Genomic DNA, 60948 nt, shown 5'->3' on the forward strand with positions numbered 1-60948 from the left:
GAACTGGGCCGAAGGTGAACCGGTGGACAAATGTGACATGTCTGGAGCCATGGAGACGGGAGGAAAACATCAGTGGAGGAAGAAAAACGATCTTGAGGAATTTAATTTCATTTGTTCTAAAAAGTAAAATCCACTGTGTTCTTTTTTTTTTTTCTTTCATTGTAACTGAACTTTTTACAGAAATCTTGATGTTGCTTTTGGTTTTCTTGTGGTTTTAGTAACATTTTCGTCACATATTATTTTACTGCATATGAGATTATGTTTTGTTCTGTGGATTTACTGCAAGGACATACTTTATATTATTTGTAGCCAAAATTAGTAAATCTTTTTACTCTATCCCACAAAACACAATTAGTAAAAATACAGAAATATCTAATAATTTATATTTACAGAATTATTATATATGAACATGGCCTATGTGTGACAAATGCATCGTTCTGTATTTAATAATATAATGTTCTTGGTCTGTTGGAGAATTTATGTTTATCTGAACAGCTAAATTCATGCTGATTCTTCTCACTTATGTTAATATTAGCAGTATTGTGTTTTCAGCAGCGCTCCCTGCAGAACTAAAAATCTTGTGCAGATCGACAGATGTAGCAAAGAGATATTGCTGACGGTTTAACCTAGGGGGCGCAACGGAGTCAAATTACATCTGGGGCTCTTTAGAGGTGAACACAGGTCTTACATTTTGAGTTTGGTGCCAATCGGATCATCCATGTGTCATTTAAAGACAATCGTATGAATATGGCGAGGGTCTGATATTTGCTATTTGGCCACGCCCACACGGTTCAGCCAGCATTGACAGAGTTCATTATATTAACATTTATATTAGTTTGCACATGATTAAACACATATAAATAGCATGGCTTAGGGCTGATCATTTCAAATATTCTAGGGCGCGCTGTAGAGAAATTAGGCCACGCCCACCAAATTTCGTTATGGATTCCTGTTGGGGGTTAGATAAGGATCTATCCTAGTGAGTTTGGAGAAGCTCGGCCCAAAACTGTGGAATTCAGAGCCAAACGTATGACAGCGGCGTTAGAGGTCACTTCGCCACGCCGCCACGCCCACCTGCTCCATGGAAGCCGGTCAGGGCTGGAATACACAACACACCAACATGTCTTCTGTCTCTGGACACAGTTTCATGTTGATTAGGTCAAAGGGGTAACATAGCGACCAATCAGAGTAAAACATGACACTTCCTGTTCTCAGTGGGCGTGGCTTAAGTGATGCAATTCGCATCGCTTTGCTGCTCAGGCCTAATAAATGGGCGGTGAAGCCGATTCATGATGCGAAACGACCAGTAAATCCACAGGATAAGCAGACAGCAGAGTGTCTTGATCTCGGGGAGAAGGACGCCGCTTCACTGCCATCATTCGGTCACGTCATGTTTTAGGAGACCGTTAGGAAGGTAGGCCAACCGGGAGCTACTCCACCTTTCCCTCGATATGTCACTTGACGTGTGATCTCATGATATCTGATGATGTTACGATTCCATTTCATGTATGATTATATCTGATATTGATATTTTTAATTTATCGAGCTGCATTCTGCCAGCCTGCAAACTGTCATTACTGTTCTGTTCTCAGTGTAGTCGGCTTTGGTTGTTTTTAATTTGCTCCATAAATAAACTTTGAGTTGGCTTGGGGTCAACATTAATGCATGTGCTTAATCTAAAATGTTTAATGCATTAATATTACATAATGCAGGTTAATTGCATCACCTATTTTGACCTACAGGACAATCTCCTGCAGAGGAGATACACGGTCAGGTACTATGGAAGGCCATAAGGGACACAAATAGCCACTTTTGCTAGAGGTAAGGTGAAAAAGCTGTGCACAAAACTGTGGTTTATGACTTAGAATGACATAAACTATGCCAGTAACCCCATCCATATGCGACTTTTTATGCCATTGTAAGACTATAAGAATTGCAAACGTGTAAAAAGATGAGTGAGGCGAGTCAGACTGGTGTGCTTAGTAGCAAATTTCAACTTAAAAACCTCTGCAACAGAGGTTTTTTTAAAACCAGTCTAGCTACTTACAGCAGCGCTGAATTACCTTCCCACCGAAGCATAACCGGTTTACAGTTCAAATTAAGTTTGAAACAAAGTGGCTTAAGACTGAAATAGTTAGAGACAATAAGACATTTTCTTAAACATATTTTGAACACGTATTTTTCATGACCACAGCAGTGGAGTGTGATTAATCTGATTACACGTTTTAAAAATAATACATATGAGCATTGGAAATTAGTTAAATTAGTTGAGAGAGAAAAAAGGTCATTTTGAGGAAATTTAAAGAATGCTTCTTTCAGACCCCCACTCCCCATTAGACTGCTCAAGTTAGATGAGCAGTTATGCAAGTGCACGTAAAGGATCGCTTTCACACACGCACATTTTCGTCACAGCCCGGTGCTTCCTTACAAACAGAGAGCCGACTTCCCAGCTCGCTGATGGAAGCCGACACACAGCAGAAGAATGAGCCGCCGCCGTGTCGTCACCATAAAGCCTGGCTGAAGTGCCGAGCGGCCTCACAATGTGTGGCGCGCAGGTTGGCACACTCACAGGGGTCTTTATTGGGGTGCCGTCCTAAGCTCCAGGCAGCGTGCCCGGTGTTGACAAAGCCTAGTATCGCCTGCTGTCAGCCCATTCTGTGTGCGCCTGGCGGAAAGAATCAATTAGGCCTAGCTCACAACAGAGCACTTTAATATTTGACTTTTAATCGGCGGGCAGTCGGCAGGATGGGATCATGAAAGCAGGGCTGGCAGAGTCCGTTTTACTGATGTGGAAAATGAGGGTCAGAAAAACGCTCCGGGGTCGACGGGGGTGCATATCGCGTACCCCATTCGACGGCTTTCATGATCGTAAAAAAGTCCCTCGAGATGTGAAAGGAAAATAAACTTTTATCGCTCACAAGATACTAAAAGCTTTACGTAACCCGCTGCAAGGAGCAGGGAAGGGGTGTCACACGTTTGTGCAGACAGAAGCGCGTCGCTCTGCAGAGGACAGTGGCTTGAGAGACGAGAGCTGAGCTGAACTCTGAAGACTCGGGTGTTTAATCCCAGACTGCTGAAGGCCCTGCGTGCCAACAAAAGGATGAGGCAGAGAGAGAGGCAGCGAGGTGAACACTGTCCTCACAAAGAGGGGGGTTTTGAAGTGGAGATCAGTCCTCAAAGAGAATATCTTACCAAAGGCCCGTCATTTACCTGTCAGCTCCTGCCAGTGTCACAGACGAGCGATGGGAAAAAATCAAAGTTCAGCTCCATCGAATATTCTGTCATGAAAAGTTTCTCGGCTGAGCATATATATTCTAAAACTATCACGAAGAAGGTCGTCTGTTCATCCAAGGGGGATCTGATTAGAGCTTCACGTACTGCTGATGTGGAGGTACTAATGAGTAACAGCTGTAAGTCGTAGCTTCTGCTGCGACTTACAGCTGTTCACACAGGATGGCTCTGATCACGGCAAAATGCACCTGTACGTTACGAGATGCCAGCAGCACTGCACTACGACAATTAGCTAACTACCGCGTCTACTGTAAACACATGGAGGCGGATTAATGCTACGCTTCTTGGGGTCTCTAACTTTGCAAAAACAAAACCAATAAAAAAAGCCTGCAGCTACAATAAAGTTTAGGGATTTTTTAAAACTTTGGTAAAGCAGTGTGATGCACGAGTCTGTTTCTGAGGTGATGAATCTGCTCGCCTGCAGTAAATAAAGTGTTGACAGTTACTGCGGCGGATAGCGTTTGTGTTTTATTTCCTCTGGGATCTGTAAACTCCACGATAACAGCAGCAGTAATCAGAATCTGACATATTTCTCCGCAGCTGGAGGAACGATACCCACGGAGGTGTAAAACACGAACATACTAGACCGCTTTAGAAAGTCACGAGCGTCGCACAATTAAACTTTGTGATTCCATAATTTAGTTTTAGGGTTAAGAAAGAAAAACACCAACTGGTAGGAAGGGAGCAATCAGTATGAAGATACATCTCAGAGAAAAAAAAACACACAAAAGCCTCACAAAGCTATTCATGATGCTTGAATCTTTACATATTTGTCACATTATAATAACCAACTTTAATTTATGAGATTTTATGTGACAGGCCAACACAAACTAGTCCAGAGTAACAGGAAGTGACACGTCCTTTTAAGTTCAGAAAAATACATCTGGTTTTAAAGGTGTAGTATGTAACTTTTAAAAACAAAAAAGTTTTTCACATATGTGTTAGAACTATCACTATGTTATGACAGAATAATATGAGAGATAATCTATGAAACATTTAACTCATCTACAGAAATGAACAGCTCCAATAACCAATCAGAGCCAGGAGGAGGGTCTCCGTGCTGTCAATCATCCTCATGTATGCACTACTCACTCCTTCCCTTTCGCTCTCTGAACTCTACAGCTTCCTCCCAATAGCAGAGTCTAACCTGAATGCTAAAGCTACTTAGCATAGTCTAAATAGTGTGCAGTTTGTACACGATGGAAGGTGATTGACAGCAGGAAAATGCTCCTCTTGGCTCTGATTGGCTGTTTTTGAAAGGGAGCGGTGCTTTTCTTTAGACAGCAATAGTAACTCACGGAGGGGGTGGAGGAGCTTGATCGTTTCACAGACTATCCGTCTCACACTAAACTGTCACAAAATGGTGACAGCTTGAGCAAATACGTAAAAAACATGTTTGTCAACGTTAATTCAAATCTCCTTAGCGGTTTGTAAGAGAGCTTTAGAAATCAAACTGCACTGTGAAGAGCAACCACTAGACAACCCTGGAGAAGTTTAAAGCAGAATCAGGTTATAAAACAATACCTCAAGGTAAATAAAAAAATACTTGCATCAGGACTGTGTAATCAGTTATTTGACAAATAAAAAAAGTACAGCGCAGCTGCTAGCTTACAAAGACCTGGTCATCAAGCTAGAGGGACTTGATCAGAGAAGCAGCCAAGAGGTCTGCACCAAGTCTGAAGGAGATGAAGATTTATAACATTTTGTCTCACAAAACAAGTGCAACATTTTTACACCAACACTGTACGTCCCCCTACACACCACCCTCCTGCCTAAGCATGGTGGTGGCAGCATCATGCTGTGGACACAGAGTTCATAAAGGAGATGGATGGAGCTAAATACAAGATAACTATGAAGAAAACCATTTCAGGTTGTAAGATCCCTAAAACTAAGGCAGCACAACTATAGGAGCCCTACATTAAACCTTGAGAATCACCTCAATAAAACTAACTCAATAGTTAGTTAATAAAACTAACTCAATAGTTAGTTAATAAAACTAACTCAATAGTTAGTTAATAAAACTAACTCAATAGTTAGTTTTATTGAGCAAAACTAACTCAATATCTACAAACACCTCATCTGACTGATGAAAGAGTATTAAAGATGCTTTTCTTCAGCTGGTCAGAGTTGAATAACATTCCTAAATCATACTTTACAGAGTTTTATTTAATTAGGCATAATTGCCCAAGTCATATTTTGGCCAAATTGAGAGATCCGCCTAGCATTGATGTCCTTACACTATTACACCTGCCCTGCCTAACTGCTTACATCCTCAGCCGATCAGGACACTTGCTACAGTCCAAAAGTAATATTTTCATCTACATTTCATACATGCTAATTTCTTGTCTTACAAAACGTTAAAATATGACTTGGGCAATCCTGCCATGAGGCTAACGATTTGCAAGAAGGACGACCACATTCCTTCAAATGAAACACATTGAAGTTTGTCGCTGTAATGTGACGAGTTGGGAAAAAAGTTTAAGCTGCAGGAATATGTTTCCAAGGCTCTCTGTCTGTGACAGTGAGGAAGGAGTGGTTTCAATCAATCTGTGAGTAGGTGGCGAACAGCCTTACCTTCTTTTCTAAACAAGCTCCTTTAGATGTTCTCCTCTCCCACAGAAATCAGCCTCTGACTGCCAAGCTCTGTAAGCAAACACAAAGTGAATGAATTCTTGGCAAATGTGAGGCTTCAACACAGGAGCCCAAACAACTCGCATATCTTTGCCTTTCCGGCTTGTTTTCAGAAATCCTTTTAAATAAAAAAAAAAAAAACTTAAATAAAAAATGTTCCTATTCTGAGTCACTCAGACTTAATCTGCACTCGTCCGTCTTTGCCGTAGCAGGTTTTCATAATCCTGATGCCCCTCCCATACCTTGCACTTTACACAAAGAGGATACTAAATCTGGTAAAGCACTCCAGAAAACACACACACAGAACTACAGGAGAGAACGGTATAAATACAAAGGATAATTTCATATTTTACTCCTACTGACGCCTGAGGAAACAGGAAATAGTTCTGGGGAAGCTTTAATTAGACCTACGCCAGGAACAAGAGAAAAATGGTCTCCGTTTTTTAATATTTAATATTGCCATCATCTGTGTAAAAACTACCACAAGCAGACAGGGGAGTGATGGGCCTTTTTTTTTTTTGTAGGATTTTATTCCAGGACAACAGCAATAATGTTAAAAATGCATTCGAGGTGGTAACACCACGTGGAAACTGGATCACTATCCAGGCAGACAACGTGAAATCCTCTTATTGCTTTTAGCTAAGGTGTCAGAAGCAGCCGAGGTACAAAAGAAAAAAAAAAAGCTGTTTTCTCTCAGCTCTTTCCATCAGGCTGCCACCTCACAGTATCACTGTGTCTACAAGAGCTCGTATTTGTAATCTTGAAAAGTATGAGGCCTTGTTTCTCATCGCCTGTCAACGAAGGCACGTCGACAAGAATGAAGCCTGCGTCTGGCGCTCGTTCAGATTGGACAGGTGTCAGTGTCCGGCTCGTGAGCGTCTCGGTCGAGCAGACGGCTCGTAGCGAGGCGAGGCGTGGCGAGGCGAGGCGCACGCATCCATGTCTGTTACGCACCGCACAGCTAAGAATAGTGGAGGACTCTATAAAGCCGCGGTCGTCTCACTGCCGAAGCATGTCAACAACCCCCAGCTGTTCTCTGATTGTGCTAAACTGGAAAACATTTGTGGACATCAGAAAGCTGGTGGTGGAGACCAAAGGTTCCCCAAACAGCATTAGCTTCTGGGCAAGGATGCCCTTTACCAACCCACAAACAGTGCTATGGAAAATGTAAAGAATCGTTCACTTTTAGACAGTTTTTCCATCACTTTTATTCACTGTTGTATAATTATTACCGTCGTTAAGCAGAAATTATGCTTCAAAGTCTCTGATTTTAGTTGGCAATGAGTTTGGGGGAGAAAAGCAGCTTGATAAATTTGATTCCTCAAATTATTCCAGTACCTCGATTATTAAAATTCCTCGAGGAAAAATTTCTCTGCCTTGAAGCTTTGTAGAATTACGTTTTAGTATTTAGCGCCGAGTCGTAATTTGTGTCGGCCAACGCGCTCACTGCCACCTACGAGTTGTTGCTATGTGCCAGCAGCCTGACGGCGACGTCTCCGGGTTCGTGTCGTTTCTTGGGGGGACCTAAAAGTTTGTTTGTTTTTTTTAAACAGACTGACGCGATGCTTGGAGTACAACAGCTTTTCTTCTCCTGGAACTGCGCGTTGACATTGTCAAAGCGAACGGTGAGAAGTGCGCTGCCGGTGGATGTGATGAGAGATATTTCCAAGTATTCGATTAATCGTGAAAATAATCGAAAGAGTACTCTATAGTCTTTTGCAACAGCCCTAATCTTAACGTACATTTTATAACAATGATTGAGAAACAAATGTGATTTTATGATTAAAAAGTCCCCACTTTAAAAAACACTAGTCTAGACAAAGGGTGTCCATGATGTCCGGTGGCCATAAATTTTGAATTTTATAATGGAAAAATGTTTCAAACAGAATCGTTTAGGCACCACGATGGATTAGTCTCTCTTAACCTTGGTTTCTCCATCAACTATTAACAGTGAACAGGACCATAAGTGATCAGCAACTTTTACTCAAAAGCAGGCTTTGACACAACCTTTCATTAAACTTGACTAAAAATAATAAGAGTGACTCATACAAACAGGCTTTCAAAGCCCCAAACTGGGCAAAAACCTTTTTATGTCTCAGACCAAGAATTAGTTCTCAATTCTCAACAATCACAATATTGCATGTTTAATTCACTGTAGGTAGAACAAAAAATATTTAGTTTTGGATCTTTAATTTTCCAAAATATTTAGATTAACTTAATTTTAAAGGTTTGGACACTTCCGCTGGCTGCACAGTGGCGCAGTTGGTAGAGCTGTTGCCTTGCAGCAAGAAGGTCCTGGGTTCGATTCCCGGCCCGGGGTCTTTCTGCATGGAGTTTGCATGTTCTCCCTGTGCATGGTGGGTTCTCTCCGGGTTCTCCGGCTTCCTCCCACAGTCCAAAAACATGACTGTCAGGTTAATTAGTCTCTCTAAATTGCCCTAGGTGTGAGTGAGTGTGTGAATGGTTGTGTGTCCTGTATGTCTCTGTGTTGTCCTGTGACAGACTGGCGACCTGTCCAGGATGACCCCCGCCTCTCGCCCGGGATGCAGCTGGAGAGGAACCAGCAACCCTCCTGACCCCATTAGGGACAAGGGTGAACAGAAAATGGATGGATGGATGGACACTTCTGATCTAGACAATGTGCCTCATCAGATGGATGCATTTGTCACATCACAACCACAAATTTTCCTCCCATTCCACCATTATGTCCCACTTTTTAAAACACGTCGGTTATGGTTTTAACCAGATGTTATGTGAAAAAAGACTTGAAGACGTATGAATACTTCTGCGAGACATTTAAGTCCACCTGAAACGTTAAAAGCCAAGTTGAAAGGTAAATGACATTGGTATCTAAAACAAGGACACATGAGAAGCAAGTTCTTTAGTCATCACGAGGAAACAAAGCCACAGAGACAAAATTGGCTTTGACAGCTTTTCACAAGGCCATAAATTGACACCCACATGCTTGCTGCCTTCAGCAGACACAGCAGGCTGCAAATGACTTACTTTTCTTTTTCTCCCAATGAAATAGTAGCAGAATGACAGATTTAATATAAATAAGCGGAGAGGAGGAGGAAGGAGGGAGGGAGGGGGGACCGGTACAGGCTGCGGGTGACAGGGCGCTGTGACGAGCGTAGCAACCGGGGGGGAAAAATGCGACACCTGGCCTTGTCCTTGATGTGAATAAGAGGATGATGCATCAAAAAGTGACAGAGCAGAAAGATGGTTATTACCCTGCCAAAGAGCAAGGGAAAATAGGGAGCAAGAGTAGAAAGTGAATATTTTGAGCAGAAGAGTAAAAATACACCAGAGCTTTACTTGATATTCCTTTTCATCTGAACCTTTTGCCATTCCGATATTTTCTCCAAAGCTGAATTCTGATCGCCGATTTCGGAACGACCGAATCGACTCGCTGGAATCAGCCGTGCAAGCTGATGCTCTTTTTGAGTGAGATAAGTAGAAGCAGGTCCTCCGCTCAGGTCGATCCTGTTGAAAGTTTGATCAAAGGAGTAAGCAAGCAGCTGCCCGAGGCTCTGTTATCCTTCTCCGAGCCAGAGAGAAGGCCGATTGATTTCAGTGGGCTGGAACCCTTGCTTTTCCCTCTATCGATCCCTTATCTCCAGCCCTGTCTCCTCACCAATTAAGAGTTCACTAAAAAGCACCTCTTAATTATTTCCTCGTCACTGCCAAAGGTCTCTACTGTGTATACTTCTTCTGTTGTTTTTAATTCGGTACGTCTTGACTTGCAGTCGCAATCGCCACCGAACGTTAAGAACGACGTCGCTCTCGTGATATTGTAGGGTGTTAAGAGAGGTGTAAGAACAGCTCCCCTTTCTTTAAAAGATAAACTCGACGCACGCGGTTTAAAAATCACAGAGCATCGCTGCAGACCCAGCTGTTTACCCTGCAGCCAGATATCTGAAGCGATCAGAACGAACTGAGATATTTTGGACGCAGAAATCGGGGATGTGTCTGAGTGTCAGGCGAGGAAGATCAAGAGATTCATTAGACGAGAATTAGATCAAACACGGCTGAAGTTGTGCAGACGCACAGAGGAGGTGTAAGAGTGAGCGTTGTCGACAAGAGAGGAATAGAAATCCAGGCTGCGGAGCCAGAAAGCCAACTGACTAGGAGCGGCTTTAATTGCTGAGAACATCCACGTCCAAGGAATCTGCCTACGTCGTCGGCTTTTTTTCCCCAGAACCGTCAGCGTGTTATCCTCTAATCTCGCCACGTTCCGGGTGAAACTTTTATTTAATCTGTTCACACGCAGAACTTACCGTCCTCCCTCCACCCCACGTTTCCATCCTTATGTTTAAACTTGTAATCCCATTGCATTGGTAGAGTGAGAAAAATCCAATTTCAGATAGCTGTAGGACCATAAATAATATTAGGCACAGCGGCGGCCGCACCAGCCCAAGGGAGAGACAGAACAGGCTGTTGTGAAGCAAAGAGAAGATAGAACACCCTTTTTGGGGAGGTAAAAAGGGAGAAAAGGGGAAGAAAAAACAGATTAATAGAACACAAAATTTGAGTAGGCTCTGTTAGACACATCAGTGGCTAAGCAAAGAACAGGTATGTTTGAGATAATTCAAGGAGAAGCAGAACCAAACCAAGAGGAGAAGCAGCATTCGGCTTCTATGCACCACCAATCTGAAACAAACTTCCAGAAAACTGCAGCTGAAGCACTGAGCTCCTTAAAACCCAGACTAAAAACCCAACTGTTTAGAGTCGCCTTTGAAGCATAATAGACTAATTTAACAATGGCACTTGACTAAATGTAATGTTTCCATTGTTTGTTTGTAAAACATTGAAATGTGCTATACAAATAAAATTTGATTGATTGATTGATTCAAATGAAATAAAAACTAGCTATAAGCTAACTGTAGTAGTCATGCCATGAAGGTCGTCCTCTTTACTGCGACACAAACTCTTCCTCACTCTAGCCAGATACCGTATTTTCAGGACTATAAGCTGCTACTTTTTTCCCACGTTTTGAACCATGCAGCTTGTAACCCGCTGCAGCTTTTCTGTGGATTTTTCTTCAACCACCAGGGGGCTCTTCAGCAGGAAGTGAATCATAGGAAGTCAAAGAAGAAAGTGCTAATTTTCATCTAGCAGATTTAATTTTTCACATCTCCTTTAACATCTCACGTTTACATGTAAAAAATGCTTTAAAATCACCATGCATTAAGACATGTGTGTCAAACTCAAGAACCAAATCTGGTCCGCCATAGCTTTTTGTGTGGCCCTCTAGATTCTAGACTAAACACCAAGAGTGCTTAAATATTATGTCATCAATCAAATCAGTGCAGCTTTTATCTATTTACTGCCAAACTATATCAATCGGTTCCTCCGGTTTCTTGGGAATTATTGTGGAAAATGAAGCAAAATTTACAAATTGCGCTAATAACTGGGAGCATATTGCAGATTTTTCTCAAAAATTTACAAAACATTTCTTACTTGTACTAAACAGCTGCCTCAGCCTTAATTCATATCAGATTATAGTCCATGATCTATACAGCCAGTATAAAAATTTTTTTTATTTGCCATCATAAATAAGCGCCAATATCTGCAAATATTTCCAAATTAGTACCACAAACACATAGATTTATATTGCAAAAAATAAAAAATTAGAAAAAGAATCACAAAATCTTGGAGGAACTGAAAAGATGTTCAATAATAATATTTAATTTTAAGGATTCGTTGATATTTCAACAGTTGGTGAACAGGTTTGATGGATACATTCTGGCACAACCGGCCCTTTAAGAACCTTCATGATCTTGATTTGGCCCAAAACGAAAATGAGTTTGACGCCCCGGCATTAAGGCAAAATTGTCTTGATTAGTTGATAACATAGTGAAAATATAAGTTTTTTTTGAATGAGCAGAACTGTACAAGACGGGTAACTTTCTGAGAAAGTGACCCCAACATTTCAGGAGTAAATAGTCATTATAAGAGTGTTTGTCAACTAAAGCTAAAGAATAGGTCCCGTCTTCAATCTCATGGAAACTCTGTGCAGGCAGCTGGAGATTATGGTGAAGGTATGACTCTCTTTGCCCAAGAAAACTATCAAAATACCAGTGGAACATGCAAAACGTTGGTAAGTAGCCAATAGAGGAGTTTGAATATTTTAACACCAATGAAACGTTTTCCACTGAGCTGGAGAGTACACTTAGATACTAGACCCGTTTCCTACCTACTTCTTGATTGAACTGAAATCACTTTAAGTCTTGATCTGCCAGAGTTGGGAAACGTTTTGGCCGTAACTGTATTCCATTTTTATTTCTTTATATATTGGGATGTGTTTAATTAAATCCATTCACGTCCATCAAGCCACAAGAATGTGTTTAACAGGAATGAAGTCGGCAGCGTTTTTCATGATGAAGTCAGGAAGGTGGGTTTTAGTTTCCAGCAGACAAAGCGTTTAGAGGCATGAAGCAATCAGAGCCAGTAGGACTTTTGAAATGAACGGAGTCATTTATTTGCCGAGGATGGCATATATTGAGCATTAATGTTTCTATGAGTCGAGTTTACAGACGTGAGTGTCCTCTTTTAAGGCAAATGTTCGGTACGAGTTCAGATTGGGATTTTTTTCAGACGCACTATTGAGGAATTAGGTAGCATTGGCTGCAGTGAACCCTGTCGTACTTAACCTCATGTTGAGTTGCCATGACAAGCAACAGCATAATGAAATGGATGACGTGAAGGTTTTGCTGGCTTTCATTTTAGGTTCTTCATCCTCCCAATCTCAATTTCCAGCCAGCGTTCTCTCTGCAGCTGTTTAACTTCCCTTTTTCCTGTTTTACATTTGACCTTTTTCGAAGCCAACACAGGCCAATAGCGCCCTTTTGAAGAGTAAATTTCAGTGGAAGAAAAAGCTATTTTGAGTTGTTTTGGGTCAGAGTGTCTTACCCTCTTCCAATGAGTCCTGCAGTCCTAGATTCATTTAATTGTGACTTTAATGGCCCACTTAGTCTACTGCTATCTGAGTGCACTCATTGATTGCTTGCCGAAATTCAGGAGAGTGGGGTGTGTCTGTTTGTTTTGCCTCACTAATGGACACCATCTCAGCATGCACCTCAGCCGAAAGCGAGCGGCAGAGCAAACACAGAGATGAAAAGAAAGAAACACTGCCAGAGAAGAGAGGAATATAAAACAGTCTAAAAAGAAAAATCAATGAATCATATTTTTGTGTCAGCAATTCAGGAGGAGTGAAAGATGAGGATGATTCTTAAGGTAACAATCAAACCAGACCCGATAAAGCCTTGCTTATCAGACAGACAATCTGGTTTTAAACGATTCTTATAATTGTCGCTCGTAGCCATTAGTTAATTCCACAATAAATTAACCACAGCTGTAACAAAATCACAGATAAAGCCGATTGGAGACGGCCACTGGATAGAGAATTGAATGCTGCATTTTAAGATGTAACATGGCTTTAGCAATGTTGCTGCTCTTTGATATTAGCAGTGAGAAGGGGCCTCAAGCTGCCGTCTCTTGGGATAGATAGGGCAGTGAAGCTCGCACTCTGTGGCCAGCAGGGTATAATTACATTTTCCCATGGGGCACGTCTGCTGCACCAACTCAGCCATATAGAGGGGAGAGATTGAAATCTGATTGCACTCACGTGCAGCCATCAAACGTCAACAGTGAACGTCATTGCTAAAGCCATGTTACATCAACAGTGTGCACGGCGTGCACGCCGGTCTGCGTCTGGCACGAGCGCAGAGCAAACAAACGCGCGGCCAATCAAAAGCCTCGCCGGTCGTCGTTCTGTCCGACTGTTCTCGCGGAGGAGCATTGTCAAAACGCCCTTCAGTCTCTCTTTCATTAGAGCTGACGGGAGCAGAAACACCGGTCTCAAATGCTGATCCTCTAAAGCCGCCTCATCGCAGGAAGCACTAATGGCGACTCGTATATTTTTCAGACGAACAGGGAATCAGTTTAGTACTGCTGACTATCAAACTGCGTTAAAACGATTCAGAAGAGTCGCTGTGAGAAAGTGAATAAATAGTGCAACAATAGCAGTTTGTCTCGCGAGTTAGAGATGAGTTTCTTATATATAACTTATATATGTTGAAACATTTCATTTTCAGGGCTTCAAACAGCCTAACTCAAGCATCAACCACTACTCTGTGGATTTATGTTGGTTCTTAATATTTCAACACACAATTTATTTCGAATAGGGAGCTACAGTCTGCTGCGGACAACTACATCGAAACGTATATTTGCAACATTGAAAACTAGGTATGTCCTAATCTGATCCCAGGTACTGGCTCCAGTTCTGATGATGATATTTTAAAATGACCCATATTTAATCCTGCTGCACTGTTTGTTTCGTTTTCCTCTTGTGCATATGGGTTCTTTCTGGGTTCTCTGGCTTTTTCCATCACCCCAGAAGCAAGCTTTGTTTGTCCTTTGTGTCTCTCCGTTGCCCTGAGAGGGCGCTGTCCAGGCCGTTCTTCTGCTAAAGTCACGACTGAGTACAAATTCGGATTTCAAAGTCACAGCGCTGAATGTTTTCAATACTGTTTTTTTTTTGTTTGTTTTTAAAAAAAAGCAATAACGTATTCTTTTTCCTTTGATCAGCAGTAAACAATTTGGTTTTATTATGTTCTAAAACTTAAAGATTTAGATTTAGAGCTTGTAGGATTATTGCACAGCCAATGGGAAAAAGATAAAATGCTACAATATAACCACTTGAAAACGTTCATGATGATGTATAGAAATCATTGAATAAGAGCGTCTATTTCAGCACAAAAACTGTTTAAATAGCTTTCAAGTTGTTTTTTTTATTTTATTTCAACAACCCAGTGTCCCAGCTGCACATGAATGCAGCCTGTGCAGTTGCTTTGATTATCCCGTCTCATCAACAGAGATTCTTGCATTTTAAACTACGTACGGAGTTCGGTCTGATTGGATGCTGCAGGTTTGAAGCCAGTTATTTTTTTCTCCATTATCTGTGATGTCTACATTCAACTCGACTTTGTTTCAGGTGAGTATTTCAGCTAAGTGGAGAGCCGGCTATGCACTTTAATGCTCCTCTCTAGCTGCATGAGGAATCTTAATATTTCCACATAACGGAGCTTAGCGATAGCTGGGAGTCCTCTGTTTTGTATTTACTTTTTAAAGCTGCCCTAAGAACGTGGCACTGCGTACATTTACCACATATACCATGTACTTGTGTATAAAACAACACTGTATTTGCTTCATACACGCGCGTACGGAATCAATGGGGTTGTACGGAATATTTTTGGTGCAAAACCTTGTGCCGCTACACTCCTGCTGGATGGGTGCTGAGTGTGCCCGATCTCTCAATAGGACCAAATACAATCTATGGCTGCGTTCACACTGCACCCTGAAATGACCCAATTACGATCTTTTATCAAATCTGTTTGTTTTGATTTTTTGTTGTGGACTCAGATTAGCGACGTTTGTAGAGTATCAGTGACGTTCATGTTAGATTAATGCGACATGGACGTTAGGTCATATCCAAGCGGCCTGGTTCACATTCGAAAAGAATCAGACCAGTGTTGTTCAGACTGTCATGGGCAGATCAGATACAAGTCGCATTAAGTCAAAGAAAGAAAAATAATTTAAAAGTAGGAATCGGCTCACTTCAAGCTGCAGCCTAAGTCACAAGATGTGCAAACGATGGAGGAAGTCTTTGTTGGTTCTGCGGTCAAACTCACCAACAGGTCATATCAAAACAGAGTTAACATGTTGACATTAGCTTCTTAGATTAGATTAGATTTATCGTCACTGCACAGTAAGCAGTAAAATAAGATTAATAGCACAGATCTGCTCAGGGTTTTTATAATCAAACAGTGAGTTGTCTTCTGTAATTGGCTGAATAGGCATTCTAGCAGCCTATCTTCTCATGGAAACATGTCAATGGGACTGATATCTCTACTAAAAAAAAACAAATAGTTGTTAACTTTAATGAAGAATCAAAAATTTTGATTCTGATTATCATGAATAGCAGAAAATCCCGATCAGCACATCCCTGTAAAACACAGTTGAGAAGGACGTACAATGTCAAGTCACTGTTTAGATGTTGTGGGATAGAAAATAAGCAATGTCAATGAAACACGTCTGAACAGCTCCAACAGAGTCTAATGGGGATGCTAGATTTAGGCCTCTTAATGTGACCTTATCTAACCCATTATCTGACCACAAAAGGCTACGGTGGAGGTAAAACGAGCAGACATTAGAGCCTCCCAGACGTCCTGCAGTGTCACCTTGACTGCTGATCTGCCACAACACCGCCCTCCGGCCAGGGGAGGAGGCCCGGCTGACAACAGGTCCGTCAGTAGCGCTTCGAGGGGTGGCGATCGGAGGAACGCGTTCCTCTGCCTTCGACAGCAGCTACAGCGTGTAGCATTAGCATACAATCCATATTCATGTGTGTTTTCCCTTTGAATGCGTCAAGCAGCTCCTCTCGCACATTTTGAGCCAATTTTACAATCAGCATGTCGAGCATTTTCTCCAGGAGTCCCGCGGGCCTCTTGTGTATTCTCAACATGGCCGCCGCAGGGGGAAGAAAAAAAAAAAAAAACTACATCAACAGGTCTCAAGGTCATTACCTCCTGTTTTTTTTCTCTGCATGTTGGCATGTGTGATGGGTTTTGAGTCTTTTAAAAAAACCGTGAGGGAACAATAAAATGGAGAAAATGGCCGATGGCGGTTCAAGTGTTGTGCGTGAGCGTCATTTTAAGCAGCGTGAGCGTATTAGATGCGTGTGTGCAACTAATTTAGTGCAAGTCGGTGGTTGTGGCTTTATTTCTTTTCCCACATTGGCGAGGGTAACCAAGCAATTATGCCTGGGAGTGTGTGTCTGTGTGTGAGCATAAACGTGTCCATCTGGGCGCAGAGTGCAGCATGCAGTTCCAACATGCCTTACAGGTAGAGTAAGCCGGAGCATCCTCCTTTGGTCCACTGACATTTCGGCAAGAAAAGAGGCCAGTTGATGTGGGGTTACAGCTTCCATGAGTGCGTAGGAATAAATAATGAATGCTTAAGGAAGAGATCCCTGGAGCTTCTTTTCTTTCCATCCATCCGTCCGTCCATCTCTGCATTCGTTCATCCACCCACCAGGAGCACCGAAGAGAGCATTCAGGGGCGTTCAGAAGCTTCTGTCATAAATATTTCAGGCGTCACGTCAGCGATCACACCCTCCTCCCCTCGGCTGCTCTTAACCGCCACCGCTTGGTGATGACACAGCCTTTTGACCCATAAAGCTATTGACAAAACACTGATAGTGAGTACATTCACTGAGACCGGCTGTCGGTAGAACGCCAGGCAGCGGCAGCTGTTGAAATGGCGACTCTTGAACGAATGCCTAATTGGCTTCCAGAAAAAAATAAAAACAAAAAAGGTTTCCACAAGTTAAATAATTCCATACAGACCTGCACCAAACTTCAAAAGTAGTAGCATTTTCACTTTTGTTGGGGTTTTTTTTTGCTCCAGAAGAACAAAACAAAACACCAAAACAGACAAAAGAACCACTAAACATATAAAGTGGAATCTTATGGCTGATTTTCAAAACCAAAGCTCCACTCAAAAACATCACCACTGGCGTGGAGTTGCTTAAAAACCAAACGAGAGACAGAGATCACATCTCAACAGCGTGAGTGTTTGAAACTCCAAACTTCGTTCACAAAGCAAAACGCCTAGCCGCTCGCTGCCCTGACTCGGAGCCAGATCCTGCGGCGCATCCGTTATAAGCGAGAGGTCTGATCTCTTTTAGCCCGATGAGCGGCACCGTTAGCGGCATGCATAGATCTCAGAGGCAAACAGAACGGATCAGAGCGTTCAAGTGTAAAACTAGGGCAAAGCTCCAGCACCGTACCTTCTGGATGCACTACTCTTGGAAGGAAGGAAGCAAGTCCTGCAGAACACCGAGATCTGACACGCGGGGAGAGAGAGAGAGAGAGACGAGGGGGGCCAGAGATATGTACACATGCTGCTGTGTGTCAGCTGTTACAAACAGACATTAGCCGTCAGATATTTGTTCACGCACCTGTTTGGCCAGACTACACGCCGTCCACTCCCGTCCTGCTCTGCTCGGATCCGGTCGGCTTGCGCTGGCAAAAGTGAGGAGCGAGTCTCACCCCCCACGCAGCCCGGTGCAGACAGCTCACTGTTATGGATGCACTGACAAGTGAAAGGAGGGAGGCGTGGCTTCACATGAGATAAATAAAAGAGGGAGGGAGAGAGAGGGAGGAGAGAGGCTCCCTCAATCTACAATTCAATTTTGCCCCGACTCTCTCTTCAGCGCCGTTTTGTCCTCCTCTTCTTTTAGCATATTCTCGCTCTTTTTAAGCACTCCCTCTCCCTCTCCACCCCCCCTCCTGCATGTTATTTGTCAATGGTTTCCATTAGTTTGACTCTTTCTTCTCCTGGGTTGCTTCCTGTTTATTCTTTCTCCGTGTCGCATTTTCCCCTCTGCCTCTTCAGGCTTTTTGGGCTCTCATTCATGAGCAAACATGCTGCAGAGTTGCATGTGTGTATGTGTGCGTGTGCGTGCGCAGACACTGAACCAGGGCAGCTCTGGCCATCTGTTGGAGCCTGTGAGCTTCACCTATTCACAGTCTCATTAAGGCAGAGGCACACAGAGGAGCAAAAGAGAAAGGAATGGGAGGCAACGAAGGATCAATCTTAACGCTGCAGGGTTGAGGAGAGAAAGCGCAGCGTGGCAAACACACACTCTCTCCGTCTCTCTCTCACACACACACACACACACACACACACACACTATATCTGTCAGGCTGGCACCTCTGAAGAGAGCTGGCATGGGCACGCCTGCTCACTGGGTTCAGGCATTGAAGGGGATTTGGCTCACAGCGTTTGAGCATGCAGACAGAAAAGAAACGCACACCCAAATCAATTTACACAGAAACACACAAAAAGCAAAAAGTAAAAATGGCTGTATTCGCAAAAACACACACACACGCACACGCACGCACTCAATATCAAAGAAGAACATTTTCCTGACAAACTAGTGCTAAAAAGTGAATAAACTTAAATAGACAAGACGATGGAAAACATGGGACATTTTTAAAAAGTCCCTTCTTATTGATAATCGGCCTAGAAAAAACCAAATTAAAAAAGGCCTTTTTCAGCCCGGCTTCGGCTAGCTATTCCTCCTGAGTGAGGGCGTCGCCTCCTATTTCTGACCAGAGGGAAGAGGTACGACGGAGGGTAGCAGAGGGCAGAGGCATCCGTCTCTGTCTGCTCCAGCCGTCCCATGATGGATGCGCCTGTTTATCCCTCCCTGCAGGTTATTTAGATGCAGTCACAACTAGAAAGATTAGTGATGGGAAACTTCTGCACCTCTCTGCCTCTCTTCCCACCTCGTCTAATCAATAACACTCTTATCTATAATCAGCATTTTGAGGCATTTCTTCATGGAAATATGAAGAACAGAGACAGAGAGAGAGTGATTGTCCCACTCCTCTCGATGTTTTCAATTATAGAGTCGGCGATGGATCATCTGCGTGTCAGCGGGGCTAAACAGGTTATTTGTGTCGCTGCGGTGAGATGAAACCATGCTGAGCAGGGAAGAAAATCAAAATCAAAACGGCATTTCTCTGACCAGGATTGTTTCTGAAAGAGGCAAAGCAAATGGTTTACCCACGAAGGGAGCAGACAGCAGCCAGGTAGAAGAGGCTGCTCTAAGTCAGGCGTGAGCCAAATTGAAATTTTTGGTTTATGTGCGAAACAGTCTAATTACAACATCCCCACAGTGAATCATTGAAGAAGCAGCACGCTGTGGGAATACGTTGCTTCAGCGATGACAGGGAGATGAAAACGAAGGGACTCAGATTTAAAAAGACTTGCTGCTGACGCATCGCTTCGCCTTTCAGCAGAACCAGAATCACAAAGCATATTTCTGTTAAAATGCCCTAATCATTGCCCAGTACCCAATTAAAAAACTTAAAAATTGATACTTGAAGTTTATATCTATCCAGTCTGTCAGAGCTTAACGAATTTTTAATTTTTAAAGTCCTATTCACGTTTTGAATAGGAAATGTTTTTTGATGTTGACCTTTGTGTGACACAAGGACCAAAAAGTCAAGATTTCTTTTCAGAAGTTCATTTATTCAGCAACGACGTGTCATTCATCATAGTGACATTTTTTATTTTTTTATTTTCCCCAACAGGGGGTCTTTTGTGGGCTCTAGTGTCCCTTATATAACAGTAGGCTGACAGGAAAGGGGGAAGGAGACGGTGGAAGACATGCGGAAAACGTCGGCCTTTGCATCAGAGGTAGAGCGGGATGTAAACAGTGGATGAAGCGAAACGTGCCAGGTATGAAAATGAATTATGAATGAAGTCAGCGTCAGTGAAGCGCATCACACCACGAGCCCACCACTCCTGGTCGTAAACCGTTCACACGGGAGTCTGATTGAGTTCGCATTTAATTAACATGAAACTAAATAAAATAAATCGGAGTTGAGCATCAAGACCTGCTGTGTGATCGAAGCCTTACTCTCCTAACGAAATCGACAAACTGTTTGTGGTTCTAAACTGCTTTTCACCGTCACAAAGTGAGAACCAGGAAGCAGCAAGGACAGGTAAAAGACAGAAAAAAAACAAAAACATTTCTTTTAGACAATTATCCAAGTATTCCTAACAGCCATCGTTATTAACCCAAAAAAATGTGCCGCACATTAACACGGGTCTTGTATAAGGAAGGTGAACGCTGCTGTGACGAGGCGCAGGCCGACACCGAGCTGGACGAGCCTGGCCACAAAAATGCTCATAAACACACACAGACAAAAACCACCCATGTAATTCAGCTGATAAATGAATAAAGGCTTTAGCAGTCCTCCCAATTACCGTCTGTTTATTTCAAAGCACGATACACCAATTTGAAGTACAACAGGAGAAAGTATCAGCTGAAATATTTATTCAGTGGCAGCAGTGACGGCTCGCCTTTAAAGTGCAAATCAGGTGGAGGCGCAACCTAAAACAACTCCAGCTGTAATTACAGTGAAAGGTGGATTTCAAAAGAGTTTCCCCTTCCACCTCACAGTTAAAACTGAAGTATGCAACTTTTACAAAAAAAAGTTTGGTTTTTTTATTTGTTAAAGCTGCCACTATGCTGCGACTGTAGAATATAAGACGTGTATGTGCTGCTCAAACCCTCCACCTTTCTCTCTGCTGCGCCACAGCTGGTTCACCACAACGCAGCCTGACATGAATGGTCAGGCTAGTTAGCATAGCCACTGATGATGGCAGGTAAATGCTTTTCTTGGAACAATAATTTGTTTCTCTGCTATTAGAGCAATTAGTAGCGTGCACACAAGGATGATTGACAGCGCTAAGACCCTCCTCCTGGCTCTGATTAGTTGTTTTAGACTGGAAGCAGTGCATTTCTTCAGTAGCAACACTGAAGAAATGCGACCTTTTCACAGATCGCCCGTCATATTGTCACCACATGGTGATGGATTTAACAAATGAGGAAAAAGAAACAAAAACATATTTCTGTAAAAGTTACATCCTGCAGATTAAAGTACTACTTTGTACTTGTGTGTAAAATTAAATGTAAAACAATACTTTGCTATTTGTGGCTGTAACTCGGAGAGGGGGAAAAAAGGTGGAAAAGTTAAAGGGTCATAAAAACTAGACAAGATATCATCATAGTTTAAGATGTTAACAAATATACATAAAGTCAAGAGGTGAAATTCTCCAACGTGTGCATGTATGTATTAAAGAAGCCATCTTACAGCTCTCACATGCTAGATTACAGACGATTCCCCAGACACTGCCATGTTTTTTCCAGAGCTATGCCGGCATGCCAACACAGCAGCCCAGTGACACCACTTAAGCACATGGTTTATTCATGCTCACTCTCCCTCTGTCCCTCTCAAATGCACTTAAAGCTGTGTCATGCTGCTGACTTCTAATTGGGCTCAACGCAGTTCAACAGATGCGTCTTCCATCAAATCAATCATGAACAGAGCAGCGTTGCTTATGCAGCTGGGATTCATCTCAACAGATATCTTTCCGGACAGAAAAGTAATTAAAAAAAAAGACCTCAATAAAAGGCGGAAAACATTGAAAGGGAGATGCACACTAGAAAAAAGTCTATGTTAGACAAATAATAATAATGATAATCACAGTTTAAAGCCTCAGAGAGAGGCCAGACCTTGGGGAACACATTTTGCTTTTCTGTTTTCTGCTTCATTGAATACAAAGTGGGAGAGGCCTTGTGAACAAGCCTTTGCATGATAATGTCAGGGCAGATGCATAAATAAAACTGAAGGATTTCTCCTCAGATAGGACAGAAAGACAGCCATGTTCTATCAGACTGAGATCTTGTCCTTGGCTTCAAGTATGTTGTAACAGATGAATTTGTTCCTCCTCCTGCACTTTGTGGGCCAGGCTAATAAAAATATCCCCCGTCAGTTGGCAGCATAAAGAGGAAAACGGCTCATTGCAAATGAGGCGGACCACCTCAATGCCTTCCTTTCACCGACTCTCAGAGTTTTACTCCTATTATTTTTGCAGCCTGGCCTCGTTGGTTCAAGGCTGACTTCTCCTCATCGCCGACGAACAGGCGTACAGACATATCCCCAGCGGGCTGTCCTCTGTTCAGAATAAATCCCTTGTTGAATGTCTATGTCACCATGACTACATTATGATGAGAAACAGAGCTGGTGAGGAAAAGTCCCAGGAGCTAAAAATGTAACGGCTCAAGGACAACGGATCGGTAGAACCGAGGAGGAGAGAAGTCCTTGTGTTGTGGAGCCTTTCTGGTGAAAGCAGCCCACGGGCTGCAGCAGTTCCCATTTATCCTCAGAGTGCACTGCTTGAGGCTTGAAGCAGGCAGATGCGTATCTGTGCTTCTTACTGGGCATGCTAAGGCTCAGAAATGCTCTAAACTTCAGTTTGCATTCGTAGAAAATGTCCTGACCTACTAAAGACAACCGTCACAGGGTTAAAACGTAGCACATGTCCAGCTGTGGCCGTTGCTCCAAGACCCCATTATGGATTCTAATAACATGCATCAAACATCACCCTGGTACAATGAATTCAACTCAGCTTTTCTGTCATAATTTCCAAAAGGGCCACTGAGAACATTAATAGCAGAAGCACGTGTTGTTTTAGATGCATTGTTCCACTTCCTCAGGTAATGCCATAATTCATTCAAAAACAACAAAAAAGGCAAATTAGTTGTTTCAGCTGCAAATGTGTGACACAATGTCAGGACTCACCGAATGTCACAGGACGCACAATGCAAAGAATTTACCAAGTCAAATATTGGCATAATTAACTTTATTTCATCCATCATAGTTTATAATGTAAGAATATCTTTATAATTGAAAAAGACTTAAATATTTTCGCTCTTGTTGAGTCACATCCTTCACTATTTCTTATTTTCACAGCTTAAGAGTTGTTTGATGATCCAAATTACTAGAGACAAAATACTTTTTTCTCAGGGATGCATCTTCGCTGTCATGGAGGTTTTAAAAATTAAGAACAAAAGCTGTAAGAGGGTGTTTAAAAGGAAACTACTGTTAAACACGTCTTCATCCAGGCAGCTTACAAACTGTAACAGGAGTGAGATGTAAAACAGACACCAAGCAGGATGAATGCGTTGCGTCAGAGTTGCTTGGTTTTTTGGTGTGTTGAACTTTCAATGTCTGTCCATTAACGAATGTGTTGCATTTAGAAATGCAAACTTTTAGGAAAACTCTCAGTTAAAGTCTGCATGTACTAGTGAATACACACTGAATTCACACAGACTGACAGACTAAAATAATCCCAAATCATTAACATATACAGATGAGAGTACAATTATTCTAATCACTGGCAGATTTAGATTAAAAATTATTGTTATCCAGCCAAAAGGTTTGAATCTGATAAAAAAGAAATCCAAGTAAGATGACCTAAAATCGCAGTTCTGTAAACTATTTTTCCATTTTAACAAGACTGTGTATATTATATATCATGTTGTCTGAAGGGAGAAGATAGAGTTGGGATTAATAACCCGTTTAGAAAATAGTAGTTTGTTGTTGTTGTTTTGCTGCAACTAGGAAAAATCTCATGCTGTGACATATGTAGAACTCACACAAGAACTGAAAATAGGCTGAAAAGGATAAAATCTTCTGTTGTTTCATCTTTCTGAAGACAAACAACATAAATGATCAATAGTCAAACATGAAAAGTTAATTCAACCTGACAGTTAGAAGCTGACAGAAAAGGATAGTTTGGCAAAGGAAAGCTGTAAACTAATTGGATCCGTCATAGAGACAAACACACACCCACCGAGACGCACACAATCTCGCACACACTTTGTTCCCGTCCGTCTGTTCTTCAGCGCTGCAGAGGTTGTGGAAGTGTTGGCAGACCGTGGGATCCGCAGATCAAAGAGCAGCCCCCCTGTTGAGGACTGCAGTCCCAAGAAACACAAGCCGTTATGGGCAAGAGCCAGCATCACATCCCCAGCTAATTAACCAAACCCCCTTTGACACCACGCTATTTGCATTCTTGATGTACAGCACTTGGAAAGTATCTGCTTCACATTTTAAACAAGAAGTTTGTGGGTGTATCTAGAAAGGCACCCCAGTCCTTTCAGCACAGATGCATTGGTAATCACTTTAAAACGCTGTGAGAACAACTACACAGAGAAGGTTAATTACTAAAAAAAAAAGGTGAATTTAAAACTTAATTAAAACAAAAGGCTTGTGTGAACTTGATTGCTCTTGACTTTGATACAGGTAATGTAATTTTGAGGCAACTCGAGTTACAACGAAGGACGGCTAAGCCTCGAGAGCTCTGAAGTGTGGCTTTTCAATTTCGCCACTCACTGGAGTGAAAGAGTGGCGTGAATTATGGATCAACCGGCCCTAAACGGCCATGTAGATCAGGAACGGGTCGTGTTTGGAGTCCTCAATAATTAATTACTTGTTTGCTACTGAGTGGACGTAGCTTCTTTTCTGTGTGCCTTTGTGTCTGCAAACAAACACTGGCTGGCGTGCAGGGATGTGAGCAGAGCAGCAGAAGAGCCTGCTGTGAAGATCGACATCAGAAAGAAAGGTCAACAACGAGGCAACAGGGTGGGGTCAGGGATAGAGTTGTAAAGCAGAGCCAGGGAATAAAACAGTATCCCAAGATTTGAACACCTCACTGCTGAATCCATCAATAAAAATACAAATAGAACAGTGAAACCCATCAAGACAGGACCGCGTATCTGAACTGGCAGACCAGAACAGAGAGTTTTTGTCACAGAAGCAGCCAAAAGGCCTGCAGAGAAAGTAGAAGGAAATATTAGTTATGCACACTATAAATTTAGTCTTTATGGAAGAGCAGGTCAAACAGAAAGCTGTTGTTCCAAAAAAAGAAGGGTCAAGTAGTCGTTTTGCAGGTTCCAAGCATTGTAGGAGACACTGCAAACAGATGGAAGAAGCTCCTCTGGTCACATTAGCTACCAAAACCTACTTGGTGAAACATGGTGGAGGAAACAACGTGCTATTTTCCACCTGGCAATGGGCATAAACCTGCAAAAACACAAAATCTCACCAAGTATTTTTGGTCTAGTTGCTAGTGCAAATATCTTAGTACACTTGACATAAGACAAAACTAACTTATAAGTAACTTTTCAGTAAGATGTAGGAGCTTGTTTTAAGTCAATAATTCCTTAATGTTGATGAAACCGTGCTAGTTTCACTGGTAGATTATTCCACTTATAACATGGTGAAAATGTTTTGTTATAAGTGAATTTATCTGCCACACCTGATGATCAAATCGTATTCAGGTGGTGGCATGGCCCAGTCAAAGTTCATGCCTAAATCTATTTGATAATTTATAACGAGACTTAGAAGTTGATGTCCATCCAATCTGAGCTATTAAACCAAAAAAGTATGAGCAAAAAAACTCACTCTTAAATGTGTAAAAGTGATCTTTCTATCTGCCTAGCCCAAAAAGACTTATTTGTAGAATAATAATAATTTAAAAAAAAATTTCCTTCCACTTCAAAATTATACACAATTTTGTGTCAGTGTATCCAGCTAAAACACATTGAAGACTGTAGTCATAAAGCACTGAAATGCAAAGCGAAAGTTTGACAGGTATGAATACATTTGCAACGCACTGCATGTGAGCGCACTCTTCCAGCTGCTAAGGCGAAGCTGCATTATTCTCTCAGCACATGTTGGCACTTACTGCCAACAGAGTGTCCAGTGTGCTATAACAGAATGACGCCTGTGCAGCATATTGATGAAGTTATCTGTGTCTGTCCACTGCATCCTACAAAACCTGTAAGGATATGTCTTCTTTACCCTGTGGCCATGTCTCCATGGGTTCCCCAGAACAGCCAGCTAAGCAGACTGCAGTCAGGAGGGAGGATATGAGGTGGCTCCTCCCTCTACCCTGCAAGGAGTAAAATGATGAATTGTGCTAAATCCTATTTGGCAACTCAAACAAGAAAAAGAAAAAAAAGACAGATTAAGCTAGCAACGCAAAAGCCAGAAAAGAGCTGATGCAGCCAGAGCAGAGGAGGGCCCATTAGAGAGAGGCTCGTGTCTGTCTTTCTGTCCAACTGGGTGACACCCCGTCCCTTAATGAGCTGTCTGAAGTGAAACAGGAGAAATTCCAGCACAATAAATTACCAGGCTTATTTCTCCCTGTTCGTCTCCCCTTAGACATGGCTGAATAGTCTTTGTATCTGGGCCCACATCGTCCACGATGAAACTCTGTCCAACAATCTGCAGCGCTATTTACATAACTACATTTGATGTTTCCAGCCAAACGAGTGACATGTTTTCTTCTACAGTTAATTAGATTCTGGAATTAGTTTTTCTAAGAGAGAGAGAGAAAAAAAAGAGGATAATTTCTCTTCTGCTTAGAGTAGAAAATATTCCCATTTGGAAGTGACAAGATAAAATTGTGTATGGGGCTAATTGCGTGGCAGCAGTGGCAGAATTAGAGCTGGAGAGAAAATTTATTTATGCAGTTAGGAACCAATACTCTTTTTCCAGCACGAGTCTATTTAGCATGCTCGCTGTGAAGCGCTCACTCCGACAAGGCGAACCTCATTAAGATAGAGCAAAGTAATTCACTCGAGGAAAAGAGCTAATTCCTCATATCTGTCTTTTCTGCTTGAGATTTGAAGACAAACTGAAGTGAGGTGCAGAGGGTACGGACAGGCGAAGGTAGACCTTTATCCTGACATATCTAATGCAGATTAAGGAGTCAACGGTGAGAATGTAACGCCACCATTAATCCAATGTTGACATAATTGGAGAGCAGTCTGAGTTTTATTCAAGCCAACTCTTTACAGACCTGTCAAAAAATTTTTTACATCTAGAGTCACCTCCAAAAATAAAAACACCTCTTGAACTTTTTTAGATTTCTTAAAGCAACAGCTTATAACTTCTGCAAATTAGAGTTTATAGCAGAGTAGAATGAAAATATTCCAAAGTAATGCTGTATTGCACATGTAAAAACTGATAAGTGCGGCATGCTTTTATATGCAGCTCTCATGAATCAGAGCCTTATAGAACAACCTTTTACTGCACTTGCAACTCCATTTCGTTGGGTTTTTATCTCCAACTGATATACACATTTACCGATTCATTTTTTATGCACTAATGGGGAACAAAAGTCCAGAAAACAGCCAAAAACACTGAGTTTCTTAATATCAAGGCTAAAAACTCAAAAGTGCTCAATCTGATGTGGATTCGGTTGATTATTCTGATTATGACATTTAAAATGATTTTTGGCGTCATTTCTTATACACTTGAAATAAGGCAGAACCAATCGAAAAGTAACTTTTTAATCAAGATATAGGAGCTTGTTTTAAGTAAATAATTCCTTAACATTCATTTTTTTAAAGAACCAGTTCCACTGGTGAATTTTTTCACTCAACATTGTTATAAATTAAATAATCTGCCAGTGAAACAAGCACTTCTTTAAATCAACATTAGGGATAATTTACTTCAAAACTATTTTCCATCTCTCACTGAAAAGTTACTTATGAGATCATTTTTTCTTACTTCATGTGTACTTGGATATTTGCACTACAAAGTAAAAACACTTGGTAAGATTTTGTGTTTTCGCAGTGTAGTAAACTTTAAACAGGTCTACAAAATGACCCTCTTTCCACAATGTCATTTATTTAGGAAAATGTTTGACAAAAGTACGACTCAGTTGCGTTGCAGATTCCTGCAGATCATCCAGAAACACCACAGGCCTCCTGGCTGCTTTATTTGCCATTGAGCCATAATAACCTAAGTTTACTTTAACACTCCTCGACTTCTTCCCTGACCTGTCTTCTGTGTTATTTGATCTTCATGATGCCGACATTAAATTACACGCAGCATTTACTTATTTTGCGGGCTATTGCTTACACGGGATTATATTTACAGTATAATCTGTTGAGGTTTATATGGGCTGTAGTGTGACAAAATGAGAAACGGACCAATAGGAGGAGTAATGTTGCAGGGCACAGTTTGTATTCAGTCTATGCCTAACTAATGAACAGGGTTGAGCTCCTATCAAGCAGAGGAATAGGAGAAAAGGCAGGAAAAAGAAAGTGACAGACAGAGGCTGGTCATCCGTTAACAGAGTAGTCCACACATGGGATGTAGCATTTACGGAGAAAAGCCAAATGCCATAACAGTTAATCCGGCCTTGAATGCCATCTGTTTCATTACTCTTTATAACACGGCTGTGGATCCACGTTTCAAAAATGGATGTACACTTTTCTCTATATTTGCAGGAACTGCAATATGTGGATAAAATATTGTCACTTGTCTCCAGACTGATGTGTCAAACTAGGACACACACAGAGAAAGGGAATGAATATATCATTTACGCAGCCCACAGCAGGGCCAGGAGATGCCACGCCGTTTACTCTGCAGGGAGTTGCAAATTTCTTTTGAATCACCAAGGTCTAATTGACAGAAAAACAATGCGCTGTCACTTTGCTGGTGCGACTGTCATTAACACATTTGTCATTTTTTTTGTATGTGCTCCAAGGCATTATTGTTTTGTTGGCCCCGATCCCTCCCCAGTGCAGTGAATGTGTTTTAAAATGGTTGTGAGCAGAATGTTGTTAGTTGCGCCACACTCCCTGGGGGGAACAAAACACAGGAACAATTGGCTCGTTAGAAGGAGAGAGAGACTTCAGGCTGCAATATGGCTGGAACGCACTCAGAGGAGAGACACAAAGTCAGTCAAGGAAGAGCACAGACGGATAGGTGGGAGGGGCGCTGGGAGAAGCAAAGGCACGTCAACGGAGCAGAGACAACTTTGTGTTCGAAGCAAAACGACGGTAAGATTGGCAAGTGAGAGTCGCAAGATGATCTGAAATATTAACGTGTCTGAAAATGATGAGTGAGGAAGGAGTTAAATGTCATGCATGTTGTAGTCCAATAAGTTAATCACATAGTCCTAATCACTTCTACACAAATGCAAGACTTTGGAATTAGTTTTAAGCACCTGGAAGGTGTGGGTACTACAGGATTTTTGTGACTATAGGTACTACAAGTCTGCATACGCAATGCCTGTAACCTTGAGTTGTACGATAACTTTAAAGGACTTTTCTTTCTATCCCCTTACACAATTTGTAATACCTTATTTCATTCACACACACCTACTCGTACTGGAGGCTGTAGAGGCAGGGGATTAAATCACCTTCTGACCAGAAGCTCCACAGTCAAAGAGCTTCACTGCTGTGAAGATAAAGTAACCCCTTTACAGATTTGTCCCATTTCAAATCAAACTAATTTTGAAGTTGGATAAAGATAACCCAAGTAATGAGGTTATGCTTTTATTTACCAATGGAAAAGTAGCAATCCAGGCCAATCTGGTGTTTTGCTAAGATATATATATTTTCCCACTATTAAATCATGAATTAACTGTTATTATCCTTATTTTGGGTTGAATTTTGTCTAGAAGGGGTTACAAAGGCTTTGGGGTCCTAGTGACGTGCAGTGAAGGCAATCATTCACACATAAAGAAAAGACATCACAGGACTGAAGCTTCCCAGGAGGAGCCATAATTACTCCAGCAGCACAATGTGACAGCATAATGTTCTGGGGCTGCAGTGCTGCTTCAAGAACTGAAGGACTTGATGGAGCCATAAATTCAGCTCTCTCCTAGTTTTACGGAATTAAATTTGTTTCCCAATTATTCCATCAAAAAAAAAGTTGTTTTCGAAACTTTTGGAATTGTAATATTTTTGTTTCAAACAAAAAAAAAAAAACAAAAATCAAAAAACAAAAACAAAAAAAAACCTTTTCACTTAAAAAACTAGCAGCAAAGCTAAAGTGGGAAAACGCACTTCGCTGTTAGTTAATAAATACACGGAGGCATTAGATAACAGTTTTAACACATATGTCCTCCAGATAGATTTGGTATTTTGCAACGCTTAATGCAACTCGACAAAGATGCGCTGGTTAACGAATTCAACATAAAGACCGGCGAATATTACACAAGTCTAGTTCATGCACTTTACCTAGTGCAAACATTAGCTAGCACAACATGCTAATAGGGACCGCGGCAGACAAAGTATGTGACTTTCGTCATAAGTTACGTAAGATTTCTTCTTTGAAAAAGGGGAGGACACTTTAGTAACTGTTAACGGTGAAATTTTATGAAGATTACTTACCCTTCACCTTCTGTGTCGGGTCACTGGAGCGAAGCAACAAGCCTTGCGGTTTGGGCAGAGTTCTGAGATAACACAGAGTCAGTGTCATCGGCCTTAACCAATAGGAACACGTCTTACATTGCTCGTCTTTAGGCTCCGCCCAGGATGTTCATGTTTCCACCAATCAAAACTCTTCGAATTCGATCAAAAAAAGGGGCCGTCAAACAAAACTTTGAGAATCGCAACCAAAAACTTAAGCTGTCAACCAAAACATTCTGACATGCGCAAATCAAAGTTTATGTTCTGCAAATAACTTTTTCACTTTTTGAGACAAAAAATTTGAGATTTTATTTTATTTTTTTAAATAGCTCTTTAAACAAAACTTTTTGTTTTTGACATGCGTTTTCCTTTTAGTTTGAAACAAAAAAAAGTTATTACAATTCCAAACGTCTTCACAATTATTTTTTTATTTGAGATTAGTTTTTTAGTTGTTGTTGTTTGATTGAATAATTGTGAAACAAATTTAACTCCATATAGTTTTAGACTTGGGCATTTTTGGTCAATGTGTCATTTAAATACTGAACCTTTTTATAACTTGACAACTCAACCAAATAACATGTAAACAGATATAAGCATAACTAAATGTAGTTCAAAAATTATTTGATCATTTGGTTAAACTAAATGTGACTTTCAACATCTGTGTGAGGCTTAATTTGGACATTACGTTACATAAAAAACTATCTCTAAATTTTCCTGTATTTATAAAGATAAGGATTGACCAACCTAAAATAGAAAATAAAAACATGACCACAGATGTCTGGTAACTGGGAAATATGTCCAGCCGTTATGAGTTTCCTTTGAAGCTTTGAATAAAAAAAAAAAAAAGGTAAATTAAAGAGTCAATGATTTTTTTGCTTTACTTTTAAAGAGGAAATGGAAAGCAAAAGAGGACGTCCACTAGACAGAAAATGTCTTACTGCACTTATCGAAAACATTTTTACAAAGAGAATGCCAATATGCCGTTTTAACAGCAGAGCAGCTTTTTCTCCATCTGCAGTATACGGACAAAAGGTTTCTATCTTTAATGACACAAAGTCCACAAAAAACAAGATTTATGGATTCTTGGAAACTCTCCAGAATAGGGGGAATAAGCAGATTTTTTTCCCATCATGCCATTTCTGAGTACTTGAAATGAAAAAAAAAAAAAAAATCAATAAAGTTTAATAAACACTTTTTTTTTCTGTCCACATCCCGTGCTGCAAACCACTGTCATTTCTGATGACTAATAACACCCATACTCTGATTAATGTGCAATAGAAAATGGGTGCTTTAGTGGGTCAGCTTTTACATGGCAGCACTCCAAATATATTTTCTTAATCTACAATAAAGCCCTCCCCTGGAAGCAAACAGGACAGCTGCTGCTATATTTACGCTCTTTATGCTCCTTGTGTGTGCCAGCGTGTCCTCTCTCTTTGTTCCCAACTACCTCAACTGGCTAATGCACACATCTGTTCTCCCCATTGTTGCTCCTTATGTCTTTTACTTAGTGGCCACTGAGTTACTCACAAGGTCACTTAGTTTTAAGGAGGTCTGACACTTAAAGCTTACAAGAGACCTATAAAAGCATGACTATCCTTGACATTTTACTGTACCGCAGTATAGTAACGTTTTTTGTTAGTGGATAAAAGGTATATCTACTTATTAGTGCAGCACCAGTAGACTGCTAGATGAGCGGAGATACTGCAGAGTTACTGTCTACGGGAGCTCTCGGTTAAAATTTATTCACTCGGTAAATAATGTTTGCAGGAAATAGTGTGCAAGATGAGGCGAGAGAACCCGAGAGAGGCTGTTTATTAAATGTTATTGATTTTTACCATAATTCATCACACAGAAATAGCAAAATCATTTTTAAGAGAATCCACAAATAACGTTTTCAGAAGTGTGGGTGTTTTATTTAGAGACACCGAGCCTAATTCAGTCTGTAGGGGAGCAGGGAGGAGGGGGCCATGCGGGTGTAAGACTGACTTTGTACTTAATCTTATTTCTAGAGAATGCAATAACTATGTTGGCAGAAAAAAATTGATTTTACACTGTCAGTGAAGTAAAATGGCCTTTTTGCCTCTTATGCTTGTGAAAGCATAAAATATGAAAAAGATACATTTAATAATTTCTGCAATGCAGAGGTGTCTATTATTGCAATTTTATCAAAATGTAAACGACAAAGTTTAGCAAAAGCGATTGATCCATATAACCACGGAAACGCCTTGTATAGCAACATAAATCTGTCTATTTAAAACAGAATTAAATAACTCCTGTTGCTTTCTTCAGTTCTATTACTTGGTGGAAAATTCAATTAGAAATGATCCACCTTCATGCAGCAGTCTCTGAAGTAAGCCGCCTTCAAACGGTTCCCCACTCCCCACCATTCAGACGTCGAGTCGGCTTTGAGAGAAATCAATTAAATGACACTAACGATGCTAAGTGGTGATGTCTTTTTTTAAAATAAAAATAATGCAAAGGTCTGCATTTTCACAAATGTGAGTCTGAATTGAAAGTAAATATTAAATTTCAAAAAGAGGTTTACAAGTGGGTTTTTTAAAATTTTTTATTCTAACCCAAAACTGTTTTGAAAGCAAGAAATATTTTTTAGGTACTGCTAGTTTCACTCTTAATTTTAAGTCTCTACAGTAACATACCATATTTAACTGACAAAGTTTACATAATTCAGTCATTTTTTCAAAATGAAAAACCTCACATTTTTGGGAGGTTATAAATGGCTCCTACTCTCTTATCCATGTTTGAGCAGGAAAAGGGTAGAGTGCCTTCTCTGGGTCAGGGGGGGTGTCCTGCCCCAAGTGGAGGAGTTCAAGTATCTCGGGATCTTGTTCACGAATGGGGGAAGATGGGAGCGGGAGATCGACAGGCGGATTGGTGCAGCGTCTGCCGTCAAGCGGGCGCTGTACCGGTCCGTCGTGGTGAAGAAAGAGCTGAGCCAAAAAGCGAAGCTCTCGATTTACGGTCAGATCTCACGCTTCCCACCTCATCTATGGTCATGAGCTTTGGGTCATGACCGAAAGAACAAGATCGCGGATACAAGCGGCCGAAATGGGTTTTCTCCGCAGGGTGGCTGGGCTCTCCCTTAGAGATAGGATGAGAAGCTCCGTCATCCGGGAGGGACTCAGAGTAGAGCCGCTGCTCCTTCACGTCGAGAGGGGCCAGTGGAGGTGGCTCGGGCATCTGGTCAGGATGCCTCCTGGACGCCTCCCTGGTGAGGTGTTCCAGGCACGTCCCACCGGGAGGAGGAAGACCCAGGACACGATGGAGGGACTATGTCTCTCAGCTGGCCTGGGAACATCTTGGGATTCCTCCGGAGGAGCTGGTGGAAGTGGCTGGAGAGAGGGAAGTCTGGGCCTCCCTTCTGAAACTGCTACCCCCGCGACCCGACCCTGGATAAATGGAAGAAGAAGAAGAAGAAGAAGAAGAAGAAGAAGAAGATGGATGGATGGATGGATGGATGGATGGATGGATGGAGTTTACATAATTCAGTCATTTTTTTCAAAATGAAAAACCTCACACTTTTGCTCCTACTCTCTTATCCATGTTTTAGCAAATAAAATAGATGTTAGATGAAAGCTGTGACATTTAAGCAGCAGCCATGTTCCCTAACAGTGGGAACATGGCTGCTGTGGAAAGAAAACCTAATTACATCTAATTACGTTTGTGTTTAAACATTCAAGTTGTTTTTTTATTTTTAGTTCCCCAGTATACACAATGATTAAATAAGTATAATTAATCAGAAAATGACTGGCCCCACTGTGAAACCACTTCAAACGTTTGACATGTTGAAGTGAGTGAAAGAGGATCCGTCTAGCATAGAAGAGGTTTAGTATTTTTATTGGGTCACATTGAGAATAAATAATTCTGTGTTTTCCTTAGATGGATAGTTTGATGTTGACAAATTGGTCTTTAACACTAAATTTCTGAGTTATGTTTGGTTTTTTGTTTTCTTCTAAAAGAAGAAAAAGCAGGGGGGATATTATAGAGATAAATACATAAGCAATAAAATGTTAAATCTGAAACACTTTATATTCCATCCTGAACTCTAGATGGCGGATTTGGAGAACTCTTAAAACACTTCCCACTATTTTAGTCTTTTAGTAATTATCTTATAAACAACAACAGACTCCGAATTGATCCCAAATTGATAATTTGATCACATTTTCAGGGGGAGAAGGAGAAAGCCCTATTCCAGGCCAAATTGTATGCGAAAAGTGGGCTACTAAATTTAATAAAAGGAATTGCAATTAAAACTGTTTATGAAAAATTGTTTGGAAAATAAAGAAACAAAATTACAGTTGGAGCCATCAAAATTAAAAATCCACCATCAGAACACCGGATGGAGGGGGGGACTCCCTGTGACTTGATGACCTCATTACGCCATCCAGAGAAAATACTCCACATCCCAACACCAGAGCCCAGGCTGGGAGACCGGGCCAGAGGAGAACAATGAACTAGTACAGATGGGTTCTAGATATTGACTGGTCTCATAGATCGTGTATGCTCATTTTATTTTCCTCTTTATAACTTTTAAATTAGTAAATATTTTAAAATTTATCAAGTAATCTTAATTTAGGATCACAATAAGACGGAAATGTTTTGCTCATTTTTATCAACCATCTCATATTTTTGGGATGTTTGACACCTAAACACATTACCTTAGTTCAATGTGTCAACACTGAGGGCTGTGATCCTTTCACTGCCTGCTGTCCCGCCTCATGATCTTCCCCCCACTGAGCTCAGCATGTTCAGCATTGCCTCCTAGTACAAGGAGAGTTGGAGCCTCAGCCACTGCGGGGAAAGTCATCCATTGAGGACTGACCAACTACAAGAAGGCAACCAGCAACACCAGAGACAAAAGACTATCGTCAGCAAATGTCCCAATTTTGCGGGTTTTTTTGCATAATTTCCCTCAGATCTGCTGTTTTTAACAACATAATTAAAAGGTCCATGTATATAATAAAAGTCTCAAACATTCCCTTGATTTATCCCGTGGTTGGATTATGACAAGAAATGACCCCACAGGCACAACCGTGCAAAGAGGCCTCTTACTCACCCTGGCAGGGACCCAGAGGGTGCACTCCTTTAGTGACGATGAAGCAGCTAAGGACGAGTTTTCTTCTTAATTAGAGAGGAAGGTATTTGGTAACGACACAAGGTCAGAGGGATCTGAGGGCATTGCGTCAATAACCTGAGAGAGTAAAGGAGAACTGACAAGATAACTCTGCGAGAGATCACTTTGTGGTTAATATTCAAATTGGGATTTAATCATGTTTTGCAGATTTAACAGCTTTATTATTTAACTCACCATTCTCTGCCAGCTGATCTCCAGCTAATACACGGTTTCAAATTGGACTCAAACTCTTTCTAACTGGTTCACCGCTCAGTTGTCCAGGTGACAAATGGTGCACATCCACACACTTTGAGTGAAAGAGAAGATCTTAAAATAATAGGTCTGTTTAATCCTCAGGCAGCTTGCGTTTCCGATGACTCAGATTTAAGCCTCTTTTTAAGAACATTTTGTTCTTTTCTTTTACTTCGGTCATTGACATTGTAATAGCTTTATTTCATTTTTGTATTTTCATCGGATTTTGTTCTTCATTCGTACACACAGAATTTATTTGGACATGTGGAAACGGTACAATATTAAAATAATAATCACAGCGTACAAGATGAAGAGGAGAGGTACCCATGCATTTGCCACAATTAGTCAACGATTAAAACTAAACTAGCTTCTTGTACCCATCTACTGCTGAAAACATTTCACAGCCCCCACCATCACAACATGCTGGACTAAAATTTTGTTTATTGCACAAACATAAAGCATCATTTTTAACCTCATTGTTATTCATATTATAATTTTACAGCTGGATCTCAGTATACTTTAATATTTATGAAAGCCTTGTATCTGTTACTCATAAAGTTTAACTGATTTACTACACAGATTCAACAGGCAATAATACATATTAAGAGTTTGATTCTCCTAAAATTTCAATATTGAAGACCGATAATAATTTTTTTATTCAGTCATTTTTAACCAACTCAAAAGTATTGACCCGGTTCCTTTTGCCTGAAATGCTGCATCAGTGCAGTGAAAGCTTCTGGCTGTGTTGAGGTGTGAAAGTAAAGCCCATCTTTGTTGTGTTGTTGGAGAGATTGTTATAATTGTAAGGTCAGGAGTCTGCAAAATTTACAGACCAGAGAGCAACTGTTACATTATTTTTTGAGAACATTTTTTGATAAATATAAATGTAAAATGTAAAAAGAAGAAAAAAATTAGGTTATTTTAAAAGAACCAATATGCTATCTATAATTTTGGGTTTTAAAATAACAAAAAGAAGAAAAAAATATTTGTAAAAAGAGGATGGATACCTATTCTCCTATTGAATATTTTTGTTTGTGGCGCAATATAAATACCGTTTCCAACATAAAGGCAAGAAAAAAACCCCACTAATGCTGGTGCTTTTAAATTAATTTTTCTGTACAAATTCAATACAGACAAAACTGGTAAAATCCCAATTTATTATTGCATCTATACTTTTTCTTTTGTAATTGTTGGTTTTACAAGTTGTTAGCCAAGTTATTAAGAGCCATACTGTGGAAGTATTGTGTTCCGGAGCCGCAGGTTGCAGACTCCCACGCCTACGTCTTGCTTTTCAAACCAGCAAAGTTTAGCTCAGCGACGGAGCGACTTTTCGGGTGCTTTCGCACTAACAGAGACACTCGGTGTTCTTTTGGCAAGTGACAAGCTGTTCTCACCTGAAAAACATCCTGTTGGCAGAACACCCATAGAGCTCCTCTGGTTCGGGCTACCTTAAACCCGCAGCGACCTCTTCCGACCGCAGAGCTTCTCCACCGCCGCCATGACGACCTGGAGGAGCCGGAAGAGCGCAGGTGTTACCAATCAGGCTAATTAAGGCGGCGCAGCTTCCTGAACAGGGAAGCTGGGACGCATTTGATGCTGTTACACCTACCATGACATTTTAAAACTAGAAAAATATCTCATAATGCGTCGTGGAAAGGTTGTTTTTCTTCTTCTTGTGGTATTATTTTTCAAGCTAACCCCAACAAATTAAATATTGAGCTATTGAGCCCCAGCAAACAAAGATAGTGTATTTTCGTTCAAGAACATTGACCTTTGCTTCGTCAAACCTTTCAATAAAAGTCTTAAGACTAAGCACTTACAAAAATTCATAGTCCGAATCAGAACTAAGGAGAACAGTGCACCAGAAATATGCATGTTGAATCTGAAGTTAGAGCTAAACATAAATTCTTAATAACAAAATGTAAAATATTTCAGTCAAGTGACATTAAAGAGTGTGATGAGCTACTTGATAACCAGGTTAACTCATTGGCAATACAAGCTAATAATATTTTTCTTTGCTAGATAAATGCAGTTAAGCCCAGAATTATTCATACTCCTGGCAAAATTTCCATTTTGAATTATTTACACTCAACAAAGAAGTGTGATTCTGATAGGAAATGAGTCTGGTATTTTTCGAAATATTATTTTTTAAAAGAAAAGCAAAAAGAGTGTCAATTTTTAAACAAAAAACAATATCCTTCTGTTTAAATGTTATTAAAAAGTTACAATGCTCCCTCAGATTCTCTAGTGGATTCACTATAACATAGAAGAAACGTGTTGATAAAAGACAAAGATCATTTCAACCCTAAATCTTCAAAAGGTAATAATGAGGTAGGCAGCTAAATAAGCACATACATAGTACAAATAATAAGAAAACAAAGCATACTTTATACAAACAACATGCAGAAAAGATACATTTCTGCTTGAAGTAGGAATGACAAGCCCGTGTAAACAGTTGAGTGCAAAAGAGGCATCAGCATTGCAGTCAGAGGTGACTGTTGCACGGTGTCATGGCCTGAGGCAGGAGTGATTTCCTGTACCTGTTGCCATGGCAGCGCAGTTGGAGAAGTGTTTAAGGAGACACTCGGCTGCTCCGAGAGTAATCAGGGTTAGCCATGATGGATAACAACATCCTCCTCTTCACCACGCTCTCCAAACTGTTAGGTTTGTTCAGCAGAAGATGTTGAATCGCAATGTGTAAAAGATTCAAAAGAAACTACTAATAGACTTACCTAATCATGGTTACCACTCGGTTTTAAATGCAAGCCAGACATATTGGATTTTGAGATTACAGCTTGACCTCTGACTACTTTAAATTCTGACTTCGAGGTTAAATATTTGCTCATTGTTTCATCACTTCTGAGTATAGATGAGATGCACTCTGATGTTTATCTCTTACACAATAGTGCAGTCCCAGTAAATAAGAATGTTATTCTTTCTGCTATTTTTTGTTAGTGTAATATTACAGAGTAAAAAGAGCAGGGACCCATTATAAAGCTGTTTTAAGGCTTGCACTGAGGTTGTAATTGTTTCATTTCGGCCACAAGATGGAGCCACCAGCTCACCCTCTTCTCATCTTCAGTTCTGGTCCAATCAGTTTTTCAGGCCTTTTTGTGGCAGGCATCAGAAAAATGCCCCCTTTTCCTCCCAAATGTTTCCGAAACAAACAGAATAGTGATTTTTGTGCAAACATGTTTTTCTTCTTCATCACCATTATTGGATTTTTTTTTTATCCAAATAAAATCTGATTTACAAATTGTATACCTTTGTAAATGCGTCTGTAAATATCTAAGATGTCTTTGTCTCTTTTTGTTATTTCAAGCAAGTAAATCAGGTATGCTGAAACCTTCCTGCAGGTGGGAAATGTCAGCTTGCAAAGACTTGTATCACAAACACTCACCATCTATCTATTACAGCTGCAGAGCAATAGGTGTAAATGAGATATGACAGCAGCATCTGCCTTCCATTGCCCTGGAGGCTAACGTGTGTGTGTGTGTGCGTGTGTGCGTGTGTGTGTGTGTGTGGAGGGGGTTTAGACAGGCGGGAGGAAATCTGCTTAGCTTACATAAACTCATCCAGGAGTCATGGGAGCGCAAGAGAAAGCAGAGAGCAGTAATAACCTGTGGATCACGTCTCCTTAAGTCAACATCAAGGCCATATGTTTTTTTTGTTTTTTGTTTTTCCCCCTAAAGGCAAAAAGCCCCTGGAAAAGGACGGTCTCATAACAGCATCTCCTCTAACCTGCTCGTTTCATCTAAACCATCCTTTCCCTAGAAAGCGCACCACCACTCGCTACGAAGGGCGAACAACATGTTTGCTCCTTCAGCTGGGTTTCAGTTTTCTCATGGAGCGGCGTGGAGCCTGTAACAACAGGCCACACCTACAGGGAGAGAAAGAAGCCCATGATCTTTTTAAATATGTCTCTGAGAATTGTTGTTGTCATTACCGGCAGAAGTGTTATTACAGGCATTACTGCGAATGTGACAAAGAGTTGTTGAGATCACAGATGACAACAGCAGCTGGGTGATAGACAGAGAGCCCAGATGGTTTCACTCCGCGTCCCCGAACCGAGCGAGTCGGCTGCAGGATTCACGGAGAGTGAAACGGAGCCAGGGAAGCGAGGAGAGTTGAGTGAAAGGTTAAGTGGCACCTGCAGACAACAGGCCATTGGCGATGTCATAACAGAGTTGTGAAGACCCCTGCTGGGATAGTTTGTTAGAGATCGAGTTAACACACCGGGGATGTTCACAGTCAAGCACTTGGACTCACTGTTAAAAAGGTCAGTGTAGTATTTACAGTAACTTTCTGACAGCAGGGTTGCAAGCCAGTTACTGTAATTTTACAGTAAAAAAAAAAAATTACAGTGACTTTACTGTAATTTTTTTACAGTAGCCATACTATAAACTTATTACAGTAAGTTCATTGCAGTCTTTTTAGTATTTTATTTCAATTTTGCTGTAACAGAATTACAGTTTTACCATAAGTTAGCTTTAGCAAACAATGTAATAGAAGCAACAGTAGCTCAATATAACCACATAAAATATATTTCCATCCACAAGCAAACACAAAACTGCAATACAATGTTTTTTTAAAAATTACTTACCTGGTGAAAGTCATTGTTGGCCCGCCCTCCACCCCGTGAAAGTTCGCCTCCAGCTGGCGATCATTAACGGACTAGAGTTAATGCAAAATAGCACATTTAAAGTTTACAGCACAGCACCCATATACTTTCCGAACGCATTTCAGATCACAGTAAAGAGCTGTATTTTCAAATGGTGGCTGGGATCCGTTTTGTGATGTGTTTTCATGATGTAGTTTTTACAGCCATTTGTTGCAGTGCTGATACCTTCACAGACACACACCCTACCTGCTCCTGAAGGGTCCGGTTTGGTGAGTGCCATAAAAACAGCCGTCAACGAGGCCGCTCCGATGTATCTTTTTGTGGCTGACGGACTGTTTCAGATTTTTCACCCTCTCTGCGCAACATTTGGTGTGCCAAACGCGTTTAAGCTCAATTTTCAAAAATATTCATTCCTGGAGTTTTAGACCCACAAAAGGGAGCAGCCAAACGTTTTTCTCTGCCGATAGCCGACAGTGGTAAAACACAGCATTTCTTGTCGCAAAAATCAATAAACGCATTTGTTTTGTTGATATATTCCGTTTTCTATTAATTCAATCAAATAATCTGCAGTCTTATAAAGTTACGTTTAGATGGAGACCACATTTGGACGCTTTCAGATCCCGCAGCTGTAGAACTGTAGAGGCATGATCTACAAATACCTGGGTTCACACTGGGCAATTATTGACCCATTCTTCTCCTTTTCCCCTGACATGAGATCGTCTTGCTTCCTTCCCCTCTTCCCTTCTTTCAGCATCCGTCTCTAACAGTGAGCACGTCAACATCCATAGCTTGCAGTTCTTTTATTGATAGACTAAAAGCTCAGTTGGATCTGTCGGACGCTTAACGCCACAGCAATAAGTCATGCAATCTGGCACCTTCCATTGTGCGGTGTGACAGGAGTTATTATAATTTCTCGCCCGTACAGTTTTACAGGTTAAGTCCTGTAAGATTTTAGAAATTCTACAGTAAGTGCCAAAGGTTATGACATCACTAAAACTGCTGGAGGTGACGCTCACGCAGGCAGGCTGTCCAAATGCATTTAGCACTTTAACGACAAAATGATGCTCCTCTTTTGCTTTGTTCTTTGTCAAACTTGTTCCCCTATTGGCTCTGCAGGTTTATACCTTACAAGGTAACTCAGTGAGGAGTCTAGATCACTGAACAAAACCAATGATCTGAGGTTTCTTTCTTTGCCACTGGAACACAGTGGCGCATTACGACATCTGTGATGCTTTTAAACTTCAGCACAACAGCGTTTCAGAGCTCTGGCTCTTTTGATAAATGAATTACACTTCACAGAATCCGTTCATTTGGTCAGCCTCATATAGCTCCTCTACTCAAAATAACACCATTTAAGTGTGATTCTTCTTAACCTGCAGGTTTACTGCAGGTTTACTGGTAAGTACTCACCTTTCTTTGCCCTGCTTCCTCACCATAAACGTCACTTCATGAGAAGTCCAACCGCACATCAATGCCTCTTTCTCTCCTATCAGTTGGATGGTTTACCCTCATAGCTGACTTAAACCTCTTATTTGCCCAACTCTGTGAACACAAACACAGCTAAAACCAGCCCTTGTGCACCACTAAGTCTGTTGAGCCTCTCCCAGTGGGACGCTGGGAACGCTTGTGCAGACGATTGTGTTGGCCTTAGTAAGCCTGATGATTCACACGTGATCTGGTGCCAATCTGCGGGTCTCAACACACCATCAGCACACACCTGCCCTGCCCAGCCAGCAGGATGATGCCTTATTGTGCAACAGAAGGACAAATTCCCTCAACCTTGCAGATTTATTAGTTTGAAACTAAAATCTGACTGTGGCCTATGTAGCCTATTCATGTGTAATGTGTATTTGCACTAAGCACATTTTACTCTGGATGCATCTAAATTAAATCCAGTGCACCTGACCGGCAATGAATCGCCTAATAGGTTCCAATGGAGTGTATTTTAGCCCCAGTGTCAGTTAGGATGTTTTGTTAAAGAAGTCCTGCTTGCAGGTTACACACATCCAGCAAAAACGTGTGGGAAACTGTGTGCTGGTCAGATGAAGCCAAGACAAAACTGTCTGGACTGCGTGTTAAAAACAGACATTGTGTTTCACTGCCACAAAGCATGGTAGTGGCAGCATCATGACGCTTGGCAGTAGGGAGAAAAAATCTGGTCACAGCTGATGGGAAGATAAACGATAAATATAATGTAAAATGTTTGCACAACTGGTTAAATAAATAGGTTTGTGCCCATTATTGATGAATTCAACCGAACTGTTTTATGAATTCTCTGTTTCTGCCGGTTTGTAGTTTGATTTGTTTGTTTGGCTTTTAGTGAGATCTGAATAATGAATTATAATAATGCATGTAATTAATTATTGTACCGGTTTTTCATCAATTCGTGATCTGTTGAATCGTACTTGATTATGTCAACCTGCAGGTGGAAGTTAGCATTTTTGTCACTATGAGCTGGTGCCATGCATCTCTCCTTTCAAAAAGCTAATCAAATGTTGCACATCGTCTCTGTGCAAACAGAAAAAGAGAATAAACGGAGCTAATTACGACTGCCTCATAGCTTCACCTTCCAGCACGATAATGACTCTAGGCTGACAGTCTGAACAATAATAAACTGGTTTAGATCAGCGGGTCCAAAATCTGGTCTGGGGCAATTAAAGAGTGGTACAAATCTCTCTGTCCAGTAGAGGCAGCTGATACAGATCAGTGCTGTTTAAATAATATTTTGGGTGAGGTTTGTTTCCTGCCATTTTGATTTCATCCGTGTTTTACGGTGGATGTTTGTGGCAGCAGACTAATGTGGGCTAATTTTTAAACTCGACCAAGTAGAGCAAGCGTTTTTGAAGAAAAAGAAACTGGTATCCAGAGAGCACTTTTAACTTGTGATTTTGACCCTCATAGATGGACACCAGTGGTTTAGATAGAGGCATTTTCAGCTGTTGGAACGGTCCAGTCAAAGTCCAGACCAGGTCCCACTCCAAAACAGTAGTTGGTGGCAGCAGTGAAGTATTATTTAAGGGGAGGGAATTTTGATAAATTTGTACCTCCACCCGCTCCATGGAATATGTTTAGACGGCATATATATATTATTGTAGAAGTATATTCACTTAATTCAAGATAATATTTTCTGTCTTTACAACAAATCAATCAAACAGCTGCAGCTGATCCAGAATGCTGCTGCTGGAGTTCTCACTAAAACCAGGAAGATAGAGCACATAACACCAGTTCTAAAGTCTCTCCACTGGCTCCCTGTCGCTCAAAGAATAGACTTTAAAATACTGTTGTTAGTTTATAAATCACTGAATGGTTTAGCACCACAATACATTAAAGATTTGCTGCTGTTGTATCAACCTTCCAGACCTCTCAGATCTTCTGGTTCTGGTTCTGCTCTGCATCCCCAGAACCAGAACCAAACGAGGAGAAGCAGCATTTAGCATCTATGCACCAAAAATCTGGAACAAACTTCCAAAAAACTGTAAAACAGCTGAAACACTGACTTCCTTTAAATCTCAACTAAAAACCCACTTGTTTAGAGTTGTATTTGAAACGTAATCAATTGTACATTTATTGACGGAATCTGACTTGATGTTGTTTTGATTGTTGATTCTGTGTTGCATTGTATTTTTGTGTTTGATTTGATGTAAAGCACTTTGAAATGCCTTGCTGCTGAAATGTGCTATACAAATAAAATTTGATTGATTGATTGATTGATTTAGTGGATGTTTTGGAAAATGCAGATGTTTTGCTAATGTTGTTACCATCGGTTGTTACCATTGGGCCCATGAAGAACTTCTGGCCCCACCCCCAGTCCAAACCCGAATCCTACTCAGAATATCTGTGGGGAAACTATTAAATATAAAGCTTCAGTTACCAAAAAGTAGCATTGTCATCAACATTTTGTTTTTCCATACGGTACGTGTCAATAAAGCGCTTGAACGTTTGGTTCACAGAGCATTCCTCATGCGAGCCGCTCCGTCCCTGCGGCCTTGACGCAGGCGAGAGCCGCGCCGACAGTTTGCACCTGTAATCCGAAGAGCTAAGGTCACACCGAGCACTCGGGACAACTTGTTCTCTTTGTCTGTCATGCAAAGCTCCCTCCCTCTTGTGTATCTGGTGTCTTCCGCCCATCTCTTGCTCTCTGCATCTGTCCTCTAACAAAAAAAAAAAAAAAAAAGAACTAGGGTGGGAACCGGAGCTGACACAGGTGGTGAGAGAGGGATGTGCAAAGGTTGAACCAGAAGAGTGAAACATGAGAATGGAGAGGAGAGCAGGGGAACCATTTCTCCTAATGGCTTCCAGAAAAGGCAAACACCAACCAGCGCTGCCCAGATGCAATCAGTAGTCGCTCCTTCTCTCGACGCCTCACTTAAATGAGGATTGCCTTGTTTTCTACTAAAGTGGCTGTACAGTTTGTTCCATTTCGGGGAAAAGGAGGGGGATAATCAGGCCGCAGCTTTGCGGTGAATATCACGTAGCATGCCTACGACCTGTTTACCAGTAATGCATAATTTAACAGGGTTTTCCCCCATGTAGGGTAAAACGTGGCGTGAAGGTCGTAACGCAGTGAAGTACTAAAACAACAACAACAGAGACGCTCACATAAAGCAACGTAAAGTTTCCTCGCCGTGAGCGCCTGCCTCTCTGAAAGAGGTCGATTCTGTCACAAGTTTTCCACTGTTTGAGAGGGAAATCGCTCCTGTGCCAAAGGGAAACCCTGATTTATGCTGTTTACTGGAGAGCCAGGCCTGAAATTTAAAACAGACACCGTCAGGAACAATCTATAATTTGCACAACAATCCCAGCTAGCTCCTAATTTCCCCTTAAGACTCCCCAAGTGACGCAAAAGCATTCAAAACGCTTGACCGTTTTTATGTTACAATAAAACCCATTAGTATGTTCCACTAGAGTTTCATGTAAGTGATGAAACACAAACTAGCGCATAACTGTGACAAATAAGTAGTATGATGCATAGTTTTGAATATATTTTTTTTTATGAAAACAATCTGGAAAGTGTGGTGTGCATCTGGATTCAACCCCCTGTACTGAATTCTCATAAAATTAACTTGTTATATGAAAAAAAGGCAAGTGTTTATCACAGACAGTCTTCATCCAGTGTGACTGATCTCCTGCTACTTTGTAAAGAATGGACAAACATTTTAGGACTGACATGTGCTAACCCTTATAAGGACTATACTCCAAAGGAGGACTGTGTGGAAAAACATGGTACTACAAAGTATTGAAAATGCAATCTACACTTTGTATAAGAAAAAACAAATGTGAAGGTACATATTGTTTTCCTTCCACGTCATTATTATACATCATACTTCGCCAGAGTTGGATACTAACTAACTCAGTTATATTTACTTTAGCTATTTTTAAGGGAAAAAATTGTAAAAATCTTTTTACCATGCTGTACTTTTTACTTGTATTTGAGTCATTTTTCTATGAAGTGTTGCTGCTCTTACTGGAATGAAATTCCTGGGTACTCTGTGCACTGTGAGTAACTTCACCGAACGAAGAACAAGTTTGTTGCAAACCAAAATTCAGCTGCAGTTTTCAGTTGCAGTTTTTGTTAAAAAAAAAATTGGGGGGAAAATTTTTTACTTTTCCCTGATTCTGTTATCTTGCATTTAAAAATACCAATATTTCTACCAACTTTATATTTTGGTCTGTCTGCTCATGAAATTCAGTACTTGATATTCAATACCTTTCTACTCTTACTCAAGTAATTTCTTGGTGAGTTTTACTTTTACTTGAATAAAAATATGCTGAGGTTGTGCTGTTCTTACACCTATTGCTTTCTCTACCCACATCTGATTTTTGTCAATCCCAATCAAATACACTGATGAAGAAGAAAGTCCACTAGGAGTGAATACTTCTGCAAGGTAGAGTAAATCCTGAAGAGATTGACGTAGGTGAATAACTATAAAAATATAAAAGGTTCTGTGTTTGCACATTACATTTGTACATGCTGAACACAGAAAAAGGGAAACTAGATTTTCTAAATCTGGCAAGCACTCTCTGCTTTTTGTACTTTTAAGGAGCTGTATTTGTGTTCGAGTGTGAGGCCAAATAAGGACTGATGGACGGTGAGGAAGAGAAGTGGGTGTTTATATTTAAAGCAGGAAGGTAAAGGAAGGGAGGACAGAGAGCTGGACCCTCGTACCAGGTCATCAACAGAATAAGGAGCATTTGTCCTGACAGAATCCAACAGGAGCCACCTTTAAAACAAGGCGGCGTGTGTTGGAGCCCCTGGGGGGGCGGGGGGAGGTATCGTGTTTATCGCAGCTGTTTAATATGTATGTCAGAGCCAATGTGTTTATGTGACGGCTCTTCGGCTTGGGAGCCAATCGGTTGAAAGACCACTGGAGGGGTCCCTCTGTGAACACTTGGCTCCGGCCTTTAGAGCGAAGGGAATAACAATCCTCTCTATGATATCTTCCACATGTGCTTCGTGATCCGCTCTCCTGTTTGTTTTTTGTTTTTTCTGCCTGTTGTGTCCTCCATCAGATGTGTTGGAGTTTCAACAAGACTGACAAAGGGGAGAACGATACAGAGGGGTTAGAAAAGGCAAGTGGTGTGAAAATGTGAAAGAGTTTTTGAAAAATGTTATTTCTCTATACCCCCCTCCACTCCAAACAGCTACACAAACTCTGTGACTGAAAGCTGAGTTTCGGAGGGTTTGGAGGGGGCGAGTAACTGAGGCAGAGAGGGATGGATAGATGGATGGATGTGGGAGCGAGGCGCTCAGCAGAGCCACTGAGTCTAGACTCCAGATGTTCCGGCAGCAGCAGAGTGGGTGCTTTGGCCCCCACCAGGCTGCGTTGGGAGTATCCCCAACACATGTCCCCACGCCGCCTGTAAATCAGCCCAGCCAGGCCTCAGGCAGCACCGCAGCCACAAAACCCCTCCGCCCGGACCCCCAGAGCAGGCCGGCCAGCGACAGACGGACGCCGATGAGCCCGCCGAACAGCCTTACGTCTTTTAATGGCCTCCCCGCTCTGCCTGTTTAAAATGGAAACTGTTAAAGAAAAGAAGAAAAAAAAAAAAGAAGTGACTACCCTTTTCCATGTTCACCTTTCCTTTACCTTCCTTTTTGCATTTGTATGCACAGCTGGAGCCACACTTTAGCGTACGCTGTATGAAAGGACACAACTTTTCATCTTTTCCCTCCATCTGACGTCAAGTCAGCCTAAACTTTTCCTGGTTTAGGTCAGTTTGGATTATCAAGGTCATTTCTACTTGTTAAATACCAGAATTGTGAAACAGAATATCTTTTTTTTTTCTTTTTACAAAACTAAAAGTTTAAATGTACTTTTATGGGCATACCTTAAAATAATTCAGAAAATCCCAGATGATGATGTCATAGCAGGGGATTGTGATAAATCGATTTTATCGATTAATCAAACCTTTTTTTTTTTTTTCCTCAAAGATTGACAGTGATGTTACCTCACCCAAGAACTGCCATCTTTTTTTGCAGCTTCTATTAATTTCGACTGCACATTTAGGTCACCTCCCAGACGGAATTGTTTAAATAAAAGCCAGGTTTTCAAGACATTTTCTGTCATTTTTAATTTTCTCCTTCCCATAGTTTGTTTGAGCTGCGACAGACTGGCGACCTGTCCAGTTTGAACTCCGTCTCTCGTCTCGTTGGAGAGACACCAGCACCCATGCGACCCCACTAGGGACAACGGTGTACAGAAAATGAATGGATGGTTGGTGAAGAAAGTTCGGTTCATTTGGAAAGTTGTTAATGCGCAGCCAAACTCCGCCTTAAAACCAATGTCTTCGTTCGGTGGAAGTGAACTCTGATGTAATTCGAATGCACATGTAAACACCAAGCTGCCTGGAAGAAAACTCCAAAAGCAGGAAGTGGAGTAAAGCGCCACTTCCTGAATTTGTTTGGGTAAATACAACCAAAACAAATGTGAGTGTCCAACGCTAGCGGGAGAAATGGCTCGTGGTCTTTCATCAAACACAAAAAAGAAACTACAGGCGCTAAAATCTGACGCTACTCAATTTATGTTTCAGTCAGGAAGTTGCGCTCTGTGTCTTCTTCTGAGGTTTTTGTGTCGTTTCCTTCGGTAGCTCTCAGTGCAGCGCCACCACAGGAGAGAGAGGGAACTGTTTTTGTCACAGGGTTTAGTTTATTTGACACAGCGTGGCCTGGAAGCGAACCTCACTAAGTGACTTTCACTAAGTGAAAATGTAGCAAATGTTGCAATCTGAGTCCCCAATCGAACCGAGTCTAGTGGACTATCAGGCGTGAAAACACCCACAGCTGTAATCCTACCCAGTTACTGAAGAAATCAACCTAAACCTTCTGAATCTCATTACATTTTTAACACAAACTTTTCTCTTATTCTGACGTTTCCTGCTTTTGTAATCCTAACCGATGCAAGCCAGGAAGAGTTTGGTTTAGTGTCAGAACATCATAAAAAACAAAAACAAAAAACCCCAGCTTGTCTTTTTTTTTTTTTTTTAAATTAGCATATGTGAATATCTGGGTTCAACTGTAGGCGCCGCTCAAGACATGGACGATACCCACCATACTGCCGCCCGTAGAACAGAGAGCAAGCGCGGCTCTGCATCATAAACTCAGCCGCCTCTCCTCATTTAGCTCGACCGCAGCTCGTCTGCAGTGCTGCTCCCGAGTCTCACTGGCACCAGGGCATTCCTTCAATTGCACCCTGCATCCCAAACTTTCACATCCACTCTGGGATCCATTCACACAATTACAGATTCCTGCTGAATGTGTGCGCGTGTGTGTCTGCGCAGCCCTTTTCCCATCAGTGCTCAACACATAATTAGACGTTGAACTTAGAGGCTGGGCCCATATATAGTAAGCAATGCAGACCACAAACATGCACTTAAAACCAGATTTCTTATTGTACTTTGTTGGAGCAGAGAGACAGAGAGAGAGAGAGGGAGAGCTTGGCTATTTTGGAGGGAGAAACAAAGTTTTTTGAGCAAGTCGCACACATCCAAACCCAAGGTAGCGTCGGGAGCCCAAAGAGGGGGAGGCCCGCATCCATTTCCAAACTCCATAGCATAACATGCTAAAGTCTAAGCTGTTCAAACAGATAAACAACCTCTGAATAAACAGGTGGAACGAAGGGGGGAAAAACTGGACTGGTGGTCACTAAGTATGTCTATTTGCCTGTGTGTCATTTAGCCGTGAATTAAAAAGGGGCCTTTTATACTTGTGTTTAGCTCTCTGTGTGAACAGATGAGTGAGTCCTTGTTTTTAGTGGGCACAAACACCGTAACTGTAACACCTATTTACACGGTCCCACGCACACAAATCCCAGCTGATCCTCCAAAACACAACTCTCCTCACTCCTGGTGCGTTTTCCAGTTACGGCAGCCATCTCAGACGCTACATGAGTACAGGCTTTGACTAAACGGTTGTTGAAACATCTCGGCAGGCTTGCCCTCTGACCCCCCCCTCCGTCTCAGCGTCCAGGCACGGGGCGCTCGACGGGACGCCGCGGGGAAAAACAGCCGACAGTCCCTGGAATGCTGTCGGACGCAGGAGGTTAACTGGGCTTTAACCTCGGCACCGTGGGAGGGGAGCACCACTGGAACGTGGAGCAGACCTCTGACCAAGCTGTCGTCAAGAGATTACACCAGCTGATCAAGGGTTCTCTGCTCGGCAGCATGAGCGCCGGCAGGCTGGTTTGGGATTTATAAAGTATTTCCCGATTTTTACAACAGGGTGTTTGCGGGATTAAATGAAACAGTCGTCCAAACAAACACTTTAAAACCCAATTTCTTCTCGCCTGTTTGAGCCAAACACTTAAAAGTGGCAGGAGAAAGTGTTGGAACTGTCTTTTGTTTTTGCTTTTTTCTTAACACCCCTAAATGTTTCAGATCGTCAATTTCATTTCTACATTGGACAAGGATGCTGGAGTGCTGGAATTAAGTTATCCAGACCAAATCTGTTCAATTTGGTGTGTTTTTAGTATCTGCATCTCGCCAAACTTCAATAGAACCTCTCTGACAACATGAAGGAGGCCAAAGTGTTTCATGCCCTTATTTTAAGAAATTCAAGCAAAAATGAGAAGTCAATGGCATCTAGCAGTCTATTAAAAGTTACAAAGACGGGCGTGCTGTGGTGGCGTAGCGGATAGCGTGACCCACATTTGGAGGCCTTCAGTCCTCGACGCGGCCGTCGCGGGTTCGATTCCCGGACCAGGCCGACATTCATGTCTTCCTCCCTCTCCTTCCCCCTTTCCTATCAGCCTACTGTCATATAGAGGACACTAGAGCCCACAAAAAGACCCCCTGGAGGGGGAAAAAAAAAAAAGTTACAAAGACATTTCACAAGCAAACTTCAGCGATAGCCATTATTTACAAATGGAGAACACATTAAACAATAGGGAACACCCGAGCGTGTGGCCAGCCTTCCAAAATTACTGCAAGAGCTCAGCATCGACTCACACAGACTCAGCAGACTTCACTTCCTTCGTTAACATCGGCGCTCAGGATTCAACAATAAAGAACGAGACAAAGCGAGGAGTTCCGACGAGAACATTGAAGGCCTTTCTCACATCTGACGGAAAACATTTAATCCCCTTTAGAAAAATAATCTGTGGACACGGCGAGTGTTGGTTAGTCTGAAACCAACACGGCTTCTCAGAAATGAAAACATTGCTTTGACAGTCAAACGGGGTCTGTTGTTGAGGTAGTGAGCCCTGCTCACATTTTGAACAATCAGAGACTGCTTGCAAAATTGTGTTTTAGACCATACATGTTGTTTGTTAATCCGACAGATTAAAGTTTTCCCAGATGATTTAAGTGTTTCACCCTCTTTGTTACAATGACATTCACGGGGAGAGTGAGACTGAACTGGCTGCAGCAGCTTCATGTTGGTCTGTGTCATATTCAAAGGAAGAGAGATCTCGTTATTTTGGCCGTACTAAAGGTTGGGTTATAGATTAACTGGCACATCAAGAGTTTTGCTTTTTTATTGGAACCGCTCTTTCCCCACCAAGACAGACCAGGCAGTCTGTCGTGGTGAAGACAATTGACAGACTTGTGTTGGATTGCAAGGGTATGATCAGCAGGATGTCCAAGGGAAGATTTTCACACACTACAAGTTCCTACGACTCTCATAAGGCAGCAGAATGCCTTGTCCTTTAGAAGTGGTAACGTGAATACACAGATGAACGATAATCTCACTGCCCCCAACTCTTCATGGAGAGATTATTCAGCTAACTTTGAAAGAAATCAGGTTTTGGTACAAAAGAGAGTTTTCTTTTTTAAATGTTGCATTAAACATCTATTGGTAAGGTCCACCTTCTCACCATGGTCTATCCTTTCTCTTTCTGTTTTAACCTTCACCATTCCTCTCAGTCTGACCAAAGTTTGCTTCTGTGACGAAACAAACGCTGAACAGAAAACATTATCTGGGAAAGGTATAGAAATATGACTTCCTTGCAAAACGGCACCCACGATGACCAGAGTCCAAAATCACAAACCCTATCAATACCTGTTTCTCATTCTGCTGTCAGTTCTATTTACTGCATAACAGAGATCATGCATCAGTTCTGAAAACAACAAAACACTTAAAGAGAGCCACTGTTACCCTGAAGCCAAAGAGGAAAAAGGCCCTTGAAATTGATGTTCCAACAAGACAACAACCCCAAGAACACCAGTAATTAAGATGCTTCCTGGTTCCACACCAACAACCATTAACCTTGTGGAGTAGCCGGCACGATGCCCAGACTTTAACCTTAGGCGTTCTCAGCAAAACTCAAGAAAAGGAGAGCGGTCCTAGAATCTAATCTGCCCTGCGTTGGAAAACCTTAACGTTGGCCTCCGCCTCCACGCAAAATGGATCTGAAGCAATTCTCAGAAACAGCGGCATTGGAACTAAATATTTGGTCAAAGACTCACAGGAGAGCAACATTTCCAATAAATGTCTCATTTTTGCAGTAAATGTTTGAGTTATTTTGTCTGTAGTCTGATATCAGATTTCAGTCGTTGTAAAAATGATAGGTAATGGTGTTGGTGTACCTCAGGGTTCTACATTTGGTCCTTTGATTTTTACTTTATGCGTTATTGACCTTTGGGAAATTTTAACCTCCTCATGTTACTTATCTGATGTATTTATTGTTGTCGCACATTAACACTCAAACTGACGCAACTATTGGGATCTCTGCCTGATTACGCAGCATATGCTTACAACCCAACCCTGATGATCACATCGGCTGCGTTTTCCTTCCTACTTCTAGATATAGAGACCCACATCCAAGTGTTACAGTTTCAAGTAAAGGATTGTCAATAGAAAAAAAATAGTTTTTGTGCAGCAGTAGATTCACAAGTAGAATAGAATGGGATTCGATTAAATTAACACACAAAAGGAACTGCTTTGCTGACTACAATAAACGGCAGAATTTTTTTCCGTGTCAATTATTGTACAATTTTCTACAACCGCGATTAGTAGAAAAACTCCAAAAGCAAAAAAATAAATAAATAAAAAAGTCAAAGTTACAGCATCACTGCAACATTTTAGCACAACATATTTTTCTTAATCGGGAAAAACAAGATCAAGTTTTAAGATATTTTCACCAATTTATTTAACGTTGCAGGGTTTTCCCCCCTCCTCTACCGAAGAATTGCATTGACCAAGATGAGCGCAATAAGCAGACGGGCCTGTAAAATACCCCATGCAAAAACACAAACAAACAAACAAAAAAATGCAGTCAGCATTCTTCTAGCACTTAGAATATTAACAGCGCTGAGGAGCATCAGATTTTTTTTACAAACAATTTTCAAAATCTGTGGACAAGATGCAGACTGACTGTCTTGTACACAGATTTTGAACTAATCATTAAATTCAGTTTTCTAGTTTTGTTTATTCGGTCGACACCCCTGGGCGCCGTGCATGGAAATGTGCATTTATGTCTAAATCTGGAACCTTTACACGATGAGCGAAACTGTTTGGCATAATTAATGTGCAGTTCCCTTTTATAAATAACGTTTCCTATAAATTTGCATACATGGATGTAACAATGGGTATTATAGGAAGTTTTATTCATTTAAAAAAAATAATTTTCTTGTTCAAAACTAAACTGAACGACTTAATGTGGTTCGGTGCTGCAGAAAACTTGCCTTGTATATTTCTGAATAAGTCAACATAAAAACATCAACCAAGTTTCCTAACAGACATCAAGATATTTGTACCATATTTTTTCTTATTCTCTTCCTTTTTGTATATAATAACTTTTGTACAATAAGAGGTTGTTTTTTTAAATTTATTTTGTAACTTGTTATGCTTTACTACTATTATTAGTAGTAGCAGTATCTATTTTTGTTCTGAAAGAGACTCGTTAAGTTCTCTGCATTGCACTGTAACAGCCTGTATTCACATTAATTGCACCATTAATTGCACTATAGATGGAAACTGGCCTTCACGGCTAACTCTGCATCGTCCCTTTTGAAATAAACAAAAAGCAGCAACAATTCAGCCACTTTCACTTGAGAGCAGTTTCTAAAACGGACAATTGCAAAAAAAAAAAGAAAGGGATTCACAAACTGTTTTCCAACAAACTGGATTTTGCTCCACAAGGGGGCCACCTACACCGCGTGAGATCCTCTCAGGGGCCAAGACAGATAGGCGTCTCTCTGTCTATGTGTGTATTTACTTGAGTGTCAGCTAGCATGCATGCATGAGCAATCCTGAGTGAGGGCTAGGGAGGAGAGGCGGAGGAGGGTGAGGGTGCTGGAGACAAGGCAGTCAGTCAGACGGCCCTGGGCTCCCCCCAGTTAATTACAAGCAGGGCCTGGACACAAACAGGCCAGCAGCGGCCCGCTTGGCTAGCCGTCGTCATGTGAAACGGCTGTAGGGGTGGGTGTGTGTGTGTGTGTGTGTGTGTGTGGGGGGGGCATTTCCCCGACGCTGCTGATAGAGCCGTTCAAAGAGCTTATCTAAGGCCGTCTGGCCTCGCCTTATCGGATCTGACCCCGGGCTCACATGCCTCCCGTTAGGCCGCGTTTCATCTGGGAGCCGCGTGCGCGCATCCATCTTGAAGGTGTGCATGCGTGCTGGAATCTGGTTATAAAGTTAAACGCTTGACTTGGATGTCAACCAGGCCACAGTGAGGTCACCGCCGGCCGTAACACAGTTAAATAAGTGGAGGGGAGTCGGAGGGGTGCAGTTCAGCTCAAATCAGCCACATGCAATCTTACTGCTACAGTGAAAGCTGAAATCGTTTAAGCATACATTTGTGCTCTGATTTATGAAGTGAATTATGGGAATGCTACGCAGGCGATCTCTGTGGCCCGAGCTGGAGTGTGTTTCCGTTTAAGTGTGTTAAGAGGACAGCTCAGCAGGTAAACCTGCACGCAGAGGGCATGCGGACGTGAAAAAGAGCCGTGGTAATGAAGCTGCAGGAGGTGAAAAAGAAAAAATAGCTTTCGATTGTTTGTTTGCACAGCTAGTTTGGGCGTTTGGCTCTCCAGCCAGTGTGGTAAACAGCCAGCAGGGTGGCAATATTTCGAGTCTCGGAGCATCCGCTCGTCCTGCAGGTGATCGTTTATGTTTCATTATATGCTAACGAGCCGTGTTGCATCTTTCAAACGAGCAATTACGTCCCCCGCTCCGCGCGTTCCTCTCTCCGGCTGGCACCGGCCGGCCGCCTGTGGCCAGGCACTCACAAGTCAGACACAATTTAGCTACAATGCCGCAGTAATTGTTGTTGCCCACCGTCTCCCCCCCACCCCCCCACCCACCCACCCACCCCACCCAGGGGTGACCCCTCGCTTCCCGAAACACAAGCACATGCAGATACAGATGCACAGAATCACACACATTAGCACACAATGTTGACACAGCTTCAGCAGGGACAACCCCTCCACCTCCCACCCCCCAACCCCATGACAACCCCACCTCCGGCTCCCTCATCTTTGCCTTCTTGATCCCTCATCCCTCTCCACACACACACACACACACACACACACACACACACACACACGCAGACATGCACACACACACACACACACACACACACACAGTGTTGTTTGGTGGAGATCAGAAGCCCAGCTCAGAGGCCCCACACCTGGGCATGTTTGCGGAGGAAGCGGGCCCTGGGCGGGCTGCGCTCCATGCGCCTGTCGACTGGCTCCACCAAGTCTGGCCAGCTGTGCTCCTGGCCTGGCCTCGCGCTGTGGGGGCTGTGCAGCTGGGAAAGGCATGTTTCCCAAAAGAGGAAAAAAAAAAGAAAAACAGGACAGAGAGGGGAGGAGGGAGGACACAGAGAGGAGGGAGAAAAATGAGAGAAAGCGAGAGAGAGAAAAAAGGGTTTAGGTTATTTTGAGCTCATTACACATTCATCCTCTCAAGCATCTCCTTTTATATGAAATTCTCAGAGAAGACACTCACTACCTTTGGAAGTGTTGGGTTTCATTGTTAATAGTTTTCTTAAACCACATTTAGATGATTTGAGATTAAAAAAACAACAACAACAACAATAACAACAATGGAATAATTCAAACAGAATCCAGTTATAAATTCCCGGCTAAGTGATTTATTTTGTGTTATCTTGACTTCCAAGATGGACTCCAGCAAATCAAAAGTCTGACAGGAGCAACGTCTCAACCTTTCACCCGTTCCTTCGGAGCTACACGTGTAAATCTATGTGCCGTTTGAAAGTGTCAAACAACTTAATAGCAAGAGCTTTGCTAATTGTAGCATGTAGCTTTTTTTTTTTTTAAGGTGTTGGAATAACTGTTTGCTTGGCGATGGGTGTGTTTGTCTTTTTTGCTTGATGATTTACTTGTTTTTTGTTTTTTTTAAAAAAGTGATATGGACTACTTTTTGCCTGGACATATTTGCCGTTTTCCTTCGCAAATAATCAGGCGAGTTGTAAATGCGCTAAATTCTGTCGAGACAGGCCCCGACCGCCTGTAAAGATTAGACACGAGTGCCAGGAAACAATGAAGGAACTGGAATTGCTGGTAGCATGTAGGTCATTATAAATTCAAATATTAGGTGTTCTCGGGAATCCGTCCTCAGATGAACACACTGTACTTTTACCGGAAGACCAGGACGGACAGGTCAGGAAAAGTCTGAGGCTTTTTCTAGGTTATGAAACAAAACCCCAGGGCTTTGAGGAGACTCTTCTGAAAACAGAAAGACTACGACACAATAGGTGTGGGTCAAATAAACCTAAAACATTATCGTGTTATTCTGCGGTGTTTTAATGAAAGAGAAACGTATTTTCAATCCTTTCTAAGGAGTTGTAGACCCACAAACACAGATCCCCATCTGGAAACAGGTTACTTCAGGACACAAGTGACTTAAAAAAAAAATAAACAAACAAAAAAAAAACAGTAATTCTTATCAGTAATTTGCACACAGCAACTGGTTTTAGTCATATTTTTGACTTTTCCACTGATATTTGTTGATCCTCTCATTGAACCAACAATGGAAAAACCAGCAAAAGCAACAAACTCCGCAGCGCAGCCGGTTTCTGGAGGGTTTTCATTTCAGCATTAAATTGAATGTATTGTTTTTTGTGATAAATCAAAATTTGCATCATGGTAGGAATTGTTCCTGAGGTATTGATAAACAATACGATAAATATCTAGGCGTACAGCACAACTAAAGACCTACTGAAACAAAACCGCCCACCTCTGGTTCAGATGTAAAGTTGTTCACACCACAATTTTGTATTGAACCAAATAAAAGCACTAGAAGTTAGGTTTAGACTTTGCATTTTATGAGCTACTTCTCAGCGCATCGCTGGTAAAAACGTTGTTAAAGGGTTAACAGATGAGTTGTGACGACTTCCTGGGGGCGGAGTCTCAGAAAGAGCAGGAGTTTTTAAAGAGACAGAGACCCGATTTCAAAACATTCATTTAAAAAGTCACATTTCTTCTGTCAGGTTTGATATTTAAAGCTTTTTGATAAAAATATTGACATAGTTACTTGACTGTGCTGTGAAACACATACTGCTACCTCTTTAAGGCAATTATTGTAACAAAATGTTACCTATTCTTTAGGTCTAAATGGACTTTATGTCACATTATATGTTCTCGGCTTTTATCATGTTATTCATACAACTTTAAAACAATAATATGTAGCAAAATCAGAAACTGAGGACTTTGCTATTTGCGAATCTCATATTAAAGGAGATGAAGATGCGTATCGCAGCCTGAGAGAGGGTCATCTTAATAGTCAACTTCAGTTATTTTTTTATGTGTTTGGCAGTTTAGCATTAGCTTATGCTAATGTTTTTGTGTTTAGAGGTTTACCACTAGCTTCTACTCATTTCTAATGCTTAGCAGTTAAGTGTTAGCATTGCTAAGATTCTTTCCTGTTGAATTAGTGCTTAGTGAACCTAACTTTTCTGTTAGCTGTACCCGCTACTAGCAATAACTACTTTCAATTTTAGTGCAAAAATGAATTTCCCATGACAAACCGCGGTGGCAATCTTGAACAATCCAAAAATGACCATTAAATATGACTTCTACAAGTCCAGTTATGTATGACTTGATACTACAAGTATTCACCTGTAATAAATATTGGCAAGTCGCTCATGGTGGCCATCTTGAATATTTCTGTGCCTAGTGTTTTTTGTTTTTTTTTTTCTTCCCATTTTTCAGTTTTTGTTTTTAACCAGCACACCTGTTCCTATTGGCTGGTTCCGATGCCCTCTCTCATCGGGGCCCCTCCCCCCCGGGGGCCTCGTGCCTCACTGGGACGAGTCGTACCAAACATGATGTTTCTAAGTGGCACGCACTGGCACTTTTGTTCTCTTTCTGGCTACAAGTTAGCGATGTTGCATCACAAGTGGTGATAGCATTACTGGCAGGTGCTGTGTTGCAAGTTCAGACAGAGAGGCATCTACCACCATATTCTCTCCTCTCCTCTGCTATCAATCCTTCTACTCGTCCTCCATTCCCGTATCGGCTCACCCACCGTCTTCCTCTGCCTCTGCCTGTGGATAGTCCTGTCTATACCCATCGCTGTGTTCGGGCTCGGTGTACCGTTTAGAACCAGGCTGCCCGGTATCGCCCACTGCATTCCACCACTGTTAGCCAGAGGGGAACATCAGTCCTTACAGATGATACGCTCTTGTGCAATATTCCAGTTATCCAGTTATCCTAACCAGCAGGTATGGACTGTGTTCCTGTGGTGTAATAAAGCTGTATGATGAATGGCTTATTTCACTGCAAGGTTGCCCTCCAAAGGTCTGAACTCTGAGAATGTATTGAGTCGCTAAATCCAAGGTGCAGACCTAAATTTAATTGAAAATCAATTGGATTTAGGTTAAGATCTTAAATCATTCCTCTTTTTTCCTCTGGACAAAAAAAAAGGTGCCCTTCTGATTTTTGTTGTTTTGTTTTATAGTGTATAGTGTGAAGCCCATTGCAGTATTTCTGGATTATATTACCAATGCTGTACATTTCTGCAACAAGTTCTTTAAATTAATCAATCGTGAAAACTTTATATTAAAAAAAGCATCATAAAGAGATAGTATAGTAGAAAGTTGTTAAAAGCATTTTGTCATTGAACTCATCAATACGCATCAAATATGATGGTCAACTTTCCGTATGTTATGGGTCAAAAGCAACTCTTAAACAGTTTTTTAGCTTTGATTTAAAGGCTGTTTTGCAGTTTTATAGAAGTTTGTTCCAGATTTGTGGTGCACGGAAGCTGAATGCTGCTTCTCCATGTTTGGTTCTGCTTCTCTGAACGATTCTCATTTCTTTCAAGCTTGTTTATAAGTTTGTGGATTTAAAATTTTATTGTATAGACCCTAATGTGGCTCTGCACTCTGATGCTGCCGGTTTGACTGGTGGAGTGTTGAACATTATTAAACATCAGACAACATACGGATATTGACATGTTCCAAAAATGTCTGCAGAAGAACCTACATTTGGTTCATTGTTACTAAATGTTTAGTTGTTTTTTTTTCTTTTTTCATTTTTCTTAAAAATCATATATTCTTTTCTTTCCAGTTCACAAATACGCAGCATTTGCGTCGGGGTGTCACAAAAAAAATACGTCAGTACAACAAAATACTTTATTGTTTGTAGCTGCGACTTGACGAAAGTGCAAAAATGTGAAGCCACGAAGCCGAACACAGGCTCCGTTTCTCAGATTTGCTTTGCGCCACGTCAAAACAAACTTGCTGCACAACAGCAGAGAAAATGGAAAAACAGTACAGAGGTGGAGGGGAGACCTCTGGGGACGCAGAAAATGAGGCAAAAAAAAAAAAAAAAAAAAAATCCTGACAAAAGCAGAAAGTCGAGAATTATCTCCCCAGCTGTCTGTGCATCAGGAAGTCTCTCCCAGAGAGTCAACTCTGGCCGCCTTGATCACAGAGGCAGCGCAGGAAGTCCAACAAAAAAGGAAAGGAAGTGAGCACCAGCTCCAGGAAGTGCATTTTTTTTCTCTCTCTCTTTATTTTTTTTTTTTCTTGCAGCTCTGGCTCCACGAAGTCTGGACCTCGAGGGGAGGGAGGAAGGAGAGGAGGATGGGAGGCAGCCCAGCTGAACGCCAGAGTGTGAGAGAGGAGGAAAAGAGGAGGAAAAAAGGCAGAGGCAGATTAGGGCGTAGTGACGGCAGTGACAGCTGTCTCTGCGCCGCCAGCTGTGTGTCATTTACTGAGCGCTTATAAAAACGAGCCTGGCACCAGGAGAGCGATGTTCCTGATGCCGTGGCGCCAGGCTCTCCGCTTCAAATGACACTGGGTGCCACCGCCGACTTCCTCTCAGCCTACACATATATGCATGTGCACAAATAAGAGAGCACACACACGCACACAAAAACAGAAAAGGAAAAAAAAAGAAAAAGAAAGTTTGCCTCAGCACAAGTAAAATGCAGGCTTTGCGTTTGTTTGCGAGAGCCGAATTTCCAGCCTCTTCTTCTGCAACAGAAAACCGAAATGTGTTCCCACAAAGCGTCTAATTACACAATGCAGCCATTCAGCAGCATCACGGCTAACGCAGAGTACGTCAGGACAAACAGATTAGTGGCTCCAGCAACAACATCCCCACCAGAGTCCCGCTCCCACACACACACGCACACGGGCACGCACACCTGTGTTCACACATTTCCCAGACTTAGCCTGGTGCTTTGCATGTAAATAGAGTGTGTCACTGTGCTGAGGAGGTGCTAACTTCCTCTCTGCGCTGCACCTGGACCAACTGCTCATCTACATGAGAGGAGGCCAGCGAAAGATGGAGAACATCCGAGGCGTCAGAGGAGGGGCTAATTGGAGGCGCAGCTAATCGACGCATGCTGCAGAATTTAAAAGTCCAACATTTTATCCAGTCGTAGGGGGATTTCTTCTCCGGCTTACGCCAAAAAAAAAAAAAGAAAAGAAAAAAGAACAACTTGAATTCTCTGTGTACCAAGGT

At 41.6% G+C, this 60948-nt stretch overlaps 2 protein-coding genes and 1 long non-coding RNA gene across 8 annotated transcripts in view; 1 reads left to right on the forward strand and 2 right to left on the reverse strand.

Moving 5' to 3' along the window:
• Positions 1-1662, forward strand: part of LOC122833895 (C-type mannose receptor 2-like) — a 3606-nt gene extending 1944 nt beyond the window's left edge. Inside the window, exon 5 of one of the 2 annotated variants that reach the window (XM_044121870.1) lies at positions 1-1662. This exon is cut by the window's left edge and continues 220 nt beyond it. In XM_044121870.1, coding sequence (XP_043977805.1) covers positions 1-127 — 127 coding nt within the window. In that variant the 3' untranslated portion in view covers positions 128-1662. The other variant, XM_044121871.1, reaches the window with a different exon arrangement.
• sulf2a (sulfatase 2a) overlaps positions 1-30648 on the reverse strand; it is a 72693-nt gene extending 42045 nt beyond the window's left edge. For 2 of the 5 annotated variants that reach the window (XM_044121869.1, XM_044121863.1), the window contains exons 1-2: positions 30551-30648; positions 5866-5934 (exon numbers count right to left, since the gene is read on the reverse strand). The gene's annotated coding sequence lies outside the window, so the exon portion shown is untranslated. Of the gene's footprint in view, positions 1-5865; positions 5935-17947; positions 18086-30550 lie in introns of those variants that run through there. The other 3 variants (XM_044121864.1, XM_044121866.1, XM_044121865.1) reach the window with 3 other exon arrangements.
• Positions 30649-33062: 2414 nt separating this feature from the next.
• LOC122833896 lies at positions 33063-42538 on the reverse strand. Its single transcript, XR_006371086.1, has 3 exons — positions 35643-42538; positions 35245-35411; positions 33063-33975 (listed from the first exon to the last, which is right to left on the reverse strand). It is a non-coding gene; the product is annotated as an uncharacterized LOC122833896 (long non-coding RNA).
• Positions 42539-60948: the final 18410 nt, after the last annotated feature.

The sequence above is a fragment of the Gambusia affinis genome, linkage group LG07 (assembly GCF_019740435.1).
Source record: "Gambusia affinis linkage group LG07, SWU_Gaff_1.0, whole genome shotgun sequence".
NCBI lineage: Eukaryota > Metazoa > Chordata > Actinopteri > Cyprinodontiformes > Poeciliidae > Gambusia > Gambusia affinis.